Source organism: Eublepharis macularius, chromosome 11, assembly GCF_028583425.1.
Source record: "Eublepharis macularius isolate TG4126 chromosome 11, MPM_Emac_v1.0, whole genome shotgun sequence".
Classification (NCBI taxonomy): Eukaryota; Metazoa; Chordata; class Lepidosauria; order Squamata; family Eublepharidae; genus Eublepharis; species Eublepharis macularius.
Genome location: NC_072800.1, coordinates 31394371 through 31466459, shown reverse-complemented (window position 1 = coordinate 31466459; position 72089 = coordinate 31394371). Strand labels below are relative to the sequence as shown.

Sequence of the window (72089 nt, the reverse complement as noted above, 5' to 3'; positions counted from 1 at the left end):
ATGAAAATGAATTAAAAATGGACCTGAGATTTTGCAATTGCTCCAAGCCTTTAAAAAGTAACTGTCATGCACTGCAGCAGCCAGAGAAGAATTTTTGCAGCCATCCCATTTTCAGTGTCCTTTTCCAAGTCCAGATGCCTGATTGGACTCCAAAGTATTCCCATGAGGAGGAGGACTAGGCTAGTCCTCAGAATACCCAGAGACGTGATGGCTGGCCTCAGTTTCCAGATAGAAGACTCTTGGGGCCAGAATCAATCGCTCATGCAGTAGTAAAAGCTGCCCATGAAGCCACTCATTATGGAAAGTCAGCACTAGCAGAGTTACTAAACAAGGACTTGTACATTGCTAAACTACATGGACTGTGTGCAGCTGTTTCCAGAAGCTGTGCCGTGTGTGCCAGAAACAACCCCCGACAAGGACCAGGTCCACCTCCTGGGTTCCAACCCCCGGGGTCTCTGCCATTTCAGTCACTAGTTGTAGATTTTACTGAATTGCCACGGTACCAAGTATTCCAATACTTGTTAGTGTTTGTTAACTCATATTCTAGGTGAGTTGAAGCGTTTCCTTGTAAAACTGAAAAGGCCAGAGAGGTAGTTCGGTGTCTCTTAAAGGAAATTGTAGGACGGTGGGGTCTGCCAGCAGTTATTTTAAGTGAAAATGTCCCCATTTGAGTTAATGTTTGGTAGGCCACCTCCTATTTTACAAGGTGTTACAGGAAACCCTTGTCAGTTGGGAGATCTGAGACTCAGGGAACAAGTTGTGGCCCTGGGCAAGACTTTGCAGAAAATTCAAAAGTATGTAGGAGAACAATAGCCTTTGCCAGTGTTTAATCTAGTCCATAAGTTTCAGCCAGGAGCTGAGATTTGGGTAAAGGACTGGCAAGTAATTCTGCTAGGACCTAAATAGAAGGGCCCATACACTGTCCTGTTAGCAACTCCTACTGCTGTGAAGATAAAAGGCATTGCAGTTTGGGTTCATTGGACTAATATTAAACCTGCTGCCACGCCTTGAGTTTCAGAGATCTGTCCAGACGATCCCCTCCGTTTCTGACTGAAGAAGCTACCCTCTGGATCTCAGCCTACCGGAAAAGGCTAAGATTCACAGGCAACAGTTCCAGGGCCTGGTACCTGAGCACTCCAGGAGGCTGTTCAGATTCAAGGCTGAAGACGCTCTGGTCTAGCCACTCCTGGGCTGGCTAGTCTACCCACAGCTGAAGCTTCGATCATCGGTGGACTACAGTAACAGTTGATGTTTTTTTGCGTTTTCTCCTATACCTTTACTGGCTGTGCATTTTTCCTGTGTTTTGTTCTCCTTATCTGTTGTTTTTATAAGATCAGGACAGGCATCCAAGAGGTAGTTTGTCCTGACTGTGGTCAACAACATTGTAGTAACGTACCCTGCCTCCAGTGTTTCTTATATACTCCTCCTACTCTCCCACTCCAGGGAGTGGTGCTACTCACCCACCGCTCTGATATTATATCTAGATTAAGCTTTGCTTGACTATATTATAAGTGCTTTGCTAAAAAGCCTGGTCCAGGGAAAATGTGCTAGACTCAGGCTGCAATTTAAAGTTAAGTTTTAAGAAGAGCTTCATGTCATACTCTGCCTTCATTATTATATCGGGGTGTGTGTTTGGGGTCTGGCTAACCCTTCCTTTCAGCTGCCTACTCAGGTGTATTTTGGGCAGACGACCATAAATAGAGACTTGTCCAGTCTGTAAGTGCCAACACTATGCTATTACGACGTGCCCCAATTGTAGGCTGTCTTCTCCTCCTCCTTATACTCCTTCCAACACAGATGACGCTCCCACAGAGAGGATGGAGGTGTAACCATTGTTTTGGCTTGAAATGGTATATCCGAACTTTTCATGCCGTAACCACCCGTTAGTACAAAGTGTTATCACAGACATCTTGCAAAAGTTTGTTATCATGAAGGGAAAATGTATGCAATGGTCCAAAATATAGGGTGGTCCTGGTCTGGCACGGTGCAAGATTGCCCAACCATACCATGGTTATGCATCCCAGCTGCGTGGGGGAAGGATTGTGTGGCCTACACCCCCGGAGCAACTCAGCCTCCAGAAACTCAGGCCACAACTAAGGCCCCGATTGTGGTATACTCCTCCTTGTATCAGGAGGTTGCCTCAGATGTTCCAATCCCCGCCCCTGGTAGAAATCTCTTTTTGACTCTTGCTGAACAAATAGCCGCCTCTTTAAATGTCTCAGATTGTTGGGTGTGTGGGGGACCCCTTATGAGTGAGCAATGGCCCAGGGTGGCAATGGAAGAGACCCCTGAAATATTAACCCAGTGAAACCATACAGTTCAGGCCCCCCAGCGTATAATAGAGTATTATGGCCTAGCCACCTGGGCACAGGATGGGTCTTGGGGCTGCCACACCCTATTTACATACTGAACTGCCTAATCCGTCTTCAGGCTGTCCTTGAGATTATTACTAATCAAACAGCTGCGGCTCTTGAACTCTTGGCCCAGCAGCAGACCCAAATGAGAGCACCTATCTACCAAAATAGATTGGCTCTAGACTACCTGCTAGCCGAGGAAGGAGGAGTATGTAGAAAGTTTAATCTCTCAGATTGTTGTTTATCAATTGATGACAGTGGACAAGCAGTTACAAACATAGCTTCCAATATACGCAAGCTAGCCCATGTCCCTGTGCAGACGTAGAAATCTGCTTGGGACACTACCTGGTGGGACTCCTTCTTAGGAGGAGGTTGGTGGAAGAAAACTTTGCTTCTGATGGGGTGTGCTCTAGCCGGTATTATATTCCTCCCTTGTTGTATTCCCTGTGTTATTTGCCTCATACAATCTACAGTTTCAGGCATGACAATGATGGCCACACCGGTGGCGCCTCCACCCAGGGGAGCCCCACCCCTGACTCAGCTATATACTGTTACCTCTGTATCTCCTGAATGGGATTATTCAATTAAGATGCGGGCTCTGAGGTTCCCGTCAGAGGATGAAAAGAAGGAGGGGGAGTATGTAGGGCTAAAGGCATAAATTGTACAGACAAAGTTTTGGGTCAGCCTCTTTGCTGCGCTAATCAGAGGCTGAAAGGGGGGAAATGTAGCTGAAGGAAATACCAATTGTTTAATTACTAATAGATTGCAAATGCTGAGTGCCATTAATACTGAATGATTTTATAATGAAAAATAAACTTTGTTCTCACATTTTACAGTAGCCTGCATTCAAAGTGAAAGAGGAAGCTATGTAGACATGCTTATCTAAAAGAGCCTGCATTCAAAGTAAAAGCGGGAGCAATGTAGACATGTTCATCTAAAATGTCAGTTGAAGTGCCTCGCTGTTAGATGGGAAAACAGATACATTCTAGCTAAAATGAGCTTAGCTTACCTGACACCAACACCATGTGATGTGTCTATATGCTGTATGTATAAAATGAGCTCTGCCGGCAATAAACATCATTCCTTCCTGAATATTCTGTCTAGTCTCAATTCTTGGGAACACTGAACCCTGCTACACCAATGCTACAAAAAGAAACTTTTCAGCAACTTGAGGAAGCCAAGCAAGAAGTGAGAAGGAAAACAAAAGGGAAAAGGTGGGAAACTGCCTCCAGAGCTAAGAAAAAACCCACTTCATAGAGCAAACTGTATCCCAGCAACACCAAGAGAAGAGGCAGAGTGGAAAACACTAAAATCTTCACAGCTATTCTGCTGTATCTGGAAAGAAATGGGCAGAAAGTCAGCTTCATGGCTGCAATAAAAGGGAGGAAAGTAGGGAAATTCTGCTGTAGCAACGCGCAGAGCATACTTGCTGCAGAGGAACAAGTGCAGGGAAAAATACCTCTGCACTAAAACCTACAACTATATAGTCAAGTTTTTAAGGTTTCCTCAAAATCTGAAAATCCTTTAAAGAGTTATGATGACCTCATCCAATCCATAAGGCCACTTTTGGTAGGTGCTCGAGAGGGAAAACTGGTCAAGACCAATTTGTCATCTAAACCTGGGTTTGATCAGAGCTGTATTTGTGCTAAAAATGCTTTAATCTATGCCTATAAGTTAGCACTGAGAGCTGATGAAAAGACCAGACAAGATGCATATCGTTCTCTTTCATTTTTTAAAAAGAAATATAAATCACTGGTTGCCCGCTGTAAGAAAGAACATACCAGAAAACTGTGGGCCAATATAATTGAAGCAGCTACGAGCAAAAACTCAGTGGTGTTCTGGAAACTAGTGTCAAACCGTGCCTCCACAGCCGCCTCCCCCTTGGCTTCCTCTATCCCCCCAGATAAATGGACTTCTTTTTTCCAAAAAATGTATGATGATCCTATTCAACCCCCTCCTGCCCTAACAATAGAAAATCTGGCCAAATGCCCCCTAGTTCATGCCGAAGAGGTAAAAGCTTATATTAGCCAGTTAAAGAATGCAAAAGCCCCTGGGCTTGATGGAATATCTCCAGAATTACGAAAAACAAATAAGGACTGGTGGGCAACTTTCCTAGCCTCCCTATTTACTTATATTGATGAAACCAGCTACATCCCCAATGATTGGGGAATGGCTATAGTAGTCCCCTTCCATAAGAAGGGAAAGAAGGAGGATCCATCCAATTATAGACCAATCAGCTTACTAAGCATTGTAAGCAAGTTGTCTACAAAACATCTGCTGAAGAAATCTTTAGACTGGCTAGAACAGGAGGAAATCATTGCTGATGAGCAAGCTGGGTTTAGAGCTGGCAGGTCAACAATAGATCACTGCCTAGTAATGCAACACCTTGTAGAGAAATACGCTACAGAAAACCAAGCATCACTTTACCGGGCATTTGTTGATTTAAAAGCAGCTTTTGACACAGTCTCTAGAAATAGACTTTGGAGGAAACTGCAGGCCTCCTCTATTGATAGGCGACTGCTGTCCCTTTTGGGGGCTATGCACAAGCAAACTGCCTTGAGTAAGGTGCAGCCGAATTGGGCATTTGACTGACCCCATTCAAACTTACAGGCAGGTGTGCCTTCTAGCCCCCTTTCTGTTTATCTTCTACATCAACAATTTGGTAAACCTTTTGAATGCCCCTGGATTGCATCCTCCCAAATTAGCAAATAGGCACATTCACGTACTGCTCTATGCAGACGATGCTGTATTACTTTCTAGGACCCCCATAGTGCTGAAAAGAGCCCTAAAAAAATTCTCCCAATTCTGTGATACTGAACACCTTCTAACTAATTACCAAAAAACTAAGATCCTGGCTTTCGGTAAAAATCCAAAGACCAGACGATGGGAGCTTCAGGGGCATCAGTTAGAACAACATACCAGCTTCAAATATTTGGGTGTAGTTTTGCAAGCCTCAGGTACCAAAACAACACATAGCAGCTTCATTGCTGATGTGGGAGAAAAAACAGCACACGGTATACTGAAATTCTATCGATCACAAGGGGGGCAGTATGTACCGGCTGCGCTCAGATTGTTTAAAGCCAAACCATTGGCCCAATTAGTATACGGATCATTTTTGGGGCTGCCATCCTCCTCTTTCTCTCAACTTGAGAGAGTGCACTCCAAATTCCTTAGAGCTCTATTACAAGTACCCAAATGCATGCCTAACTCATGGGTTAGACTGGAAACAGGAATGTTAAGGGTAGAGGCCAGAATCACCATCCTTTCAATTTTCAAATGGCTGTCAGGGTGTCTAAACCCACAACATCTGCTCCCTCTGTTATTCCAAGACAAATTTCAATCTAATTGGCAAAAGGCGACTCTGAAATCCCTGGGAAAATTGGGTCTTTCCCCTCAAAGTTTGCTAGTCATGGGGTTAGACTTAGGGCCAAGCTACACATGACGAATGACACTTGAACGGCAAGTGGATTGAGTGGAGGGCAAGTGAACAGGGAGAAAGACACTTGCTGTTCAAGTGTCATTCGTCATGTGTAGCTTGGCCCTGAGAAAAATCACTCATTAAGCAGAGAGTGACAGACATTGAAAGACAAACATTTTCTTAGAGCACCAGGTTTTATTTCTTCAGATACTACTAAATACATTGCTGCTCCTGCAGCCTATTTTTACTTTCTTGAATCCAGTAACTCCAGAAGGGCATTTGCTTTAGCTAGAAGTTCAACTCTCCCCTCTGCCGTTCTGGAAGGAAAGTTTAAAGCTGTCCATTACTCTCTTAGGCTTTGCTCCTATCCCCTAAGAGAAACTGACTCAATGAAGCACATCTTCTTCAACTTCCCAAGTCATAGTAAAATTAGAGCGGAAACCATTAGTCTATTAGTAGAAAGATTCCCTGGAAGTTCAAATAAAATCAAACTTGATTATCTTTTGTCTGATCAGAATCACCAGACACCATGTCAAGTAGCAAGATTCTGTGCCCAGGTCTACAAGCAACGTAAATCACATAAGGCAGCTTAAACAACTAATTTATTATGATCTTATTTTTTTACTCTTATATTTATTCATCATTCTTCCACAGTATCCAGTCTCAACTGTTTTTAAACTGATTTGCAAATGGTTTTATATGTACTGGTCGCAGACTGTAATAATAAACTTGACTTGACTACCTCTGCACTACCTCTGCCCCAAAACAAGACAGCCTAATGAAATTCTAAAACAAAGTTCATTAGAATACACATGTATCACTTAGTATAATTTGCTCTAAACCATATTTTCATGACAAACCCACAGAAACAGCAGCAACATAATCTAAGAGTATAATGGAAAGCAACAATTAGAAACAGAAGGATTAAAAATATCGTGCTCACTAGGTTGGAGGCAAGTTCTGACGACAACAGGGCCAACAACAAAGATTCTCAGATCAAACTCCATGGTCAAGTAACAGATTCCAAAATCAAAGACTGTGACCCACCAAGGCTCAGGCAGCCAGAGCCTAAGAGCTCACCAACAGCCAAATCCAGAATGCCACAATTCTGACTAGCTAATCCCATGCTAGCTGCAGCCTTATAAAGGGAGTTTCTCCTACAGGTGAGGCTGGGTTCATTAAGCTTCTTTCTCCAAGCTGGCTCATCTCTGCTACTCAGGAGGAGTAGATCAGATCCTGTACTGGCTCTCCTGACATTTCCTCAGCAGGGGGAAGGCCGTGGGCTGCCAGGCATGCGCTCCTGTGCTTGGCCCATGACTCTGCCCTTACGCTCAGCCTTTGCTGCCCCTGGGGTTCTTTGGGAGACAGTGGCAGTTCTGGCAGCAGGCAGGTCCATGCCAAGGCCGCCTGGCTTGATGACTCTGTGGTTGTCAACCCTCCTGGAGATCCCCACAAATTACAACTGATCTCCAAATGCCACTGTCTCCCAAAGGCTGCTGTTTCTGTGGGTTTGTCATGAAAATATGGTTTAGAGCAAATTATACTAAGTGATACATGTGTATTCTAATGAACTTTGTTTTAGAATTTCATTAGGCTGTCTTGTTTTGGGGTATAAATTGAGCCAAATGTGTAAATTTGGTTTTCTATAGTGCCTTTAATAAATATGAATCTGCCTTTCGGATCTCTTAGCGTATCTTTACGTTGGAAGGGTAAATATTTTTACTTTACCTTTTCAACATAAATTTTAAATTTCAGGCATGGGAGAGACGGAGCTCTTTCAAAGTGCTATCATTCTCTTCAACACCGACACCACACCCTCCGCTTTTCTCCATTTCTCAGCTCTTCTGGTGGTAGCTAGGATATTTCACCCCATGAAGTAGGTTCAGGTATTTCTGCTGTTCTTAGTGCAGAGGTACTCAAGTCAAGTTTATTATTACAGTCTGCGACCAGTACATATAAAACCATTTGCAAATCAGTTTAAAAGCCGTTGAGACTGGATACCGAGGAAGAACGATGAATAAATATAAGAGTAAAAAAATAAGATCATAATAAATTAGTTGTTTAAGCTGCCTTATGTGATTTACGTTGCTTGTAGACCTGGGCACAGAATCTTGCTACTTAACACGGTGTCTGGTGATTCCGATCAGACAAAAGATAATCAAGTTTGATTTTATTTGAACTTCCAGGGAATCTTTCTTCTAATGGACTGATGGTTTCCACTCTAATTTTACTATGACTTGGGCAGTTGAAGAAGATGTGCTCCATTGAGTCAATTTCTCTTAGGGGATAGGAGCAAAGCCTAAGAGAGTAATGGACAGCTTTAAACTTTCCTTCCAGAACGGCAGAGGGGAGAGTTGAACTTCTAGCTAAAGCAAATGCCCTTCTGGAGTTACTGGATTCAAGAAAGTAAAAATAGGCTGCAGGAGCGGCAATATATTTAGTAGTATCTGAAGAAATAAAACCTGGCATTCTAAGAAAATGTTTGTCTTTCAATGTCTGTCACTCTCTGCTTAATGAGTGATTTTGCTCAGTCTAACCCCATGACTAGCAAACTTTGAGGGGAAAGACCCAATTTTCCCAGGGATTTCAGAGTCGCCTTTTGCCAGTTAGATTGTCTTGGAGTTTTTGCTCGTAGCTGCTTCAATTATATTGGCCCACAGTTTTCTGGTATGTTCTTTCTTACAGCGGGCAATCAGTGATTTATATTTCTTTTTTAAAAATGAAAGAGAACGATATGCATCCTGTCTGGTCTTTTCATCAGCTCTCAGTGCTATCTTATAGGCATAGATTAAAGCATTTTTAGCACAAATACAGCTTTGATCAAACAAAGGTTTAGATGACAAATTGGTCTTGACCAGTTTTCCCACTCGAGCACCTACCGAAAGTGGCCTTAAGGATTGGACGAGGTCATCATAACTCTTTAAAGGATTTTCAGATTTTGAGGAAACCTTAAAAGCTTGGCTATATAGTTGTAGGTTCTAGTGCAGAGGTATTTTTCCCTGCACTTGTTCCTCTGCAGCAAGTATGCTCTGCGCGTTGCTACAGCAGAATTTCCCTACTTTCCTCCCTTTTATTGCAGCCATGAAGCTGACTTTCTGCCCTTTTCTTTCCAGACACAGCAGAATAGCTGTGAAGATTTTAGTGTTTTCCACTCTGCCTCTTCTCTTGGTGTTGCTGGGATACAGTTTGCTCTAAGAAGTGGGTTTTTTTCTTAGCTCTGGAGGCAGTTTCCCACCTTTTCCCTTTTGTTTTCCTTCTCACTTCTTGCTTGGCTTCCTCAAGTTGCTGAAAAGTTTCTTTTTGTAGCATTGGAAGCTATTTCCCCACCTTTTTCCTGGCTGGCACAACAGAGTGTCTTCTTCCCCCCCCCCCTTCTCATGTTTGCTGTGAGACAATGAGAGAGAGAATTATGTTGTACTTGAAAAGGAGATACTTTTGTCTGCAGATACTTAATTTGTTTGCTTTCTTCCTTTTAGCTGGCTCTCTGGAGAGCTAAAAAGGAGTACTTTCACTAAGGATTGTTCCTCTCAAGTTGACTGAGACTTCTGAGATAACTTTGAGTAATTGAGAGGGCGGTAGCAGAACAGCTGCAGGTATACCTGGGTGATGCCTCTATCCTGGATCCATTCCAGTCCAGCTTCAGGCCTGGCCATGGTACAGAGACGGTTCTGGTTGCCCTCACAGATGATCTGCGGCGACACCTGGACCGGAGTGGGTCGGCACTGCTGATACTTTTAGATCTTACAGCAGCATTTGACATGGTCAATCATAATCTTCTGACCCATTGCCTTGCCAATGAGGGGATTCGTGGAACAGCCCTGCAATGGCTGAACTCCTTCCTTCACAATCTAGGACAGAGGGTGGCACTCAGGGAACAGATGTCTGCTTACCATTCTTTGGTATGTGGCATCCCTCAGGGGGTGATTCTTTCCCCAATGCTATTTAACATCTATATGTGCCCCCTTGCCCCGTTAGCCCACAGCTTTGGGCTAGGTTGTCACTGGTATGCGGATGACACTCAGCTCTATCTGCTGATGGATGACCTTTACTTTCTTTAGGGTAGATTTTTCTTTTAATCTATCCCTTAACCCTCTGGGTAGTCTGCTGCCACCCGGAATATTTTATTCCAAGATATTTTATTTAAATTTTCCCTTTGGTAACGTTCCTAAGCGTCAGGCTCCTTCGTGGTTCTATGTGGCCCTGAAGATAGGAATGGGATATAGCAATGACAGCTACACTGGGATATAGCAAAACAAAAATAAGCTTTTATTTATTCGAGAAGCGTATTGGTTTCATAAACGTAGTTCTCGGTTCTTAAAGTTACTTCATTTACTCTCATTCACACAGCTAGCCTCTCTTTCCCTGACTGAGTGTCCTTTCACAAACATGCTCAGTTCAGGTTCCACACAGGTTATATTTCTCTCATAAACACTTCAACATATTCAGGCAACATATTCAGGCAGCTAGCCTGCTTTCTTCTGGCTAAAAATTTTCTCTCTACTCTCCGTCTCAAACTGCATTCACTCCACCCACCCTCTCAGTCCTCAACCAATCATATTGTCAGAAACTGTTTTAACCTAAGTAACGCCATATTTAATCGTGTAGTGTTTAGACTTCTTTCCCTCCAGGCAACACCAGCAAGGAGCCGATTCCATGGGAAAGGATCCTGTCTTATCTGCTCTTGCGACCTTGGCCAGCTCAGCGCACCTCTGAGAAGTTTTGCTGTATGAACTTGGGGGGGGGAGGCTGGGCTCCGGGAGTGTGAAATGTAACAACCTTTGCTCTATGATTCATTCCTAGCAACGCTTTGCTCGGCCAGGATCTCTAATCCTGGAATATGCACATCCTGGCTTGAATGCTGTCTTTCACAATAAACCTTTTGAAATCAAAAGACCTCGTCTTCTTGCAGAAGGGAGTGAAACAGACTATCAAGTATGGAATGCCATAGCCTGACTCATATCACTCACTCATCCACCTCCTTCACCCCCACTCTTCACCTATCTCACCAAGCATTTAAAGATACATGCACACATTTACTTGGAATCATTACAGATGGCCAGTCCGATCTTGCTTTGGATTCCTTGGTCAAGGGTCTTAAGGCTGTGACGGTATGGTTACATCAGAGTCGCCTGAAATTGAATCCCCTGAAGACAGAGGTTCTGTGTCTGGATTATGGGGCAATCGAGCTGGGAACCGGCTCCCAGCTGTTGATGGGGTACAATTGAAACCTTCCCTGATGGTGAGGAGTCTGGGTGTGACCTTGGATGCTACACTTTCAATGGAGGCCCAGGTCATGACTGTTGCCAGGTCTGCCTTTTTTCATCTTCAACAGGGCAGGCAACTGGCGCCCTATCTTTCACCACAGAACCTGGCCACAGTAATCCATGCAACGGTCACCTCTAGGCTAGACTACTGCAACTCACTCTATCCTGGACTGCCCTTGGGTCTGACCTGGAAGTTACAGCTGATCCAGAATGCAGCGGCATGCATCCTTACCGGAATGCCCATCCAAGCACACATTCATCATGTGCTGTGCCAGCTGCAGTGGCTTCCAGTGGAGTTCCAGATCTGGTTCAAGCTGTTAACCTTGGTATTTAAAGCCCTTCATGGACTGGGACCTCAATACCTGCCGGACCGCTTCTTCCATTACGTCCCCTGCATGGTGTTGCGCTCTGCAGACAAGCAACTCCTGGTGGTCCCTGGCCCAAAGGACATCCATCTGGCCTCAACCAGGGCGAGGGCTTTTTCTGCCCTGGCCCTGGCCTGGTGGAATGCTCTCCCGCTGGAGAACTGGGCCCTGTGGGACCTGTTACAGTTTTGCAGGGCTTGTAAAACGGAGATGTTCTGCTGGGCCTTTGGCTGAGTGCCAGCGAGTGTCCTTCTTCTTCCATCTAAGACCACCATTTCTTCCGGAGCTGCCCTCAGCCATCTGCCATGCCTGTATAAGGACTCCCAATATTTGTTTAAATAGCCTGCTCCTGGACCATTTTAATTATTTTGTATAAAAAATTATTGATTTTATGTTTCTGTGATTTTAATGTATTTTTTAATGTTGTTAGCCACCCTTAGCCCATCTGTGGGGAGGGCAGGGTATACATCAAATAAATAAATAAATAAAAAAGTTACGGTGAGCTTTTGAGCTGCTTGATGTCTGTGGACAGGACCATTTAGGGGGTGCTCAATAGGTTTTCTCAGTTGCATTTTTTTCAAGAAAGTAATCTGTTTAAAACTATGCCCCTCTTGAGGTCTGTGCCCAAGGCGGCTGCCTAGTTGGTCTAATGGTAGCATTGGCCCTGTCTATAGTTATGGCAAACAGAAATGGGGAAAGGGGACAGCCTTGTCTAGTTCCCCTTGCTATATGGATATCTATTGAATGTACATTGTTAGTCCTAACTGTAGCTTTTGGAGAAAGATAAAGAGCATTAATGGCATTTTAGAATTGGTCGCCAAAACCCATTTTTTGAAGTAAAAGTTTTAGATATGGTATTTCCACTTAATCAAATGCCTTCTCTATATCAAAGGCCAGAAGTAATGCAGGGGCTTTGTATGCTTCACAGAAATTAATTATAGTTAAAGTGTTACGTGTATTGTCTGGTCAAGGTGAATGTAGTTGGTTATTTAAATTTAGACAATGTTTTGGCAAATATGCTTGTAAAGATCTTTTGGTCTTCATTCAGGAAGGGTATTGGTTGAGAAGATTTAGTATTTGTAATATGGTTGTCCTTTTTTGGAGTAACTACTATTTCAGCCTCTGACCAAGATAGAGGGATGCTACCTCCTAACATAACAGAGTTGCACGTGGCAGTTAGTGGAGTTGAAAGTAGGTGAATGTATTTTTTTGTAAAAATTTGGCAGGGAATCCATCCCTGTCTGAAGCTTTGTTATTTTTTTCAAGGATTTGATAGTGACTGTAACATCTTCTGTTGTGACTGGTTGGTCCAGATATTGTTTATGTTCTTGTGAGGTTTTTTTCCAAATTTCCTGTGAAGATAAATAATTTAAAATATGATTAGTGTCAGGATTGTCTGATGTACAAATGGTTTGGTAGTATTCAGCAAATACATCGGCTAATTTTACAGAATTAGTTTGAGTTTTTCCTGGGTGCCTTTAATAGCTTGTATAGAATGTGAGGAGGTTTTTTCCTCTAATTTTCATGCAAGCAAGTTTATAGATTGGGTGGCCTTTTTTGTGTTCATCTTCTGGTTTTCTTATTCTAGATATAATTTCATTTCTAATGTTTTCTTTTTGCTCTTCATGACAGGAGGCAACGGAGATTAATTTCCCTCTAAGTACCACTTCCATAGCATCCTACACGTGGATTTGAGGAATGCCACATAGTTTGTTTCTATTGTTTAATTTCTAAAGAGACTTCAGACGAAATTTATTTGTTAAATAAAAGTGATTTATTTAGTTTCCAATTTGTTTGATGTCATAGTCTGTCCACAACTTGTCACCAATCCTTGATGTAAGAGTTTGACTAATTAATTTAGGAGATAAGAATATGTCATTTAAATATGTAATGTAGAAGATAAGAATATGTAATCAATCCTTGTGTATATATTGTGGATAGAAGAGAAGTATGTATAGTCTGTTACCAGTGGGTTTTGAAGATGTCACTAGATCAATAGATAAAGCCTAAGAGCCATTAATTGATCTTAGCAGCTTAGTAACTGTATTGTTAATTTTAATTGCTTTGACACGATAGGCAGTAAAATTTAAAAGGTCATTCAGAGAGGAGTGATACAAATGTTTACTGCTGACACATCGATTTACCCATGTTGAACGAAAGCAGAATTGAAAGCCAAGAGAATCAAGCACACTCTGCATGAAGACAGCTCGTCAGGTTGTTTTGATCTACAAGCACCTCTCCACACTGAAAGCAGTGAAAGCAGCTTTCTCAGTAATCATGCTTTGCGGTATTATCCAATACAATTTTTAAAGTTTGTATATGTACACTCACACATTATGCAATGCATTTATATTTGGTATCACTTTCATATTTATCAAAATACTTAATTTCACATGTCAAGGGATGGTGTCATGGAAATATAAATAATAATAATAACCGTGCTTATATACCGCTCTTCTACACATATTAGTGCCTCACCCAGAGCAGTGAACAAGTTAGTGTTATTCTTATCCCCACAATGGAGCTGGGGCTGAGAGGAGTGGCTGACCCAAGGCCACCTACTGAACTCATGTCAGTAGTGGGATTCAAACCAGTAGACTGCTGATTATGGTTTAGAACACATACTTAGTGAAACATATGCATTCTAAATAACACTGTATGAACATCACTGTAGTTCTTTTTCTAGTATGGTGTATAACTGGTGCTTCTTTATCTTTGACAGCCAATTAAAAATAGTGAACAGTATCAGATACATGTTCTTTAATTGTTAGCAGAGACCAAGGATGATCTGGTCATGTAACTTTTCTTGTCACTTTTACTATCCATATCTCTTATCTTACAGCTGGGCATAGTGGTACTTTTGGCTAGGTAAAATGTCACATGATTGGAAATAGTAAAAAAGAACTAAATTATGATTGGTTTGATATTTATCTTCGTTATCATATGAAAAGATCTTAGATTTCTGCATAAGATAATATATAAAAATGGTAATCCAAATAGCAGATCAGGGTTTTGGCCAAAAGAAATCTCATGAAGATCTAGGCAGGAAACTTACCCTTGTAATATGTGCTACGGTAACTTGAATGCATTTCATCGTTAATCTGACTGAGTTAGATTTCATTAAGAAATGTTAGGAAACTTAATTCTTGTTGCGTTCATCTGTTCTATTTTTCTATGTTTTATTTAAATAAACATTTATATTTTGATACCTCACGTAATGAAAACGACTAGCATTTGTTAATGAAAGAAGCCATTAAACTCTTAGGAGGAGTCTGTCTCCTGGTTGGGAGAGTGCAACAAAAACATACATCCCGTTTATTTTGTACTGAAAAGCAGTTTCTCTAAAACAGAGAAACATGTTTTCAGTTCTCACCCGAAGGTTTCAAGCTGCTCAAGATTTAAGATAAAACCTCCAACCCATCTCTACCGAGCGTTTAATACTTTTTACTTAATGTTTAAAAGTTATGTTTAATATTTTTGCCTAATATGATTATAAAAGCAATACTTTTTGAATTGTCTATGAACTTATTTGAGTTGGATTGTTAGTAAAATTACAATTTTATGAAATTTTTACCATTTTATAACATTACAACTTTGTACCAAAAAAGTTTTGCATGTAGAAGAGGTTGCCAAAAATAAAATTGCCCATGCCCATGCCCATGCCCATGCCCATGATGAGGACGAGGACGAGGACACGAGGACGAGGACACCCAGGGCCCGTCATTCCAGGCAGGGGCCTGTCATTCCAGTCCCCGAGCCCTTCTGGCACACCCAGGGGCCATCATTCCAGGCAGGGGCCTGTCATTCCAGTCCCTGAGCCCTTCTGGCACACCCAGGGGCCGTCATTCCAGCATGGGGCCTGTCAATCCAGTCCCCAAGCCCTTCTGGCACACCCAGGCGCCGTCATTCCAGTCAGGGGCCTGTCATTCCAGTCCCCGAGCCCTTCTGTCACACCCAGGGCCCGTCATTCCAGTCAGGGGCCTGTCATTCCAGTCCCCGAGCCGTTCTGTCACACCCAGGGCCCGTCATTCCAGTCAGGAGCCTGTCATTCCAGTCCCAGAGCCCTTTTGGCACCCCCAGAGGCCGTCATTCCAGCATGGGGCCTGTCATTCCAGTCCCCGAGCCCTTCTGTCACACCCAGGGCCCGTCATTCCAGGCAGGGGCCTGTCATTCCAGTCCCTGAGCCCTTCTGGCACACCCAGGGGCCGTCATTCCAGCATGGGGCCTGTCAATCCAGTCCCCAAGCCCTTCTGGCACACCCAGGCGCCGTCATTCCAGTCAGGGGCCTGTCATTCCAGTCCCCGAGCCCTTCTGTCACACCCAGGGCCCGTCATTCCAGTCAGGGGCCTGTCATTCCAGTCCCCGAGCCGTTCTGTCACACCCAGGGCCCGTCATTCCAGTCAGGAGCCTGTCATTCCAGTCCCAGAGCCCTTTTGGCACCCCCAGAGGCCGTCATTCCAGCATGGGGCCTGTCATTCCAGTCCCCGAGCCCTTCTGTCACACCCAGGGCCCGTCATTCCAGTCAGGGGCCTGTCATTCCAGTCCCAGAGTCCATCTGTCACACCCAGGGGTCGTCATTCCAGTCAGGGGCCTGTCATTCCAGTCCCAGAGCCCTTCTGGCACACCCAGGGGCCGTCATTCCAGTCATGGGCCTGTCATTCCAGTCCCCGAGCCCTTCTGGCACACCCAGGGCCCGTCATTCCAGGCAGGGGCCTGTCATTCCAGTCCCTGAGCCCTTCTGGCACACCCAGGGGCCGTCATTCCAGCATGGGGCCTGTCAATCCAGTCCCCAAGCCCTTCTGGCACACCCAGGCGCCGTCATTCCAGTCAGGGGCCTGTCATTCCAGTCCCCGAGCCCTTCTGTCACACCCAGGGCCCGTCATTCCAGTCAGGGGCCTGTCATTCCAGTCCCCGAGCCCTTCTGTCACACCCAGGGCCCGTCATTCCAGTCAGGGGCCTGTCATTCCAGTCCCAGAGTCCATCTGTCACACCCAGGGGTCGTCATTCCAGTCAGGGGCCTGTCATTCCAGTCCCAGAGCCCTTCTGGCACACCCAGGGGCCATCATTCCAGTCATGGGCCTGTCATTCCAGTCCCCGAGCCCTTCTGGCACACCCAGGGCCCGTCATTCCAGTCAGGGGCCTGTCATTCCAGTCCCTGAGCCCTTCTGTCACACCCAGGGGCCGTCATTCCAGCACAGAGTCTGTCGTTCCAGTCCCAGAGCCCTTCTGGCACACCCAGGGGTCGTCATTCCAGTCTGGGGCCTGTCATTCCAGTCCCAGAGCCCTTCTGGCACACCCAGGGGCCGTTATTCCAGTCAGGGGCCTGTCATTCCAGTCCCCGAGCCCTTCTGGCACACCCAGGGGCCGTCATTCCAGTCTGGGGCCTGTCATTCCAGTCCCAGAGCCCTTCTGGCACACCCAGGGGCCGTTATTCCAGTCAGGGGCCTGTCATTCCAGTCCCCGAGCCCTTCTGGCACACCCAGGGGCCGTTATTCCAGTCTGGGGCCTGTCATTCCAGTCCCCGAGCCCTTCTGTCACACCCAGGGCCCGTCATTCCAGTCAGGGGCCTGTCATTCCAGTCCCTGAGCCCTTCTGGCACACCCAGGGGCCGTCATTCCAGCATGGGGCCTGTCAATCCAGTCCCAGAACAGGTTATCTGAGCCCAGACACTTTCCTTCAAAATCCATTCCACGTTTTCTTTGCACCTCTTTTTTTGCTCTAATGTGTTTCAATGGAGCCCATGCAAGTCAATGGGCATTCCAGTTTCCCATTATTTCCTATGGGCATTCAAGCCTCTCCCATTATTTCCAATGGGCAATCCTGTCATTCGTTTTAGTACATCCCGATCCTGGGCAAATCTACTTGGTATGGTTGCCATCTGATTAAATTTTTTTAATAAGGTATCTCCTCCTACCCCCACAGGCAAAGGAGGAATAGTTGGAGGATAGGGACAGTTGGAGAATATTCAGTGTCTGTTAGCTTAAACTACATAATAAAATTTGTCCCACAGTATGTACGAAGACCTGTGCCGCTGAAAAATAAACCACCAGGCTGTTCAGATACAGACTCTTACCTCCATATACTAGATCACATATAAAAGAAGCTCAAAGATGGGTTTTCCTCCTAATTTGTGTCTACAGACGGGAATACTTCGCATTTCAGATTGCTCTAAACATTTCCTCTCAGCAATAGGGAACTGAAACTGAAAGTATGGTTTCAGTGGGCTTTTTAAATACACACAATTTTGTACTCCTGAAAGAAGTTGAAATGGATTTTAAAATCCATTTTAGTGCATTCTACAGAACATTGTGTTTTACTTCAGATTACTACAGTGCCCCAAAAGGAAATAATTGACTGTCTTTCCTTGGACAGTAAGTATTAGGTCTTCTTCATTTAAATTCTATCTCATTTAAGAGAAGCAATGTTCTATCATTGCTCTCCATTTGGTTGTAGAACAGTTTAAATTAAAATGAAAATTTAGGTAAATCTAGAGAAATAGCTGAAGGAATTGAGAGGAAGGATTTTATCAACAGCAAAATTTCTCAGGTGAATTTCACACAAATACCTCTCTAAGCACGATTTCTGAATTCTATGCCAAAATCATTGTAGAAGAAAAGCCTGATGCACTCCGCCCAAGTCTATCTGCAAGGATGTACTCATTGTTTCCAGAGGCACCCTTCTGAGGGCTTGACAGACACTCACTTCGTAGCTCCACTTCAGCTTCTCAGGCCAATGCAACAACTGCAAGAGTCAATGTGCATGTAGAGTTGAATAACATCACCATGCAATGCTGGTCAGTGTCTGCAAGATCTTCTGAGAGGAAGTAATGAATTTCCCTTACTGAGCTTGTGATGTTGAAATGGCTGCAGCACCTATGGGAACTCCATCTATGGGGAGGGGCTGTGGCTCAGTGGAACAGCCTCTGCTTTGTATGCAGAAGGTCCCAGGTTCAACCCTCAGCATCTCCAGTTAAAAGGACAAGGCAGCAGGTGATGTGAAAGACCTCTGTTTGAGACCCTGGAGAGCTCCTGCCAGCCTATGTAGAAGTGCGGACCTTAATGGACCAATGGTCTGCCTAGCAGCTTCCTGAGTGTTCATATGTCTGTAGTCTGAAGCAGAAGATTTGGAGGTGTTCAACTTCTCACTAAAAGCAAGGTAAGATACATTAAGGTAAGAATATGAAACTACATTCTTCAAGGTCCAGATTGCAAAAAGAAGGGTACAAAACTGCTCCAGTTTTTCATTCACCACTGCCTTCTCATATTGGTCCCAATCAAAAGGTATGGAAGTCAATTTGGAAAATATTAAAAATATATAGCAGAGAGGGTCGTCTATTAGAGAATGGAATGGTTTGCTACAGAAATTGCAGAGCTGCTGCTATAAAAATAGTTTCAGGCAGAGATGAAGCACTAATTTGAGAATATGCAATTGTTCAACATTATTATTGGAAAAGGAATGGAGTAGAGGTACCTCCCAGGCCCAAACTCAACAGGCAAACAGACTTTGGTATTTTTAACTCCGCATTAATAATTCAGTCAGACTAAACCCCAGAAAGTTATAGTGTTTTATGGATTCTTCCCATAATCCATTTTAGAGTTTATTAAGATGAAATAATAACAAGGAAAGATGGAAGATGCTGGAAACCCTCATGACATTACTTGGCTTATTGCTACATCAGCATATCAGTTATCAGGGGTTTAAATCAGTAGCAATGTTAGTAACGGTATGGCAAACAGCCAGATTAGCACAAATGCTTAGAATAGTGTGTGAGAAATATTCTGGATATTACAGAGCAAGTTTCTTACAGTTCAGTCCTACAGAACCCATTTAAGTCAATAGACTTAGAAGGGTATAGTCTGTTTAGGACTGCACAGGGTGCCTTTTCATACCTCATTTTTCTATAGTGTAAAAAGGTTTTAAATTGTGAATTCCTTGTTTCCTTGTCAAATATATGGATTTTATAGAGATGTGCCTGTGCTTCAGCAATCACTTGTTATATACAGCACTAAAATAGTAAAGAGGTATTAAGTGAAAACAATTTTAAGTGCTACTTTTCGATTAAAGATCCAGCTACAGCTAAACACATTTAAGTCCCTTTGATTTCTGTTGGAGGAAGCATATTAAACTCTTCCATTGAAATAACTGCAACTTTAAAAAATGATTAATTTTAATCGGATTATACATCTTCTTATTCTAAAGCATTAAATAAAATACTCTGCAAATGTCTCATTTGCCATGAATTTACAAGCAGGCTTTAGAACTATGGTTTCTCAGCTTCTCTATCTACAATAAAAGGAAAATAGTATCACTCCACTTTACAGGAACATTATGAAGATTACTGTTAAGAGAAATGCTTTAATAATTCAAAAATGCTATATAAATGCTAAGTGTGATTATGAATAGAGGAATGGGGTTATGTGTAGTATGATGATAACGTAGTATAAAGGATTACAATGTCATGGAAAATAAATTTTTGAGCAAGAGGGGAAATATCTTTACAGTATGATACTTTAAGGAAATTTTTCCTGTAAGAAATAATGGAAACCTTCAAGTCCAAGGGTTTTTATTTATTCTTCATTACTTCATTTATATCCTACCTGCTGATTATAAAAGCAGTACCAGAAATACCAAAGTAGCCCTAAAATTACTAGTTTATTACAGTAGTTAACTACTGTCCATCTTTTTTTCCACTCTTTTTCTCTTCTATTGTTAAACACATTACACACTTACAAAGCTTTTTAAAAAACAAAACTTACAAAATATATAGCCAATAAGTTGCAGTTGGCTAGATCCTATAGCTGTGTGAGCTGAAAGACCTTTCACCAGTTCCCCCTTCCCCTTTCCCCCAACAAATCCTCCCAAATCCTCTACTGAAAGTCAAGGGATCAACCTCATAAACAAGATGCACCGTGGCATCTAAGCGAAGGACAGCAGCAGCAGAAGGCCACAGAATGGGCATGAACCAGCTCCACACGCCTGGGACCTCCTGGCTCTCCTTCAATAATTGCTTTCTCTTTCCGATTTTCATCCTAATCTGCACAGCATGAGCCTTTGTAGTTGCTGGGGGTTCAGAGGTTGCAGGATACCCCTCCGTCCTCAAACCCACATGTGCCCCCCCCCCTCGTGAATGTTGCTGGGCCGGCCTTGCATTGTGCATAAAAGTGCACAGAAAGGAATGGCAATGGCGAGGGGTGATGCTGGCACTGATGGCACCGTGCCATCTGCGGCTCCCCTTCCTGGTGCAAAGCAAACCTTTGATCCCTACTAGCCACTCAGTGCCAATGCCATAACCCCATTGCCCTAGAAGCACTGAAAAATCATGAATGCCATGGCTCATCCTCTTTCTGCCAACGGAGTTAATGCTAAGGTCTCCGTCTCTCCCTTTTGGAGCCAATTTGTTGCGTGATGAGTGCAGACAGACTTGCCACTAAGGAAAACAAGATACTTCCAGATGGCCCACCCCACTGCCTGGCCTGCCCACACAGACTCTGCATGGTAAGTAAGTACTGAAACGAAACATACAAATTTTTCAGCAGAGGTGGGGGAGTTGTTTCAGCCTCATTTCCCAGATTTGGTTCAGCGTTCCAAAAGGTGCTATAACGAGCCAGACCAGCAAGTTCTGTGTGTTATTTGGCTTGTTTTTCTGTTATGCACACCTCTAGAGGAGACTGGTCTCTTTTACAGTAATAAAAAACTAACTTTAGTTTCCAAGGAAAGTATTATCACTGTTTCTATTCTTAATAACCATATCTTTACAATAGCCTGACATACAGGGCTTCAGCTTATATTCTTACTCCCATCACCTCCTACATTACAAAATGCTAATTATCAATTTTACACAAATAAGACAAAATCTGCCGAAGAAGATTATCACTTCCAACTATTATCATAAGTCATATACTTTTTCAGTTGGGTTTGGGGTTGAATACAATTGATCCTTAACTTTTAGGACACTCATTTACACAGGTAGTAACATTTTCAATCTTCTCTAAAATGCTAACTGTAATTTCATAAATCATTTTAATAACTATGTTCTGCGATCTAGAAACTTTAGGAAAACTTCAGCATAAATTTTGAAAGTCAATGTCTCTCACAGCCCACTTCCAACCACCTTATAGTATATGCCCTATTAACCTGGTTAAATTTCTGTGGTATCATACACTTTTTATAGATCATCATAAATTGATAGTTATTAATATGTAAACATAAGGAGAATTTATCTCCCCTACTTTAAATCAACCTCTGTTATCCTGACGTCAAGATATATGCGACTGATCTATACTATCATTGCTGAACGTTTTCAGAACCATTTTGTTTCATTGTCAATAATAATTCTTAAATCTGGCATATGATGTTGTTCTGTTTCTCTTCTATCAGCAACTTTTCAATTCCCAAGAGCTCTTAAATGCAAGAAATGCATTGCAGTATTGTAAATTGGGTCGGACAGGGAAAGGTCTCATGCTAGTGTTTTTAAACAATATCCTTGTACAAGGCATTGGCTCCATTTCCTACCAGAAGAATAAAACTCCATATGTTCTGTGGTGTGAGTCATTGGAAACTTGCTGGAAATTGATCAAGATTAAACATGTTCTAATGAGGAAATAAATGTGTCCTCACCAGCAAAGAGCAGCACATCAAGCTGCTCATAAAGCCAGATCTACAATGGTTGATAGAAAAGCTGGCAACGTTAAAATCGGGTCCTCCCATTCCACATTGTCTTGGTTTGGAGCAGAGAAAGAGTCTTCCCCCATTGTTTCAGTGTTGTGTTGAATGGCTGAACCAAACATGTAGGAAGGTCCTTATCAAATGCATTCACAGTCATGAAAAAACTTACAGGGTCACCAGCTTTTTGAAAATCTTTAAGCTAAAGGAATTCTGTCCCTTATTTTTAAAAATGCCACAAAACTGTAGCTGGAAATACTATAAAAACATACAAATAAGTCACTGTTTGTGAAAGTGTCCAGTGGCGATAAAGGGGTTGTGTGTGCTTACATTGCCCTTTTTATATCTAGCTGCTTCAGTTGCAAAACTATACCCCACCATCACCTCAAACCCAGCATGGAAAATAAACTAAGGAAAGGAATTAAGACAATAATCCTAATGGTGAAACAAACTACAACTGAAAATGCATATTTGTCCAATCTATGGAGAATATGTAGGATCACCACCTTTTGAACCAGCCCTTGTAGCTGACCTGCTAACATGAGCGTGATATCCAGTAATTTCTAGGTGACAAATGTGGGAGGGAAATTCCCTTCCCTTGCTGGTCCCCTATTTCTTCCTTCCAATCAATCAATACTTTCTTACCCTCAACCCCACAATGCCATTGGTTGGTATTCTTGAGCAGGGGTTAACCCCCATTTTACTGTTTTGGGAATTTTTTGCAAACCTAGGTGTTCCCCTGGGTTTGAAGAAACATCTCTCCTGTCTGTCTGTGGCACTATTGAATGACTTTTTAAATCTGCACTGTGGAACTGAGCACAGTTGTTAAATATGAAGCTGCAATTTTCTTCATTATTTTTACTCTAGTTGCTCTGTGCTAAGCCTGGGATCAGCTCATCAGCAAGCAGTTCTCCTGGAGGGCTACTCTGAAAAGCATGCAAGAGGGTGTGGTATGTTATGGCCCACTGCCTCAATCACTCCGCCTTTAACGCATTTCCTGTAAGTTCTGTTGCCATAGTCGCTTGCTACTCAACACCTTTTGAGGCTGAAAAGTGGTGAAGAGGGCACAGGAAGCATCCTTCAAGAAGTTGGATATGGCCTGTGGTCCTCCACCACTGACCCCTCAGATAACTCTTAAAAAACATATAATGCATGCCTAATGTACATAGGGTTGCCAGCTCCAGGTTGGAAAATTCCTGGAGATTTGGGGAGCGGAGTTTGGAGGGGGCAGTGTTTGGGGAGGGGAGGGACTTCAGCGGGGCTTTTTTTCTGGGAAAAGAGGTGGTGGAACTCAGTGGGTTGGTTGCCCTTGGAGAAAATGGTCAGATCTCCAGCACGGAGGACAATCTAAACTCCCCTCTGTCTGGAGATCAGGGGGCAGGGCCACCAGCCATGTGACCATTTTCATCGCTGGCACCGATCCACGATCAGCTTGATCGTTAATTTTTTTTTGGATCGTGCCCACCTCTAGTTCTCACTAAGATATGGCCTTCAACATAGCCATACATATCCCTTAGGCTCAGGTCTTTGTAGAGGAATGTGAAGGAAAGGATTCTTGGGGGGGGGGGGGACTCTGCCTTGAGCCCAAATATTTAAGGCTGTTCTATGCTCACTCACAACTTAATTTCAAATAAATGTTTTTAGAGCTGTGCTTCATGGGTGCTTTCTTGTTCATCCAACCTCACTATCCTCTATTTCACTTCCCCTCCCATGAATCTAAGATAGGACTCAGCAGAAAAAAAACATACCGACCCGCACTTTGCCATGAAAGTATTCCTAGGGCAGAGGCAGAAGTGTTGCTTGCTGTGTGGTAATAGTGATAGAGGAAACGATCAAAACAGAAGCTCTGTGAGCACCTCTGTCTTCACACAACTCTCAAAAACCCCAGCAGCTCTCATTGAATCATCACATGCAGGTCCTTTTTGCAGCATTACTGCTATTGCCTGATGTTGCCCCTTGTTGCCACATGAAGAGGCTAGGTGGAAAGCCACATCCTGTTCCTGTCATGCTGAAATTATTTTTGCTTTGGCCACAGGCAGAGCCCATCACCAAATAAAAGGTGTGGCCGAGGTGGGAAAATAAAATTTGTAGTGTTAGAGCAGCCAAAGGCTTGGTTCAAGCCTGGCACGAAACTAACACTAGAGTGAAAAATATCAGAACGAGACTGTTGTGGTTATCATACAAGGAACATGAATCAACTTCCATGAACTGGTCGGATCATTTTCTCTAGAACTTCTGATAGCTGAGCTTGCATCCGTTCATTATACTAAATGCCTAGTTGCCACAGACAACAGCCATTGTAATTTTCCCTCCTGCTTGGAAATATCTGCAGCAACTTACCCATGCCTTGATTATTTATTTGTGTATTTATTTAAAACATTTATATCCTACTTTATGTCCTTGGAGTCAAGGTGACTGACAAAGCAGAACCACTTGCAAAAACATAAAAACAATGCAGCAGCAAATCAACAAAATTTTAAAAACATCAAATAAAAACACAACCAGATCTGCCAAAACAGTATGCCTTCCACCAAATACCCTCTGAAATAAAACCATTTTACTCAGTTTTGCTTCCTAAACTGCCCTTGTCTAAATTTGAACCCTCCAAATTACGTAGTCTGGTTTCCACTGTGCAGCCAGTATGTTAAGTATACACCATGGATCTAATTTCTACATTTTGTAGAGCGCTCTGAACATCTCTGCTTTGAGTACTTCCCGTTCATTAACATACACCCCACCCCCATCTGCATTATCATTGGGTTCATGAAAAAGAGAATAAAAGAGAAATTCTAATATGACGTTGTGTAGGATCATATCGAGAACTGCTTTGACAAAGTGTTTTACTAATGTGTGTGTGTGTCAGTACAAAACACTGGCAAAAGCAATCTTGATATAATTGTCCATACGGTCAGACAAGGGTCAGCAGCCATAGAAAGACCCTTCAACAAGCTATCTCTAGCATTACCTGTTCCAGGGAGAACCTGCATCCTGCTGTCTCTTTAAAAGAAATTACCTTCTAAGCCCTAAGGTTGCCAACCTACAGGTGGTGCCTGGAGATCCCCAGGAATTAAAACTGATCACTAGGTGGCTACAAAGATTACTTCCCCTGAAGGAAATGGCAGCTTCAGATGGCAGGTTTCATAGCATCACATCTCGACTGAGGTCTCTCCCCTCCCCAAACCTCTCCCTCCCTAGGCACTGCCTCCAAATCCCCAGGAATTTCCCAAGCCAGAGTTGACAGCTCTAGCTCTGTTGGTTCCCTGGTGTCGTGCAGCTCTCCCCCATCCATCAGCCATGTATCCCTCCACTGCTCTCCAGCCAGCTAACAACCCACTTGCTTACCACCTGCCCACCCAGGGAGACAAATTGCTGCTGCTCAGTCTCACCATTTTAGCTTCTAGGGAAAATTCAAGCTTGATTTGATCTAGAAACCACATCTTTTTGGCCATCGATGGTATCTGTAAAATTCTTCTCCAACATCACATTTCTTTTTTTTTTTTTTTGAAAAATTTTTTATTGGGTTAGAACATTTTTATTTTTACATTACAATCAATTTTCCCCTAATTTTTCGTTTCTAACCCCCTCCCTTTCCCCCCCTTTTGTTGACTTCCAACAGCTTTCCCACCCTCTGTCCCTTTTCCCTTACTTCTATTAAATTCCTCTGTCTAAAACAGATATACATTCTCCATTATATTAAGCAGTGCATCATTAACTCCTTTAATTATTATACACCCAAACTATACGTCTTTAGATAAACAATTTATCCCATTTTCCAGTTTTGAATAATTCTATATAAACCTATAAAAATATATAAACCATAAAAATTTCCCACATTTAAATCAAACAATTTGATTTATTCTCTATATATTACTCATTTCAACTTTTTATGGTAATTCTATATAACTCCTCAGATACTCAATCAATTTAACTCTTCTATACATTCAGTTTGGTGCATATAAATCTTGTCAAAGAAAGAAAATATTGTTAGTTAGTCAATCCTCATGTTTAAACCTTATCATTAATTATTCTCTATCAGTTGACCTATACATATCTATATATATCTCAATCAATTAATCTAACTGCTTATAAATTCACATTTCTCTTCCTCCCCCGGTAAAGTCACCCCTCTCTTTTATACTTTTATTATATTTCAGTAGTTCTCAAACTGCCACAGTTTTCCTCCCACCTCCCATTTCTTCTCCAGGTATTGTTTCAGCTTCTCCCAGTCTGTGTTGAACTGCCCTGAGTCCAGATCTCTCAGTTTTCTTGTCATCTTGTCCATTTCAGCCATATACAGCAATTTGTAGATCCAATCTTCAATAGTTGGTACTTCTTGTACTTTCCATTTCTGCGCATACAAAAGTCTAGCTGCTGCAGTCATATAAAAAATCAACGTCCTATGATGGGCTGGAATTCCCTCCATTCCCAAGTTTAGCAGCAGGAGTTCTGGGTTCTTATTTATTTGAAACTGTAAAATTTCACTCATTTCTCTTATTATTTCCCCCCAGAACTGCCTAGCTACCTCACACGACCACCACATATGATAGAGGGAGCCCTCATGTTTCTTACATTTCCAGCATTTATTAGAAGTATTCAAATTCCCTAGCGCAATCTTCTTTGGTGTCATGTACCAACGATAGATCATTTTGAAAATGTTCTCTTTAATATTGATACATGTCGTTGTCTTCATTGTAGTTTTCCACAAGTATTCCCATGCCTCCATTGTTATTTCTTTATTGAAATTTATAGCCCATTTCACCATCTGTGTTTTAACTATCTCATCCTCAGTATACCATTTCAGCAATACTTGGTATACCTTGGATATTCTTTTCTTGTCTTCTTTAAGAAGGGTCTGCTCTAGTTCCGAGTTCTCTGTTCGTATGCCCCCTTTTGCAAAGTCTGAGTTGTATAAGTCTCTAATCTGTCTATACTGAAACCAATCATAGTTAGGTGATAGTTCCTCTTGCGTCTTTATTCTAAGTTTAGATACTTCAATCTTAGTTATTTCTTTGTACGTTAAACATTGTTGTTCATTATCCACAGCTCTCGGATCTATCACCTCATATGGAACCACCCACAAGGGGGTTCCTTCTTGTAGGTAAGTTCTATACTTCTTCCAGATTGTAAATAGACTTCTCCTTACAAAATGATGCAGGAACATCGAGTTGACCTTTACTTTGTCATGCCATAGGTATGCGTGCCATCCAAAAATTTTTTTATATCCCTCTAGGGCTAATAGTTTCTTATTCTTTAATGTCATCCACTCTTTTAGCCAAACTAGGCAGATTGCATCATGGTAAAGTCTCAGATTGGGCATTTGCATTCCGCCTCTCTCCTTTGCATCTTGTAAAACTTTTACTTTCACTCGAGGCTTCTTGCCTGCCCAAACAAAATCTGATATTTTCCTCTGCCATTTTTCAAATTGTTTAGAGTCTCTGATGATTGGTATTGTCTGTAACAAAAACATTACTCTTGGTAACACATTCATCTTAACTGCTGCAATCCTGCCCAACCATGACAGGTTCAATCTATTCCATTTGATCAAGTCTCTCTCTATCTGAGTCCATAATTTTTCATAATTATTCTTGAACAAATCTATATTTTTTGCAGTCAGCTCAACTCCCAAGTATTTCACCTTACTAGTTACTTCACAATCCGTTGTTTCCATTAACAATTGTTGTTTCTGCTTAGTCATGTTTTTGCATAATATCTTTGACTTCTTTTTGTTAATGAAGAAACCTGCCAAATCTCCAAACTCCTTGATCTTGTCTATCACTTTTGGCATGTTCTCCAGTGGGTCTTCTACAATTAACATTATGTCGTCTGCAAATGCTCTGACCTTATATGAATAGTCCTTTATTTTTATTCCTCGTATTTCCTCATCTTGTCGAATTTGTATCATCAGAATCTCCAATACTAAAATGAACAACAATGGAGATAACGGGCAACCTTGTCTTGTTCCTTTACTAATCGTCAATTTTTTGGTCAATTCATCATTCACTACAATTGCTGCAGTCTGGTCTCTATAGATTTCCTTGATTGCTCTGACGAATCTTTCTCCCAGTTGTAGCTTTTCCATAGTGGCAAACATAAAGTCCCAGTTTAAATTGTCAAACGCTTTTTCAGCGTCTACAAAGAAGAAACCAACCTCTTTGTCACAACGCTTGTCGTAGTATTCAATAGCATTGATCACTGTCCTTAAGTTGTCTCTTATTTGTCTGTCTGGCAAAAAGCCTGCTTGTTCCTCCTCTATGACTTCCGAGAGCCACCCCTTCAATCTCTCCGCCAATATCTTCGCAAAAATTTTATAGTCATTATTGAGTAGTGATATAGGCCTATAATTTTTCACGCTAGTCAGATCTTGGCCCTCTTTTGGGATCAATGATATATTCGCTTCGCTCCAAGTGTCTGGAATTCTTTGATCCCTAAAAACTCCGTTCATCACCTCTTTTAGGAATGGTGCCAGTTCATTGGCCATTGTCTTATAAAATTTAGCCGTAAGTCCATCTGGCCCTGGCGCCTTTCCTAGATTTGCGGATTGTATTGCCATATTTATTTCCTCATCAGTTACTTCACTGTTCAGCTTATTTCTCCAAGCTTCCGAGATCTCTGGAAGTTTGGTTTTCTCCAAATATGATGCTATTGATTCTTTGTTTACTTCTTTTTTATTATACAGCTTAGCGTAAAATTTATAAAAGGCTCTGCTAATGGTAGTCTGCTCCAAATACGTTTTGTTTTCTTCACAAATTTTATTTATTATTTTCTTTTCCCTTTTCTTCTTTAATTGCCATGCCAAATATTTCCCAGGTTTATTAGCACCCTCAAAAGCTTTTTGATTCAGTCTTTTAAGGTTCCACTCCAATTCTTTGTTACTCATTGCTGTTAACTGTTCTTGAAGAATTTTGATTTCCTGATGTATTTTCTTTTTCCCTGGTCTCTTTTTTAACTGTACTTCTTTGGCCTTTATTTTCTCCTCAATCTCTTGTCTTTTCTCCTCTTTCTTTTTCCTTGCTCTACCATTTAAGTCCATTAGTATGCCCCTTACAACCGCCTTGTACGCGTCCCAAACTTTACTGGTTGGTACTTCTTTATTCACGTTGTATTGTATAAAAAACTTAGTCTCTCTTCTCAGTGTTTCCATATTCTCACTTTCCTGTAACAGGTCCTCATTTATTCTCCAGGCTTTCCTTTTTCTCCTTTTTCCAAATTTCCACATAATTGGGTTGTGATCTGAGCCTACCATCGGCATTATTTCTACCTCCTTAGTCCATAGCGCTAAGTCCTTTGAGGCCCAGATCATATCAATTCTTGATAATGTAAGATGCCTTGCAGAATAAAAAGTAAACTGTTTGGTTTTAGGATATTCTCTCCTCCATACGTCTTCGAGAGTCTCTTGTTGAATCAACTCAAAAAAAAGCTTTGGCAATAGTCCTCTTTTCTTTTGTGCTTTTGTAGTCTTTTTGTCTAATTCCAAATCTGTCACTCCATTGAAATCTCCAGCAAGAATTATCTGGTCATATACAAGATCGTCTAGGTGCTTCCTTAAGTCCTCAAAGAAGCTTTCCTTTGCACCGTTAGGTGCATAAAGTCCGACTACCAACACTCTCTTTAAGTTCCAATTACATTCCACTGCTACAAATCTAGCTTCCACATCTCTCATAACAAATTTTGGCTGCAGCTCCTCTTTTATATACAACACCACTCCTCTTTTTTTCTTGTTGGAAGCCGCTACAAATTCTTTGCCCAATTTTCCAGATTTTAAATATTTTACATCCTGTTTTCTAATGTGGGTCTCCTGCAAACAAACAATATCACATTTTTGTTTTAGTAGCCAATGAAAAATATTTTTTCTCTTATTCGGTGAGTTTAGTCCATTTACATTCCAAGATAATACTTTACACTCCATATTCATGGTTTTGTTGGTAAGTCTTTTTCATTGTCCTTGATAAATCTCTCCATCTCCCGCTCAGATCTGATGCGTTTTTTTGCCCCTCCAAACTCAAAGGACACTCCTTCCGGTAACTCCCATCTGTATCTGATATTCATGTCCTTCAAAGTCTGAATTAGCACTCTATATTTTTTCCTGTCCAATAACACTGATCTGGGCAGTTCCTTCATTATAATAATCGTCTTGCCATCAATCTCCAATGGATCTTGAAATTGTTTGGTCACAATCCTCTCTTTCATATTTCTAGTTGTAAACTGCACAATCACATCCCTTGGTAGTTTCCTCTGGGTTGCAATTCTCGAGTTCACACGATACGCCACATCTAGGATAGCCACAATTTCCTCCTCCTCCTTCCCCAGGTAATCAGCCAACACCTCAGTCATCTGTTCTTGCGCTGACTTCCCTTCCACTTCTGGCAGACCGCGAAAACGAAGCTGCTTCTCCATGTGTTTAGTTTCTGCAACTGACATCCTCCCCTTCACCAGCCTCATCTCTGTTTGTTGCGTGTCTATTAAATTCTCCATCGCGTCTTCTACTGTTTTAACTCTCTGCTGCGTTCCTTGTAATTCACTGCTAATCATGGTTGTTGGGGGTTTTTCGGGCTGTCTTGCCGTGGTCTTGGCATTGTAGTTCCTGACGTTTCGCCAGCAGCTGTGGCTGGCATCTTCAGAGGTGTAGCACCAAAAGACAGAGATCTCTCAGTGTCACTGAGAGATCTCTGAGAGATCTCTGAGAGATCTCTGTCTTTTGGTGCTACACCTCTGAAGATGCCAGCCACAGCTGCTGGCGAAACGTCAGGAACTACAATGCCAAGACCACGGCAAGACAGCCCGGAAAACCCCCAACAACCATCGTTCTCCGGCCGTGAAAGCCTTCGACAATACATCACTGCTAATCGTTTCCACACCTTTTTTCACTTCTGACAGCTCCGACTTTACTGTCTGTGTAACTTCCTTGACCTCTTTAATAAGCTCCAATTTCGTGTCCTTAAGTTCTTTCATCATGTCTATAAGTTTTTTGTCCAAGTTTTCTATTGCCGATTGCCACTCTTTTTTCGACATCGTGGGGCTTGCTTTAGCTCGCTCCCACGAATCTGCTCTCTTCCTCAGCTCCGTGGCGTATAATTAAACGTTTTCCTTTTTTTTAAATGTCCCAATCTTTGCCAAAATTAATTTTTTATATCCAAAATGTCGGGCGTCTTTTCTCTATGGTTTCTCTATGTTATTATAATCCAAGATGGCCTACTTCCTCTTCCGCTGAAGCCACGACCCTTCCACTTTCAAAGATGGCGATTCCCCACTTCCTGTCCTTTGGCAAGGGCCGCTTCCCTCCAGCCACTCTATTGTTATTACGCACTTCCTGTCTCCCGTCTTCCCACAGCAGGTCTCGCGATGGTGTCTTTTTCCCACAGCTCCAAAACCACAGGTATTCAAAACAATAGTCCGATTTTTGTAATAACTTCTTTAAACTTAGTCTCTTTTAAAATACAACTCCTGCCGAGTCTTCACCTCCTTTTCGCTAGTCTGTTGCAGTTTAAAAGTCTACTTTCTTTCCTCTCTGTTTTTGTCAATCTGTCCCGTTTCAAGAGATAGCGATCTTTACCTTCTCTCCAGCTTTCTCGGGTTGTAATCGCTGTTTCGATCTTAAATTCTCCTCTCGACTTCCCTCCCCGATCGAAGCTTGGGTATGTAGGTCTTATGCCAGCCGAATTGGCCCCAAAATTGCCGCAGAGATTATAGCCGACCCGTCGCAAGGTGGGACCTCAAGGATCGGGGGGGAGACTCCTTGTGTAGAGCCCCCCCTCGTCCGAGATCTAACTCACCCTAGGGTCTTGAGCGTTCTTTGCCTGCTCCCCGCCTGAGAGCAGTCGGCCGCGGGTTATTTTCACCCCTCCGGCCGGTTAAAACGGCAATCCGGTCAGCTCCACAAATGGAGCTGCGTTAGACCTCCATGAATCCCAAACCGGAAGTCCCCAACATCACATTTCAAATGAATCAATTTCCTTCCCTTTCAGCTTTCTTCACTGTCCAGCTCTCACGTCCATACCTAGTAATGGGGAATACCATACTGTGGACTATCTTGATCTTGGTCCCCAGTGACACATCCTTAAGGATCTTTTCTAGTTCCTTCATGGCTACCCTTCCAAGCATCTCTCTAAATAAGACTTCTTATACGAGGATGCTCAAGTGAAGGGAGACACCATGTTAGCCCGGAAGTGTAGTTCAAAAAGATAGTTTCACCTCTCTACACTAGGGTTGTTTTAAAAGACAGAGCCCACAGAGATGGCTCCTCAGAGGTGAAGATGAAATTAATAAACCCTCTGAGGAGCAATCTCTGCCGGATTTATCCAAAAGACGCATAAAGAGAGTGTGTGTGTGTGCTTTGCTGGCTGTGAGGCTGTGGCAAGTAGCACCCCTCTTCGCCGCCTCCTCAGCACAACAGATCTAGGCAGACACCATGGCGTGTGCCATTTTTCTCCTCGTCCTTCTTCTCCCCCTCCTCTCCCCTCCTTCTTTTACACCGAGAAAGGCTCTCTCTCCCTCTCTCTCCCTCTCTCTCTCTCTCTTTCTCTCTCTCTGGCCCCTCTTTGAGCTGCTCCAAAGGTCTGGCCAAGATGCCAAGATGCAAATTGAGGTTTCTGATGCTGTGCAAAGCACCAAAACCCCACCTTTAGCACGTGTTGCTGGAGGAAAGGAAGAAGGGAAAGAGTGGGGGGGGGGGAGAGAAAAGGGAGGGAGAGAAAGAGAGAGGGTTTGTTCATTTTATCTTCACCAAGAAGCCATCTCTGCCTGCTCTGTCTTTTAAAACTACCCTAGCTGTAGAAAGGCTCTGACTTTTTGAACTATGCTTCCCGGCTAACATTGTGGCCGTTTCCACACTACTTACTGTGGTCAGAATTCTGAAGTTTGGATCGCGCTGGACCCAAACCCATAGCATAGAACCAGTCCTGCCCTGAAAGGCAACTTCCAAAGGCTCTTACTTTTTTCTCACTTTGAATTTAAGCTTCATTTTAAGTGTGCCTGTTTCTTGAGAGAGCCGGCAGAAGTCTGCAGCATTTCCCCCCTGATACAAACCAGAAGGGGGGCCGTAAAAGAGCACTACATTGAGCAAAGGCATTTGCCTTTAATAACACCAAAAGACAGTGAGGGTCCCAGGCAAAGACAAATGGCCAAAGACCCTTCTGGCCTCTACAAGTAAATTAAAGCAGGACACTTCATTAGGCTTCAGAATAAAGGCTTATGGACAGTGACAGTGCACATTCCTTTTACATTCCAGTGTATTTACAGCTATACCTATATCAAGTAAACTGTGTACCAGGTGAGTAGAGAATGTTCTGAAAACAGTCCTATGTTGGAACAAGTGAAGGTCCCTTCTGGGACCATCCAACAGTCTTGTCTCAAGGAGTGCATGAGAGCAAAGGTACAGCAGAGAACCATGTGACCATGTATGTCAGAAGGCCCTGAGAGTTGCCTATAAGAGTAGCTCCTACAGGAATACTCTTCCCTGCTCCTTGGGAAGACACAGGAACCCCTGTGTCTGCCAACAAGTAGTCACCGTGCTCTATCCTGGGAACCCATAAGTGACCGTCTTTGGTCCTGGGGTTTCCAATAGGTAAGCCAGGAGATCTCCTGTGGGAAGTGGGATTTGTGCTGCAGTGCTTTTTGTTCTTGCTTGCTTTTTGCTATAAGGATTCATATTATAGAACTGTTTCTATTACATGCTTATAGGGTAAGGATTTTATTAATTAGGACTGCATAAGGATTTTACTATAAGACTATTATAAGGGCCGTTTTCACACTGTCTATAAATCGCGCAAGACTCACGGAAGGCTGGCGGCTTCCTCATGGGATTTTTAACACCATCCAATCACAAAACTCCGTAAATCACTGTTTGTGACGTTTTGTAAACAGATGGCGTCAAAAATTGCCAGAGAAAGCCAGCAACCTTCCGTGAGTCTTGCACGATTTATAGACAGTGTGAAAACAACCAAGGTTTGCTTAGGGGTTTATTTTATTAAGGTTAAGTATTTCTCTTTTAGGTCTCTATACTATAAGGTTCATAGGTTATAATACTACTAACTGCATGCTTGTATGTCTGTGTTATTACCGGTCTTGCTAATTATTTGAAACATTCAAGGACAGACAGGCCTATTGTGGCATCTTGTCTTGCCATTAAGTGTATTATTCCTCTTTTCCAAAATAAACCTTGGTACTGGTTAAGATCTTCTCTGTACAGAGGTGTTTGTCTACATCACTAGCTCAGATCAGCAATAGGGAAAGCGAGTCTAGGCTAAGAGTTACACACACCCAGGCCTTGATAAGTGGCTCTCTAGAACAAAGAACCAAGGGGCTGCCAAAGGGGATCCAAGGAGGGGTCCCCCACTAAATTTTCACAACACTTACCTTCATCCGGAATACTGCAGAACGTCACAAAAAGACTGCAGAAGATAGCGTCTTCTCGCACGAGATGTCGCACAAAACTTGCACAAGAAGACGCTATCTTCCGTGGATTTTTCGCGATGTTCCGCAGCATTCCGGATGAAGGTAAGTAGTGTGGAAACGGCCAGTGTCTCCCCCACTTGAGTGTCCTCGTGTAAGTCTCGTGCAGAGAGAGACTCACTTCTGATTTCTTTGTTGCAATCTCCCTTTTGGTTGATGATTGAGCCAAGGAATGATTACTAACTGTAATTCCTCAAATAAACATTGAGCCAAGGAAAAGAAAATCTTGAACAATTTCAAATTCTTCATTGTCAGACTTAAAATTGTGTAAATCCTCAGTAGTCAGTACTTTTTCTGGCATAGAAATAAGAAAATAAATATGTGGTGGATATGCAAGATGCCTCCAGTTACTGAAAGCAAGTAGTAAGAATTATATGAACTAGATTGGCGAAACAAATTTCCTACAATCCAGGGACATTACTGCTAAATTATGTATCTTATATTCTCAAAGATCTTCAAGTGGTAGCCTTGAATATTATTGTTGTCATTGTTGAATATTATTACTACTGCCAGATTGGTCATTTATTATTTATTTATTTATTTTATTCAATTTATACCCCACCCTCACCACAGATGGGCTCAGGGCGGCTGCCAGGAACTGCCAGGAGCTGGAAGATTTTTTTAAAATTATATATATTTTATTTATAATATTTATAATATAATTTATTATGTTTATATCCTGCCCTCCACGCATATATATATCACATATATATCATATATATATATATGATTTTCTCTCTCTCCCCCCCCCCTCTTTCCCCCAACATTCAATATCATCTGTTGAAAGTAAAATAGATTCATGTATTGGTGAAATGAATGGTTTACAAAAAAAAAAAATACTGATGTTTTAGTCATTATGATCAGAAGATGTACAGAGGATGGATCTGGTAACACAATAACTCAAAGTAGAATCATAACAGTTCAATGCTGTTACTTTTGTTTTTATGCTTGTGTGGACTGTATGTAAGGGGTAATGTTTTGATAATGTACCTTTTTGGTATGTTTTTGTTCCTTCTCTCTTTTTTTGTTATTGTACCTTAATAATTTTTTTAAATTTTAAAGGGTGCCTGCTATAAAGCTGCAAGCAGATTTTGCTTCTTTTTAGATCTGGCATATAGTTGTCAAGATTATAGCAGAGTGATATGAAATCTGAATTTTTTAGATAGCCCTACAATCTAGAGCGTTCCATGGAGACTGCCAAGCAATGCCCAGTAGAAATAACAGCTTAGAATGAAGAAAGCGTGGTACCCTAAGAGAGCCATGGGTTCATTCAGAAATTGCAGCAGCTTAAGGGGATTCAGGAGAATACTGGCATTTGGTGGCACATGAATAAAACGAGTTGAAATTTAATATAGATGCCCAGATAATATCAAACAGATAGAAAGAAAATTTCTAGCAAGCTTTCAATTCTACTCTCTACCTAAGGTTCAGGTTCTACCTTCAAATTAAATTTCCTGAGCTGTAAAGGACTGCTCCACGCACAGATGTAACCTCCTCAGATGTGAAAAAAAAATCAAGATCTTCATCAAAAAATAAACCTCAAGGTAATGATAAACAAATTTTGTTGCTGGGTGTCTGTTCGCGCAAAATTATGTTGTGTACATTAAAAACATATGGCAAGATGCCCAAAGTGTGGGAGAGGAGTATAATGTCCTTGATACTTATAGAAGGTAAGAAATACTAGATAATTTTGCTCAAGTCTATTACCAAACAAAATCAAAACTGTATATATGTTTCTTGGTAATAAACAAGAACAGACAAGTTCTAACAGCATTACCACAGAAGACTTGACTGGTTTGGAGTGGGGGCAGCTATACAGTACATGGCTCATCTTTGTATATAGAAGGTCCCGGTTTCAGTCCCCCGTATCTCCAGTTAGAAGGTTCATGTAGCCAGAGACATGAAAGACCTCTGCCTGGGATCATAGATAGACACTGCCAATCAGAGTAGACAACTCTGATATTGATAGACCAAGGGTCTAATTCAGTATAAAAGGCAGCTTCAAGTGCTCAATATTTTGAGTTAAATTACATGATAATAAAATATGCCCAAGCTTTTATGGATTTTTCCTGTAGCCTTGGTAGATTAAACAGTGGTTTTCAATAGTACTTCAACATTTTAACCGGAAATAGGCTTTCGATAGAATTAATCCTTTGGAATTATGAGTTGATCAACCCTCAGGGAAGTTGCATGTGAAAAATGATAGCTACCTGTTTATCACTTCAGCTGAAGTACGGTTTTGCACAAACAGAGGGAAACTTTGTCTCCTTGCCTCTTAGGATGTATGCTGGGAAAATGCTTCTATAATTAATCCCTGGGGCCCAAATGTGGTTAGCCAGCTAGACTGACCAAAAATACCACAGATAATAGAGAGGAAGTAAATGACATCAAAGGATTGGCTGCAAAAAGAAGGGTAGATGCATGTCGTATTACTGACATGAGCTCTCTGGGCCAGCTAGCTGACATTTTATGAGAACAAGTGGATTTTTGTTTTGGCAAAGGCTGGGTGGGACTTTTAGCCCAACCGTCTTCAAATGTCTCTTCTGTATAAGGAGTTTGTTTCAGATGGAGCATTCCCAATTTCCTTGCAGTGAAGCATGGTAGCAGCTCAGTTCTCTGCCTGTTAAGACATTTGAAGGAACTTTTAAAGTGGCAAACAGGAATGAGGAAGTTGTGTTTGGCTGCAGTAACTGAGCATTCCTCTTTTACACCAGCTGCGGTTAGAGCAGGCATTTGAAATATTCAGCGACAAATGAAACAGGTTGGGCAGATACTATACAGGTGCAGAGAAAAGCCCAGAGGGAGCAGATTCTCAGCAACATCCATCCAGTCCTCCCAATCCAAGCCCAAAATGCAGCTGCTATTCTTGCATCCATTTGGCCGGACTCTGGTTGGAGGAACTGAGCTGGTAAACCTCCTACAGATGGGTGTGCTCTGCACATCAGAGCCAGACTAGATGATCAATGCAAACTAAATGATCAGTAGCAAACTAGATGATCATTTATTTCAATGGTCTTAGGACCAAGCTGGAAGTGACGAATGACACTTGAATGGCAAGTGAACAGACTCACATGTACTCCTCCCTGTTCACTTGCACTCCACTCCAACCCTGTATCCTAGGGTTGACAAGAGTGCAAGTGGAGTGCAAGTGAACAGGGAGGAGTACATGTGAATCTGTTCACTTGCCATTCAAGTGTAATTCGTCACATCTAGCTTGGCCCTAAGATTGGAGTAAATCTCCTTAGGATTGCACTGGCTGTGTGTAACATGAGTTGGGTTCTAGTTCCCAGGTTCCTATATCCTCCTGATGGGAGAGGGGGCAGCGAGGTGTGAGAGCACGCCTGCAGCTGGCACAATGATATCATGTTGTTGCACCACATCGTTGCATCGTTTCTGTTCTTCCCGCCCTCTTTTGTTTAACCCCCTGATTTCACCTTTCCTCCTTCCCCACCCGACAGCCTCTCCCTATAGTCCAGTTGTGTGGTGCCAGATGAGCTGGGCCCAGTTGGGTGGTAGGGATACAGCAAGGACTTGTAGGGGATACTTCACTTTTCCCTGTATCCTACAGGGAGGACGGGGAGAGCGGGGCATGCAGAAGTGCAGCTTACCTTTGTATCCCCTGTGCACACACCTCCCTGCTCCGCTGCAATAAGACATTATATTTTGAGCTGATTCTTAAGGACTTAGCCCTGGTGTGAAGTGTGTACATTGCCCCCCCCCCATATGACAACATATGCTCACCTTTCCATACATCCTTCTCTCCTTCAAACCCATTAGACATCTTACCTTTTATCTGGCTGCATCTTCATCATATTTATTAATTTACATACTGCCTTTCTTCACAATGGGAAGCCAAAACTGTTTGTGCTATTCTCCTTGCCTACATATTATCCTCACAACAACCCTGAGAGCTAGGTTAGGCAGAAAGTGTGTGGCTGGATTAAAAGTCACCCAGCGAGCTTCCACAGCAGAGTGGTCCCTGGGTCTCTCCGATCCTGCTCTGAAACTTTAACCACTATATCACAGTGGTATTGGGGGGCGAGGGCTGCTGTTGAACAGTAGCGAACAGCCAGGCCTGATTTTTCTTCACAGGTACCTTTAATGTTTTTATATAGTATTGGTAAAGCAGACATTTAGTTAAGGCTCACATTTCCAAAAAAACCAGAATTTTGAAATGTAGGAGAAGTTGGAAAAGAATTGCAAGGAGAAGAAATATTGGAAGGGGCTAAAATCTAGGGCACAAGCTGAAAGGTACAAATTGCATTTATTGTGTATAGCCGAAGGCCATTACAATCAAACACACAGAATATAAAACATGGATTGTAAATGACATCACTAATCAGATCTAAAAATGCTCAACATTTTAACATGCTCACATGGGCACACGTGTGGTCACACACAGTTAATTCTAATTCTCCCTGAATAGAATGGAGCATTTTATTTTGTGTCCTCAAATTTCGTTCACTATTTTTTCTTGTTTGCACCCAATACTCATCAGGAATTGGTTTTTAAAAATCACCCTATTCCAGAGGTACTTGCTCTGTGGCACACTGAAGGCCACTTTTACAATTACCACCAAAAGAACCACATTTACTTCCATCCCTGACATGAGGCATGAACCCAGGGAGGATTTGCATCTCAAGCCAGAGCCAAAGAGCTTTGCCCACTTTCATGAAACGTGGTGCTGTTGCCGCCTTGGGGAATAGTGCTCAGTAGAGTCACAGGTAGCATGTCAAAGATCCACATGAGGCTCCTGACTCCAAGCCACTGAGGGCCAAGCTACATGTGACGAATGACACTTGAACGGCAAGTGAACAGACTCATGTGTATTCCTCCCTGTTCAAGTGATCAAGTGGAGCGCAAGTAGAACAAAAGTGAACAGGGAGGAATACACGTGAGTCTGTTCACTTGCCGTTCAAGTGTCATTCGTCACTTGTAGCTTGGCTCTGAGGGAATACCTCTGCTCTATTCAGTTTACATAAAACTTTTAAGATGAATTCGATTATGCTGCCCAAGAGCTTTGTAACATAGCACTCACCACTTTGCATTTGAAGATTGTTTCTGTGTGTCTTCTCAGTGGCTAACTGTGCTTCCTTTTCTTTTTTCAAACAAGCATTCCTTATGGCTAAAGAAATGATTGAGATGACCACTGTGTTTGCCTACGATGAATCCGCCATTGCATGTGACCAAGTGGACATCTACATGCTTGGGAAAACCTATGTACCATTACTTTATGGGCTTGTGTTTATGATTGGGCTGGCGGGAAATCTCCTGGTGGTTTTTATCATTGTGAAAGGTGGGCAGCAAAAGAGCATCACAGACATATTTCTCTTGAACTTAGCCATCTCTGATCTTCTCTTTGTGATTTCTCTGCCATTTTGGGGTTATTATGTGGTACATGGATGGACCCTTGGGAACCTTTCCTGCCGAATAGTTTCCTCTTTCTATTCTATAGGTTTCTTTGGAGGCATGTTTTTTATTACCATCATAAGCATTGATCGGTATCTGGCGATTGTCCATGCAACCATCTTCATGAAAGCCAGGACAACCAGGCAGGGATTCCTCACAAGCCTTGTGGTATGGGTGCTGGCAATTTTGTGTGCAGCTCCCCAGTTTGTATTCATACAGAAGGCAGGGAGTAGATGCGTCTCTCAGTATCCTGAATATCTGGAGGATACCTGGCCCGTTTTCTGCAATTTTGAAATCAACATCATAGGGTTTCTTCTCCCAATGTGCATTATGAGCATCTGCTACTTCAGGATCCTTAGAACCTTGTTTACCTGCAAAAACCGCAGGAAAAGAAAGGCCGTGAGGCTGATTTTACAGGTGGTGCTTGTGTTTTTCCTATTTTGGACCCCACACCAGGTATTGGTTCTTCTGCAAACATTAAAACTTTACAATGTCTTTGAGAGCTGCAACGTCTTAAGACTTCTGTATTATACTATGTTTGTGACGGAAACCCTGGCCTTTAGTCACTGTTGCCTTAACCCAATCATCTATGCCTTTGCTGGTGAAAAATTTAAAAAGTACCTTTCTTACTTGGTTCTCAAAAGCCTCTCATTCATTTGTTTCTGTGGGCCTTGTGGCCACTACCATGGCAGAGCTCCTGCTTCCCTTACAGAGACTGTCCCGACCAGCAATCAGACCCAGAACACCAGTGACCAAGATGGCTCGGTCTTGCTCTGACTACTGCAGAATATTTGATGTCTTGAGCTCATACATACCACATCTGTTGCTTTCTTGCTTTTGACAAAGCATCAACATCTGTACATCACCTATAACCTACCACTTATTCTCTTCAAAGACAGAAATTTGTCTCCCATGAATATATTGGAATATATATATATATATATATATATATATATATATATATATATATATATATATATATATTTGCTGCCCACTTTATTACATTACTGCATTACTTATTAGTACAGAGCTACACAATGATTATCAACAATAGTTAATAAAAGTAATCGTGTTTAAAACAGTTTGGTATATGTACTCCAGTTTTTTTCTTATTGAGAAGTGCTGGGGAGGAGGGGCTGGTAATTGTGCTAGAATCTTACATAGAGGGCTGGCAAGACCACACACACTAAAAAAAGGAGAAAGGAGAAGCAAAAGTTACTGCAACACAGAACTATAGTAAACTCTCTGCTCACCAATTTCTAGCATTCTATAAAGTGGTTATTTTAAAAAATGTGTATCATGCCTTTCTGTTTATTGGATCAACACTCAAGGAAGCTAAATAATAAAATAAACAAAGTAGCAGAGCACAACTAAAATAAACTTGTGACAAATAAGCAGAAAATAGTGAATCATTAAGCAAATAATAAAACAACAGCAGTAAAATCTAATCTCCAATTAGTGTAAAATGCTACAGTTTGACTGTTATCAGAAGCGAGCAGGAGCATGAACATCACTCCCATCCTACAGTCACTCCATTGGCTACCCATCAGTTACCATGCTCAGTTCAAGGAATTAGTTGTTACATACAAAGTTCTTCACAGCTTTGGTCTGGCATACCTACGGGACCACCTCCCTCCCTATGTTCCTCCACGGCAGCTTCGCTCATCTGAACAGGGTCTCCTGCAGATGCCAGGCTGTGCACAGGTGAAGTCACCAGCAGCCTGTACAAGGGCTTTCTCTGTGGTGGCCCCTATCCTGTGGAGTGGCCTGCCTGAGGAAGTCAGAAGAGCCCTCATTCCTGGCTTTTTGTAAACAATGCAAAACCTAACTATTCAAAAAGGCTTTTTACTCAAATGGGAGGGCTGTATTGTAGGGATGGGGTCTCAGATGCTTCGCTAATGAGTTAGGGACCATAGACTTCATCACTATATTGCTTTACATATTATCTGCTGCTTTAAATATGTACTCCTATGTACCACCTGTGCTCTGTGTTGTCTAATGTTAGTCCTAGAATTTATTATGTTCTGCTTCCGTATTTTTTCTACTCTGTATTGGATTCTTGGTAATACTATGTCTTTTAAACTTGTATCTATTTACCCTACGGCATTGTTTATGGAAATGTCCTTGATACTGTATTGAAATGAACTTGATACTGATTGTACTAATCTCATACTATGTAATCAGCCTTGAGTCTCAGTGGGAAAGGCGGACTATAAATGACATAAATAAATAAATAAAAGATGTGAACAGTACATTGCATAAACAAGCCAGGATTAGTCTCTACCTCCTTTCTCACCCACTTTCCTCACTTATTGTGCCAGAACCAGGAGTTTTGCCAGGGGTCGGCTTTTACTTTGCAGACAAAATGGCCAAGATCTACTCTGAGACATGCCAGTGTGGATGCACGGTCAGACAATGTACCTCTGGCATTTGCTTGTCTGATTTATGTGCATACCTTTCAGCTTGTGGAGTCCAGGGATGTTGACAAAATTCTTGCTGAGGTGAGAACCCGACTCTTCCCCTTCCTGGCTGATAAAGGCTACCGGAGGGGGACTGGGTAAGGAGAGTGATCAATGCTTCCTTGAGAAGAGGAATTGTACCCGTGCTCCAGGAGGCAGTAATTTGGCATGTGCTGGAAAAACCCCTTTGTGAGACCTTGGCCATTTCCACACTACTTACCTTCATCTGGAATGCCACGGAATGTCGCAAAATACCCGCAGAAGATAGCGTTTTCTTGTGTGAGTTTTGTGCAACATCGCACAAAACTCACGTGAGAGACGCTGTCTTCCATGGTTTTTTCATGACGTTCGACCATGTTCTGGATGAAGGTAAGTAGTGTGGAAACGGCCCTACTATGTTGGAGAACTTCTGGCCAGTTTCTAATCTTTCATTCTTGAACAAGGGGTTAGAGCTGGATGTTTCATTCTGGCTTCCAGCTGGAATTTGGGACAGAGACTGTACTGGTTACTTTGGGTGATGACCTCTACTGAGAACTGGGCAGGGGGAGTGTGACCCTGCTGGACCTCTCAGCAGTCTTTAATACCATCAACCATGGTATCCTGCTGAACCACCTCTTAGCCCTGTGTTACAGTCCTAGCTGGCTGACTGGTCTCAGAAGGTGGCATTGGAGGTCTCCTGTTCTAACTCATGGCCATTGACCTATGGAGTCCTGCAAGGCTCGATTTTATCCATGTTATTTAATGTTTACATGAACCCACTGGGAGAGGTCTTCAGGAGGTTTGGGCTGCAGTGTCACCAATATGTAGATGATACCCAGCTCTACCTTCCTTTCCCACCTAATTCCAAGGATGCTATTGATGTTCAGACTCAGTGCTTGGAGTCAGTAATGGGCTGGATGAGAGTGAACAAGCTGGAGCTTAATCCTGACAAGTTCTCTGGGTTAGTAGAAAAGCTGACCAGAGATGTGAGATCTTCCCTGTCTTGGATGAAGTTACTCTTCCCCTGAAAAGTCAGGTTCGCCACTGCTCGACACAGCAGTAGCCTTAGAATGCTAGTTGGCTGTGGTGGCTCAGAGTGCGTTCACCTAGTTTCAGCTGCATCAATTCCTGGTTCAATCAAATCTAGCCACAGTAATCCATGCCTTAGTTACGTCTCAACAGGACTATTACAATAGCGCTACTCTTGAGGAAGGTTCAGAAGCTTCTGCTAGCGAAGAATGTTGTGGCTAGATTGCTGGTCGAGGCCAGCTATCAGGAACATGTGACCTTGATATGACAGCAACTACACTGGCTACTGATTCACTCGCAAGCCCGTTCCAAGGTGCTGATTCTATCCTTTAAAGCCCCACATGGCTTGGGACCAGAGTATCTGATGGACTGCCTGGACCCTTACATTCCTGCCAGGGAGCTGACATCTCCTGACTCTCCCATCAACCAAAGAACCTCGGTTGGTGAGGTGACCTTTCCAATGGCAGTCCAACGATTATGAAATAATCTCCCGAGGGAAGTGCACCTGGTCCCCTTACTCTCTGGCCGTTTCCACACGCCCCCCCCCCCGCTGCTCATAACAACCCGGAATATCGTGAAAAAAACGCAGAAGATCGCGTTTTCTCTTGCAAGATTTGCGTGACGTGACATCGCGCAAATCTCATGCGAGAAAACGCGATCTTCCATGTTTTTTTCAAGATATTCCGGGTTGTTACGAGCAGAGGGGGGCCGTGTGGAAACGGCCTCTATCTTCAAGAGCAACTGAAGTCTGTTTTATTTAGGATGGCTTTTGTTTAGCCATTTTAGTGTATAAAGAGTTTTAACTGTGTTTTTAATGTATTTGTATGTTTGTTTATGTATACTGTAGCAGCTTTGAACTCCTCTGTGGTGAAAAGGCAGCTAATAAATGTTTTAAACAAAAATAGGCAACACCACCATCCCCCGGCATGTGTATGAAACTGGTGGCATAGCAGATATTTTGCTTGACAGTCAGGGTTGCAGATCCCCAGGCAGAGCCTGGAGAGCTCCAGATGATAGAGATCAGCTCCCTTGGAGGACATACAAAAAGCGCTGGAAGGGAAAACCCCACGGGTAACTAACAAAACTTACGGTTCACGCCAATTATTAAGTCAAGTGAAAAAATCTTTAAAGTGCAAGTGCAAGTGCTACTATAACCATTCAATAAATACTTTACAGTTCATTCTCATCCGAATATAAACCACCACTTAATATACAATGCAATGCATTAAACTCTACAATCACAATAGGTACTACAACGACAAATTGTGTCAGGTACAACCGAAAATCATGAAGACGCAACAGTTCTTTTGAATATATTTCTCCAATCTCTTAAAGGTATGTAACTCCAATTCCTCAGATAGCAAATCTTCAGTATATCATCCTCTTCCTTCAGATGAAAATAGATGTGCAGGTAAGGAACAAGCCCTTCCTCACGCTCAAAATCTGGGGCCGGCTACAAACGTCAGATTTCGTGCCCACTTCATCAGGAGCGTGTTTCACATCACATCAGAGGTACATTTTCATAACACAAATTGGTGAGCAGTTGACCCGAAGAAAGGCGGCCGTGCATTCTCTGGCGCCAGAGAATGCACGGCCGCCTTTCTTCGGGTCAACTGCTCACCAATTTGTGTTATGAAAATGTACCTCTGATGTGATGTGAAACACGCTCCTGATGAAGTGGGCACGAAATCTGACGTTTGTAGCCGGCCCCAGATTTTGAGCGTGAGGAAGGGCTTGTTCCTTACCTGCACATCTATTTTCATCTGAAGGAAGAGGATGATATACTGAAGATTTGCTATCTGAGGAATTGGAGTTACATACCTTTAAGAGATTGGAGAAATATATTCAAAAGAACTGTTGCGTCTTCATGATTTTCGGTTGTACCTGACACAATTTGTCGTTGTAGTACCTATTGTGATTGTAGAGTTTAATGCATTGCATTGTATATTAAGTGGTGGTTTATATTCGGATGAGAATGAACTGTAAAGTATTTATTGAATGGTTATAGTAGCACTTGCACTTGCACTTTAAAGATTTTTTCACTTGACTTAATAATTGGCGTGAACCGTAAGTTTTGTTAGTTACCCGTGGGGTTTTCCCTTCCAGCGCTTTTTGTATAGTTATTACGGGTACAGCCATTATTGCTAGTCCCTTGGAGGACATGGCAGCTCCAGAGGGTGGACTTTATGACTTTATACCCCACTGTGGTCCTTCCCCAAATGTTGCCCTCTCCAGGTTGCACACCCCATATCTCCAGGAATTGCCCAACCCAGAGTTGGCAACTCAGCTAGCTCTGCAGACAGCATCAATGAAGATCAACTTGCTCCCAGTGCATTTGTCAAAGCACAGCCCTCTTATCTCCCTCTCCAATTTTTGCCATCTCTCAAACATTTTTACAGGGAGAACAATTCTGTCACAAAGGAAAAGATACAATATCCTGATGGACATTTAATTTTCTCTTATACTGTTGCTGTGGCTTTTGCTAATGCAATAAAAATCAATGGTGGAACCCTGCTGACAGTTTAAATAGTATTAAACTATTTACTGCTCCAATTGGCACTGTTTTGGACCATACATAAAGGACATGGTGATATGAAACTATTTGGTGTTCTTAAAAGAGGGACAGATAGGGTTACCAGGCCTCCTGTGGGCAACCCTTTTTCCCTGCTACCTCTCTAAGGAGCAGCAGGAGAGAATGTTTAAAACACCCCGGAATGGCATGTAGCAGTTTCTAGGGAAACCCAGAAGTGACATCACTTTGCTCTAGGAATCACCATAGAGTTCCTGGTGATTTTTAGAGAGACGTAGAAATGCAACATCACCCTTGGTTTTCCCTGGAAGAGACATCACAGTGCACACAACACCAGTGCCCCCTGTGTTCCTGTCCCCACCCACTCACCACTCTCAGCAGTTGCCAAACATGGGCTGCCAAGCCTAGGACAGAAAGGGTTGTGGAAACAGGGTGTAGCTTACCGAAAACTGTTTTATGAAATTCTCAGCTTAACTGAAAGAGGAAGGACCCATTTGCCAAAGGCAGAAGTCAAGCACTGCAAAAAGAATCCCCTAAAATTAAGCTAGTATGATTGAAAAACTAAATGAACTTGCTAGGAAAGCATTAAGTGTTGGAGATTAAGAAAGCATGAGATTTGAGTGAGATTGGACAAAGATGGCAGACTACATCATCCAACCACTTCTGGTTTTATAGTTAAAGCTACAGCAATGGTTTTGTTCTTTTCTCAAACATAACTCTTTTAAAGAAAACTCTAATTAGTCACACAATAGTGAGAGCCCTCACTTTAGATTTCCTATTACTGTGTTTTTTTCAGCTTTGCACTCCAACAAGCTATAACTGGAATTTAAAACAAAATTTTGCAAGAAAAAGAGAGCATCAGGGATAAAGGGTCTGGGAGGGGGAGGAGACAACGCAAGCTGCCGAATCTCAGGCGACAGTCAGATCTTGGGGGTTATTCTCATGGCAGCAGATTGGAATTTCAGGGTCATCAACTAGCACCCTTCACACACCCAATTTCTTCCCAAGCACACCTGATAGCTAAATTGGAGAGGGGATGCAATAATCTAATATTAACAATGTTTACATTCAGCGCACTGAGACCCAGTGTGGCGTAGTGAATAGGGTGCTGGACTAGCATCTGGGAATTCCAAGTTCAAATCCCCACCAGGGTTCCTAGTTGCCCACTAGTGGCAGGCAATCTCCTGGGAGTTTGACCTGTTGTCCACTGATTGCTGGAGATCGGTAGGAGGTGGAAAACCACCTGGCGATCACTCACCACCAGCAGGTGACCTGTACAATCACTCACCAGGCACATTCCCAGTGGGGTGCAACAATGTCACTTCCCAAAGGGATGTCATCGTGCCAGCTGAAGGAGTGCTCCCGCACTTGTTGGGGCCAATTTTGGCTCCAAATAGGCTGAATTGCCCACACATGAAGCATGGGAGCAGGCCAATGGCTGGCATGATGCCATCACTTCCTGGAAGTGACATTATTGCATTAGCGCTGGGAGCACAAGTGTGCAAAGAACAACCACCAGGTAAGTGCCAAGTCCTCCCCTTCCCACAAGGAGGGTATAAGGACCTGACAACTCTAATCTCCACTCTGCCATGGAAGCTCACTGAGTGACTTTGGGCCAGTCTCACACATTCAGCCTAACCTACCTCCTCACTAGAGTGTTATGAGGATAAAATGTAGAAGAAGCGAGCAATATAAGTTGCTTGGATCTCCATTGGGGGGAAAGGAAGGTTATAAAATTAAATAAAATTTTAGAAATCTATGTTAGGGAGTGGGTAAATAGGGCATCTTTCCAAAGCCATGCAACTGTGACTAAACACATTTTCAGATACCATGGAAGATAGCCATTCATGGATCTACTAGCCATGGTGTCTCAAGACAATTTCCACATCCATAAGCAGTGGATCTCTGAGTACTAGTGCTAGAAAGCAAGAACTATGCCCTGCTTGCTCGCCCTTGAAAACATCTGGTTAGCCACCATGTAAAACAAAATGCTGGACTAGATGTACCACAAGACTGATCCAGCAGGGTACCTATTACATTCTTACAAGGTACAATTCCTAGTGATGTGTGGAAGTAGCACTACTGAACAGTATGCTGTCACCAGGATCTACTCCATGAGTGTTTCAGATGCTGGAGACCTGGTGACCCTAGAGCAGGTGAGTTACCCTCCTGTGTTAGAAGAAGGTAAGTGCTGCTGAACACCTCATTTAATGTAGTTTAAGATTAACCAAGGACATAGCACACTAACAGTGTAATTTTATGTAGTGCTGTTCTGTTCCAGTCTAAACTAACTGAAGTCAATTGGCTTAGGCTGGAGTAATTCTGCATATGACCTAAATAAAAAGATAGGGAAAACTCAGCTCAAATAATAAAAACCAGGCACACTAGAATTCTTGCGACTCGCACTCATATATAAGGACAGATTAAAAACATAATTTGAGAACCAGCACAGATGCATCTCAGAGGGAAAACCTTTGGACTTTCTGGATCTGTTCCATGGCCATTTTCACACGCGCCCTGGAAGATCGCGCAAACTCACAGCATGAAGCATCTTCCTAGCATGATCTCCCGGCACGATCCCCTTTAATAGCCCAATGACATCAGAAAAGGGTCATTAAACGGGATTGTGCCAGGAAATCGCACTAGGAAGACGCTTTTATGCCATGAGTTTCATGCGATCATCTGGGCGCGTGGCCATGTGAAAATGGCCCACGTTTCACAGGTTTTTAGACATGAATCTGAACGGAACATGCTTTGTCCCAGAATCAGTTGTTAATCCTAGGGTTAGTCTTGGTGATTTTCTGCATGCACCAAGTATCCCACCTTCCCAATCAGCCCTCATATTTGGGGAAAGTCAGAAGGTATTCCAGAATAGCTGTAGACCCAGCATCTCTTGCCTTTCTACAAATCAAGTTTGCACCCAACTCAAGAGTTCCAGATGGAGGCTCAAAAACATGCCCCTGCCACAGCAGCCAGTAGCATGACAACATGCCAGAACAGCATCCACACACATTCCCTTGTTGCTCACTGCTGTCCAACCCCCAATTCCCCCCTTTTCCTCCTCACGCTTGAACAAAAGCACAGACGTATCACAATCACACTGAAGCCCCCCCCCGTGATCTCCCCCTTCCCTTTCTCTGCCAAGCCATGCTGTAATGTTAAAGCACAACTGAACCAGGAGATAGAAAAAAGCCCTTTAAAAGGCTAAAGAGGGCGGTGGTATACCATGATGAGGTGCCACACAGTATTTTGAAAATGAAGCTTAACTTCACTCCCCAGGATGGCTACCATCCAAACAAGAGCAGTCCACATCTGTATTTGTAACACATAATCATTAGGTAGATGTTGTTATCAGCACGCTTGTGTTGGCAGTTGTCCCCTATTTCTCAGCCAGGGCAGTGGCACAATCTGATTCAAGTTCTTAGCACTCTGATAATTCCTATGTTTTTATCACTATATTCAAAACAACACAACTAATTCAAGTTTAACATTCCCGGTTAATACATCAGCTTTCTCTGGCCATTTCCACACAACTCACCTTCATCCAGAACAGGGCGCAACGTCGCGAAAAAAACACGGAAGATAGCGTCTTCTTGTGCGAGTTTTGCGTGACGTCACACAAAACTCGTGCGAGAAGATGCTATCTTCCGTGTTTTTTTCATGACATTGTGCCCTGTTCCGGATGAAGGTGAGTAGTGTGGAAACAGCCTCTGTTTAGCCCAAAAGGGGCAGAATAAAATTCACTTTATGTATCTGAAATCTTGTTTCAGAATTTTTAGGTCTGTAATTTATTACTGGGATATTCATAACTGTGTTCTCTTTCAAGTGTGAAAATGGCCAATCAAGTTAAAAATAACATGCAGTTTTTGACGCTCCTTTAATGCATACAATATCCAGAGCCATTGGCTCATGGTGAGTTATAAACGTGACCATTAGCTCAGAGATTTCTGAGACTCACACAAGCTAAGCTTGTCTCTGTATCAGGCATCTGATGAAGAGAACTTGATTCTCGAAAGCTTATGCTACAATAAAATTGGTTAGTCTTAAAGGTGCTACTGGACTCTTTTTGATTAAGCTAAGCTTGTAAAAAGTGTTCCGCAAAAGTGTTTTCATCAGCAGTCTGATCCTCTTCCCCACTTCTTTGTCTCAAATCTACGAGTGTTTCCAGAAAATACAGCATTAAGCATTGCTGGCTCAGCAAAATACTGTTTTGTGGTTCTCTGCTTCCCCAAAGAATAGGAAGTTCCAGAAACGAGTGGAAAAGTACAAGAAACTTATAATCTAATGTTTCTAACACTTGTTTCTTTACATAGATATGAGCGAAGTGTGGAGGAGCAGGCACCCATACAATCCTTCATAAAAGGATTTGGGCCCCATGTGGGGCGCAAATTGGCCAGGTGCAAAGCTCACGTGCACTCCCAGGCCTGTGCGCATGAAGAGAACAAAAAAGGTGAGTGCCAGGTTATCCCTGCTCCCTCCAGACGAGTAAGGGGACCAGGCAACCTTTCTTCCCCGCAAAGCAAATAGCATGCAACTCTTGAGGGTTTTCCAGGCTGCTTCTTGCAAGTCACTGGCAACTTCAAACAGTTGTGTCCTTTCATTTCCTTTTATTCCCTTAGAAGCTCATTGATTTACAAATATTGAGCAGCAGAAAGATCTTGTACATTATTTTTTGGACTCAAGGGATAGAAGAACTGAAACAAATTTTGCTACCGCCAAAGTAATCTTAGGATCATTATCTCTAATCAGATAAAACAGTGTTTACGAGGTGTAGGGAGTGATTGTTCAGTCATAAGTGGCTTAATGTAACAGCCTCTGATGTTCTCATACAAATGGCACTCAAGCAGGACATGCTTAACTCCAGTGATATTTCAAACATGTGCCTACCTAATTCTAAGGGCACGAAATATAAACTTTAGCAAGGACAGGGTGGCACACCTTTCTTTACCAGCCAAAAGATATAACATCATACAAACAATGAGGAAATTTGCTCAGTAACGGCAGTATAAATTTAGCTCCTATAGAGGAATACAAGCCACAGCTAAATACACAATGGGGATGGATAATGCCCTGGCAGCAACCTAACTGTTCTGAGAGTAGTAAACCATTCACTGTAGCCCAGGAATAAAAGTTGGCAAAAATTGGGACTCTCAAGGTACTAGGTATGCCAGACCCCCGCAAGGGCAGGGGATCCCTGCCCCCACTCCCACCCCCGCCCCCACACCCCAATTCCTCTTCTGCTTACCTGGCCAGCAGGGGGGAGCGCACCTTCCGTGCACACTCCCCTGCAGCGCTGTGTGCTCCCATGCACTGCAGCCACCTGGATTGGGCCCATTCGGGCCTGGATCAGGCCCGGATTAGGGCCACTGCAGAGCGCAGGAGCGCTCCTGCCCTCCACGGCAGCCCAAAACATGCCCATTTAGGGTTGCCAGCTCCAAGTTGGGAAATTCCTGGAGATCTGGGGGGTGAAACCTGGAGAAACCTAGAGAAAGTGGAATTTGGGGAAGGAAAGGGCTTTGGCATGGCATAATTCCATAGAGCACACCACCAAAAGTAGCCATTTTCTCCAGGTGAACTGATCTCTGTGGCCTGGAGACCAGTTGTAATTCCGGGAGATCTCCAGCCACTACCTGGAGGCTGGCAACCCTACGCCCATTTTGGCCCAGATCAGGCTCAGTTTGGGCCCGTTTTGGCGAGGATCAGGCCTGTTTTGAGCTGCTGCAGAGCGAGAGAGCGCTCCTGTGCTCTGCAGCGGAACAAAATGGGCCTGTTTTTTCCTGAATCGGGCCCATTTCTGGCCGCTGTGTGCTCTGCAGCAGCTCAAAATGGGCCCGATCCATGCCAAAATGAGCCTGAAACGAGCCCGATCTGGGCCAAAATGGGCGCATTTTGGACCACTGTGGAGGGCAGGAGCGCTTCTGCGCTCCACAGCGTCCCTAATCCGGGCCACTGCAGAGCATGGGTATGCTCCCAGGAGTGCATGATGATGTCACTTCCCAGAAGTGACATCCATCATGCTTCACACGTGCACACACACGTGCACACACCGACCCCTGAAGGTAAGTGATAGGCCCCAATCCCCTGCCAGGAGGTTGAGGGGGCCTGGCAATCCTATAAGGGACTGTTCAGTCATTGCAATTTTGGTGTTCCAACCTCATGTAATGGAAGAATGTTCTATACATGGTGCTCCCAAAACATATATTTTGTGTGAATAGGATAAAACACATATTTACCAACTTCAGCTCATGTGAACACCAACCCTCAGAAATGTGGGTTTCCAGTTGTGCATACTGAAGGCGGGAAATGCATATGTCGCCCTAGTTGCTACACAAAATGGTAACTGACTGTGAGTCTCTCTGCACAAGACACCTTACACAGGGATGCTCAAGTGAAAGATCTTACATTTGTTCTCCCATTGTGGATACACATGCATTGCTATGGAGACAGAGTACACTTGAATATAAGACTACACAGAAAGTATGTCATCTGAGCATCCCGTGTAAGATGTCTTGTGTAGAGAGACTGTAAATCAAGAGGATAATGTAGCACAGTTGCCCATTATGTGCAGCTGGATAGCCAAAATCATAACACTCCATATTTTCCAATACTTGTCCCTAAAAACTGCAGTTTGGAGGAGAGGGAAATCAAGCAGTGATCTTAGTTTGAAAGTAAATGTGTCACAAACGCCTGTGTCTCTATTTACATCTGGGGCCTTGCTATTATTCCTCCTTTTCCTTTGATTATCCATCCATCTTACTCATCCCTCACACAGACACACACACACACACTCCAAAAAGATCCAGTTAGCCGTGTTAGTGTGCAGTAGCAAAATAGCAAAGAGTCCAGTGGCACCTTTAAGACGAACCAACTTTATTGTAGCATAAGCTTTCAAGAGCCACAGCCATCTGACAAAGAGAGCTGTGGCTCTCAAAAGCTTATGCTACAATAAAGTTGGTTAGTCTTAAAGGTGCTACTGGACTCTGCTATTTTACTCCAAAAAGAGACTAACGTTGGCCATCTTACTGTAATTTAGCTTAAAAAAATCATTTTAAACTGAGATAAGAGCATTCTGATCAAGCAGTGGGTTAAGTTTTCTTTCTAAACACTTTATCAGTAATGTGATACAATTGATATAATCCAGCAACACCTGCTATACATCATAAACTGATCCCAATGCAGCCGATCCTAACTAAGCTAAATACAGCAGCAGATCAACTATTACTTGGCTGGTGTGCAAATCTATTTAAAACTACACATAGAACACAATTTTCATATAAAACAAACTTAACCATCATTGTTTGTATCTAATCCTTAACTGGGCCATTCGGTATGGGTCAAAAATCCACACAATGGGACCTGGGATCAGGGTTGCAGAAAAATATGAAATGAAAAAAACACATTTGGACTTAGAAAAACTAAAAATCATAGAAACAGTGTCTATGTCTGCTTCTTTATGAAAAGCGTGCCACTGAGATCTTAGGAAACTGGCATGGTGTAATAGATAAGAGTATCTGATTAGGATCCTGGGAGGCTCGGGTTTGAATCCTCACTTTTACCACCGAAGCTTGCTGGGTGAACCTGGGCCTGTCACACAATCTCTCAGCCTGGCCTATTTCACAGGGTCATTGTTACGGGGAAATAGAGGAAGGGAGAATGATGTTCTGAGCCTCTTTGAAGTCCTAACTGAGGAGCAAAGCAAGTGTCAAAGTAGACTTTCCAGACAAAGAATTTCGGAACACTCCGTTCAGTTTATTAAGTGTACACTGAGAGTAGCAAAAGGCTAGCTCTACTTAGGGAAAGAACCATGAATCTTTATAGAGCTGTTTACAGTTCACAGTCCTTCTGCTACATTCAGCAAGATCACTTTATCACAGTCAGCAAGAATACTTTCCCATCCCTGTGAGCAATATTACTTTCCCATTTACACTCTTCAGTCAAGTGGACAGCGGCACACTTTCTCATTAACAGAAAATGGCTGATGTTCAGTTTTATTTTCTCAAGCCTTTCTCTTGGCCAAGCTATGCAATGGCCACTACATTTTATTAATAGGCTAATTCTTGGAACCCTCGAATTATGTGACAACCTGGTTAACATTCATTAGCATTAGATTAAATTGTTCATGTATTTGTTTTTCTTGCCGCTGCAGTCTGGTGTAGTGGTTGAGAGCAGCAGGACTCTAATCTGGAGAACTGGGTTTGATTCCCCCGCTCCTCCACTTGAAGCCAGCTGGGTGATCTTGGGCCAGTCACAGCTTCTAGGAGCTCTCTCAGCCCCACCCACCTCACAGGGTGATTGTCCTGAGGATAATAATAACACACTTTGTAAACTGCTCTGAGTGTGGCATTAAGTTGTCCTGAAGGGCGGTATATAAATCAAATTTTATGGTTATGATTGTGGTTACAGTTATGGTTATTGTTTTAAAGTATCAGCTTAATTTGAGTTTCTGTCATGAATTGTTCTGTTTCAAAAGCAACATTTAAGGTGACATAAGAGCAACAGGATCAATTCATAAGCAACCATAACAAGAGCAAGGATAAGGATTCCATACTTAATCAGTGAGTGCAAAATTTTCCAAACCAAACCCCCATGCCAGGTAGCTAACTCAACAAACCCCCAGGATAGAGGGGACTCCCATCAGGATCCTGAGTAAGACTGTGCAGCCAATTTAACTGTTGTTTGCTGCTGTAGCACAGTGGTTAAGTGGCTTGGTTGCGAATCAGCACTCTACTGGTTCCAATCCCACTACTGCCATGAGCTCAGCAGGTGGCCTTGGGTCGACCACTCCTCTCAGCCCCAGCTCCCCAGCTGCATTGTGGTGATAATCATAACACGAACTTGTTTGCTGCTCTGGGTGAGGCACTAATCTGTCTAGAAGAGCAGTATATAAGCACAGTTGCTGTTGTTGTTGTTATATGAACCACATCAATAACTATCATTCCAGACTGGTTTATATAGACACAGCAAAAAGTATTGACTAAAGCAAAATCAACATATTTAATGTTAGCAGAGTGTAAACAGAGCAGAGAAGTTATACTGTGCTGATTAAAGAGGCAAAAAGTTTATTTAAGAAATACATACTTGAGAGATAGGGATAGAGTCCTTGCTATCTGACTACATCTTGTAGAGAGAATGAATAAGGCAGGAGAGATAAGAAGCAGGATATTGCCCTGTTTAGCCCAATAGAAGACAAGACAAGGAAATGACCCCCAGGAAGCAAGAGAGATGCTGCTCTCACTGTCCTAAGTGGTCCTTGCTGCCCCCTGCATAGAAGGCACTTCTTCCCTTCTAGCTGCTGCAGTACAGCAGACATTGCAATTTCCAACATTTAATACCACGTGGTTCTGGTGTCATAGTACACCCTGAGCTTGATGAGTCCTCTGAGGAAGAGGAACTGGAACAGCAGACGCTTGCTGACAGCCTTGCTCCTCCTGGGGAGGAGCAGCCTGTCTCCCAGCAGCCGACCACAGCTGAACAGTCAGAGGCTGTATCCCAACCAGAAGTTCCCCTTCCCCACCCAGAGCCACCGGCCCAGATGCAGCCAGCTTCCTTATCCCCTCCAACATCTCCAGACTACCGAGAGCAACGTCGGCGTAGCAGGGACAGAAGAGACTTACAGACCCGACGTCAATCTGCACGCCTCCGGGCTCTGAACAGGCCAGCCTTCTCAGAGGAAGGAGGGGCTCCTGAGAAGGAGACTTGAAGCAGCTGTGCGAGCTTACCGAATGCCCTTAGAGTATAAAAGCCAGAGGGAGGGCTCCCTTCGGCGTGGCTTCAACGAGTTCTCTAAGCTGCTCCAGTACTGCCTGTGTTTGCTCCTTGGAACTGTCTCTCTGACCTCCGACCCGGCCTGTCCTCGACTACTCCCTTGATTTACGGACTTTGCACATTCCTCGCCTTGCCAGCTGGACCTTGTTACCTGTCAGCAGCACTCTGCAGACTCGGCAACCTCTGGAAGCAGGACATCTGGGCCATCACACCAGGGAGAGAGTTAACTTCATCTTTCAGTTTTAGTGTAGCATCAAGAGTGTTCTGTTCAATTTTCTCAGTCATGGCAGAGAGATTTTTAAATGCCTGTTCCAGCTCACTTACACCTCTACCTTGATGCACAGCTCACATCAGTTTTCTCCACCAGGTGTCATGCTCACTCCCCATAAGTGTCTCATGAGCCTTGAAACGGCGGGTGGGAACCCAAATTGCAAACTGTGTGTAAGGGTGTGTGTGTGTGCTGGATTACTTGAAGAGCTGGAGCTCTCCATCCAATCCCACAAACTCCTGTCCAGTTTAGTGGCAGGGATTCCATGGATTTGGGCCACAGACATAATAGAGGCCTGGGAAAGTAATGTGTGGGTTCCAGTGTTTTTGAACCAGCTCCCGCTCCTGGAAATATTTATATGGGAAATGAGCTTTCATACGTGCAGAGTAACTGCAGACTCGCAGACCCTTATAATTATGGGTGACTTCAACTTCCTCGATGTGTGCTGGGAAACAGGCTCGGCAAAGCATCAAGACTAACACAACTTCCTGACCTGCCTGGCCGATAACTTCCTTTTTAAAATGGTGGGGGAAGCTACAAGGGGCTCGGCCATACTAGACTTAATATTAACCAACAGGGAAGAATTGGTAGATGGAGTGAAGGTAGTGGGGACTTTAGGGGGAAGTGACCGTGTCTTCCTTGAATTCCAGTTGCTGTGGGGGGCCAAGGAAGTTTGTAGCCAGACTCATAGGTTAGATTTTCATAGGGCCGACTTCAATGAACTCAGAGGCTTGATGAGTGTGCTGGAAGGGAAAGGAGCAAGTGAAGAGTGGGCTCTTCTCAAATATGAACTTTTGCAAACTCAAGCCCTCACTATTTCAGCAAGACAGAAACATGGTAAGGGCTCCAAGAAACCGATGTGGATGAACAGAGAGCTCCAGAATAAGTTAAAGGAGAAAAAGGAAATGTTCAGGAAATGGAGAGAGGGACAGACCTCTAAAAAGGAATATATGAGGGTTACTAGGTACTGCAGATCAGCCATCAAAGAAGCCAAAGTTCAGTATGAGCTGGGTCTTGCCAGGGGGGCTCGCTATAATAAGAAAAACTTCTACAGATATGTGAGAAGCAAATGCAAGGTAAAAGAGGCAATTGAAGTGCTGTTGGGAGTGGAAGGAGAAACTCTGATAGAGGACAGAGAAAAAGCAGACAGGCTTGATGACTCTTTTGCCTCTGTTTTCTCCCTGAAGCCCATCTAGAGATGGTAGTAGACATAACAGGACACCTGAGTGGCTAGTTGACATTGACAGAGAGGTTGTGGAGAGGCACCTGGCTGCACTGGATGAATACAAATCCCCTGGGCCAGATGGTGTGTGCCCAAGAGTGCTCAAAGAACTTTCTAGAGAACTTGCAGAGCCTCTGTCCATCATCTTCAAGGCCTCCTGGAGGACTGGGGATGTCCCACCAGACTGGAGAAGAACTAATGTTATCCCAATCTTTAAGAAAAGGAAGAATGATGACCCGGGAAACTACAGGTCGGTCAGTCTGACTTCTGTTGCTGGGAAGATATTAGAGCAGATTTTATAGGAATCGATCTGTAAGCATCTGAAGGACCGCTTAGTGATCCGGGGAAGTCAACATGGTTTTGTCCCCGACAGATCTTGTCAGACCAACCTGGTTTCCTTCTTTGATCGAGTGACGAGCTTACTGGATCGTGGGAACTCTGTCGACGTGATTTACCTGGATTTCAGTAAAACTTTTGATATGGTTCCCCATGACATTCTAATGGGTAAACTGGAAGATTGTGGACTGGACTATAGAACAGTTTGGTGGATAGGTAACTGGTTAGAGGACCGCACCCAAAGAGTGGTGGTCAATAGTGTTTCATCAGATTGCAGGGAGGTGTCCAGAGGGGTGCTACAGGGCTCGGTTTTGGGCCTGGTACTTTTCAATATTTTTATCAATTATCTGGATGAAGAGGTAAATGGTCTACTCATTAAATTTGCTGATGATACCAGACTGGGAGGAATGACAAACACCCAAGAAGATAGAGTTAAAATTCAACAAGGCCTGAATACTCTGTAGAAGTGAGCAGTTGTGGACAGGATGCAATTCAACATAGATACGTGCACAGTATTACATCTGGGCCACAAAAATGTGAAACACAAATACAGAATGGGGGATACACTTCTGAGTAGTAGTGTATGCAAAAGAGATCTTGGAGTAAGAATGGACTGTAAACTAAATATGAGTGGTCAGTGTGATGTGGTGGCAAAAAAGGCAAATTCAGTCTTGGGTTGTATCAAAAGGGTCATTGCATTGAAATCACAGAAGGTCATAGTCCCTCTCTATACTGCCTTGGTCAGGCCACACCTGAAGTACTGTGTGCAGTTCTGGAGGCCTCATTTCAAAAAGGATGTGGACAAAATCGAGAGGATGCAGAAGAGAGCAACAAGAATGATCAGGGGTCTGGAGACTGAGCCCTACGAGGAAAGGCTGAGATTTGGGGATGGAGATGGTATTTTGGGGTTGAGCAACGGGGACCCCAATCCCAGCCCGTAAAACCAACATAGAATTATCCCAAGCATTAATATCAGGGAACTCAAATTTATACACCCAGGAACCTGAAGAAGTGCATTCAGCTATAGCCCAATCCTCTTCTTCACCTGTCACTTTCACTGGCTCTTCAGCCAATGCTCTGGTGGTAGGGCCAAAGCATAGGATATACTTGCAGTTGTAGGCACTGAAGGAACCTACATCTTTATCTCCATCTGACACATTCATACAGAAAGGAGAAACAACCTCAGGGTGAACAGTGACAGGATGTGCCCAAGAAATGTCAGTTTCCAATTTCCAGTGTGCCCTGGCATTCTGGTGGCCAACCAATCAGACACTAAAAAGGTGGTGTTTTGTCAGGCCCACCAAAAGGGAGAGGCAGGTACAGCATACCAAGTTAACAGAGACTGGTGGTCATACTACAAGTGCTGAGACAGCCAGCAATAAGAAAGGTTCAGGGCTGTTGCAAAAGCCTAGTGAATTTGTATGAGGAGTCGTCAGTCCACCTGGGCTTCCATGGAGGTGCTACTGCACATCTTATAGTCCGCAGCTTATAAAAAGGACCATGACCATCATTGTAATGAGTCTAAGATTACCACCTGCTTCTGGCTTGTGAGCAAGGGGTCCCAAGGAGGAGTCTCAGGAGGACCCAACAAAGAGCAGTAGCTTGTCTGGTGCTGAGCTCCTCAGCGGCAGGGAATTTAGGCACTGGAGGTCCAGTAAAGTCACAAAGTTTGGCTAACTTAATTTTCAGCATTCCGTCCTGTTATTTGAGAGGGTTGCAGGTAGACCTTTTGCAGGAATTATGTCCTTGAGCAGGCGTTTGGCAACAGAGAATCAGCTTTCCAGCTTGGGAAGGCTTCCACCCATCCTGAAGACAAGCACACAATAGTAAGGATGTATTCCTACTGGTGGGCAGGGCTTTTTTTCAGCTGGAATGTGGGGGAACGGACTTCCGGAATCTCTTGAAAATGGTCACATGGCCGGTGGCCCTGCCCCCTCATCTCCAGACAGAGGGGAGTTTAGATTGCTGGGCAATCTAAACTCCCCTCTGTCTGGAGATCAGGGGGCGGGGCCACCGGCCATGTGACCATTTTCTCCTAGGGCAACCCACTGAGTTCCACCACCTCTTTTCCCAGAAAAAAAGCCCTGCTGGTGGCATTTGGGCATCTGAACAAAGTCTATCTACAGAGGCTGGAAAGGCTTATGAGAGACCCTTGAACCGCTCAGCAACCTTCACAGTTTCACATTATGAGTTAGGCAGGTGGCATAAGAAGCATAGTAAGTAGCATCCATAGAGGCAAAATTTGGAGCCTACTATCCAGAAAGAGCCAATTGTCCTAGCCTACCCTCCTGTCTGACATGTGAAACTTTGTGCAGCAGAGTTGGCAGCAGAAGGCAGCAGGCTCTGGGGTATCACCAGGTAGCCGTCCAGAGAATGCCACAGAGTATTGGGGCACAGAATACAACCAGCAGCAGCCCAGGTACCCTTTTCTGACTCCTAGGCCAAATAATGGGTCAGGGTCAATAATGGGTGAGGGAAGTCTGTGAGTCTTTGTTTTTCTTGCAGCTGCAGTCTTGTGTAGTGGTTAGGAGCAGCAGGACTCTAATTTGGAGAGCCGGGTTTGATTCCTCACTCCTCCACTTGAAGCCAGCTGGGTGACCTTGGGCTAGTCACAGCTCTCTGGAGCTCTCTCAGCCCCACCCACCTCACAGGGTGTTTTGTTGTGGTGGGGATAATAATGACATACTTTGTAAACCGCTCTGAGTGCGCATTAAGTTGTTCTGAAGGGTGGTATATAAATCAAATATTATCATTATTTTCCTGCATTATGGGGTTAGACTAGATGGCCCTAGAGATCCTATGATTTTATAATCCCCAACAAGTATTCATCCAGCCACTCCTTGAAGACTGCCAGTGAGGGGGAACCTGCTGCATCCCTAGGCAGCCAATTCCACTGATGAATCACTCTTAACTTGAAGAGGTTTTTCCTAATGTCCAGCTGGTACCTTCCGTCCTGTATTTTAAACCCGTTTCGGAATGTAGAGCCGGGGGACTGCTGCTCCACCCCTTGGTCTCAGGCCTACAGGGTCCTGCAAGTTCCATCTTGTTCTGCATCCTTTTCAACATGTATGTAAAGCTCTTGGGAGAGGTCATCTGGAGATTAGGGCTGAGTTATCAACAATGTGTGTATGATACTCAGCTCTATCTCATGTTTCCAGCAGTTCTCCAGAGGAGCTGTGGAAACTGATCAAGAGGCAGTTTTGGAATGGATGAGGGCTAATAAACTGAAATTTAATCAAGACAAAACAAAGGTGCTACTGGTAGGAGGAAGGTTTGACCCACGAATGGGGCTATCTTCTGTTCTGCATGGGTTTGTGCTCCTCCTAAAGGTCAGGTTCATAGCTTGGGGGTGCTGCTGGACCCTGGCCTCCTGTTGGATAAATAGATGACAGCAATGGCCAGGTGTATCTTTCATTAGCTCCAGCTGGTAAGCAGGCTGCCATCCTCCCTGGGCAAGAAAGATCTTGACACTAGGCAGAAAGATCTCTGCCACATTATTGTAATATGTTGTATGTGGGGTTACCCTCGAACACTGTCCAAAAGCTACCAAAGTGGACCAGAGTGTGACTGGAGTGGGTCATAAGGACCATATCACTTCAGTCTTGTTCTGTCTCCAGTGGCTCCCAATTTGCTTCCACATCCAATTCAAGATGCTAGTATTGACCTTTAAAGCCCTATACAGCTTAAGACCAGCATACCATAATGTCCACCTACTCCCATATGAACCTAACCATCCATTGTGGTCATCTTTGGAAGTCCTGCTTTGGTTGTCCCCTTTATCTGAGGTGGCAACCTGAGAAAGGTCCTTTTCGGTCATGGCACCAAAATTTTGAAACTTCCTCCCCAGGGAGATTAATCTGTCTCCCTCTATCATTGTCTTCTGCTGGCTGGTAAAGACTTTTTGTCTCATTTGGCATACCCCAGTAACTATTGGTCTTCCTTCATGGGTTTGGTGCTGTATGTTCATATATTTTTATTGAATTATTTTAAAACCTGTTTTAACGTTCAGATGTTTTTATGTTCACCATCTTGAGGACCCAATCTGGGAACAAATACGACATAAAGCTGTTTTAAATAAATAAAATGATAATAATGAAAATAGGATATTATTTTACTTACAAGACTTATTATCCTTTTCATAAATCTCTAAGTGGCATACCATTATCAAACACATTCTGCCATCTAGTGAGACATGATTATAAAAGAAAAAAATTATTCATAGCGCTTTGTCTGTCTAGAGCTGAGCTTGTTGAATTAACTTAAAAACCACATTGAAACTATTATTACAATCCATGCTTGTGCAATATGTCAGTCCTGAAAAGGGTCTCACACAGAGAGATGTTTTAGAAGGGAGAATCGCTGAAAATTCTCCTCCACATAGTTTTAATATTCCTTGCAGCACAACACTGGCAAATCACCTCTCATTAGGACGCCAGAATCATTTCTCCAGTGCTTCATATAATTAAATTAAAACATTAATTAAATAAATTATATATCCATTTCTGGAATGATTTTTTGAGAGGGTTGAGGGAAGCTCTAAAGGAACCCAATCCTCCTTCAGATGTGAAGCAAACAAGCCTGCCCCCTGGGGGATGTTGCACAAAACACTGCCACAAGAGGTCTGGAAGCTCCTAGTTGAGAAATTCCTGGAGATTTGGTGGATGGAGCCTGGAAAGGGCGTGGTTTGTGGAGGGGAGGGACCTCCATCAGGTATAATTCCATATATTCCACCCTCCAAAGCAGCTATTTTGTCCAGAGACACAGATCTCTATAGCCTAGAGATTAGTTATAATGCCAGGAGATCTCCAGCCACCACTTGGGGGCTAACGAAACCAGCAGGAAGGAATCCCCGACCAGGGTAAGCACACAGTAACAACAATGAATGCAATTTTTCAGAATTTTTCAAGATATTAAATTTAAAGTGACCAAGTGTGAATATAAAGCGCTCATTAATAAATATCAATAAATATACTCAATACATACATACAATAAATAGTTCATAAATAATTCATAAATACAACAAAGTTTTCAAAACTCATGATCATCCCTCCCCACGCCTTTTTGGAGGAAGGACGAGTGACTCCGGGAAGGAAATCCAACAAGTAAGTAGTTCATTCCACAGGGATAATGAAGTCTTAAAAAGTCTAATGTTTCTTTCCTTTGCAGATGCTCTAGTGGACGATGACCAAAAGACTCCAAGCCCTAACTGGGGCCAGCTATTGGTAATGCAGATTTCGTCCAATGGACTTCTTCAGGGGCAAGGATATAGTGCACGGTAGCACTTACTAAAATCGCAAAGAATTCTCACAATCATTAAACAAAAATTAAAGAATCCCCATGTCTCCAATGTACAATTCTTCAAAGGTCTCACCAGCATTGTTTCTTATTAACACCTATACCTCGGGAAATGGTGCTCGTGTCTTCAATTGCACACACACGCAACACCTTTCTCACTTTTAACTCACCTGCAATAATGTAATCCATTGCATTTAAAGGGACCCACTCAAAGAAATCAACATACTTCTACAGAAACTGACCACATGCATGTTATAAAAAAAACAGCTCAAGATTAATTCATTATTCAGACCACATGGCCATAAGCTGCCCAAGGAATAAATCCATTGGGCTTTCTTACCTAGTAATAATTTATGCAAATTCTGTGGTGCACCCTTCTTAGCCACAAACAGAACTGCAACCTGAAACTCATACTCCTTATGCTGAAATTCCATGAAATGTTCTACAAGAGGAGCTTCAAGTACTTTATTCCAAATTCTAGACTGGTGCTCTAGAACGTGGGTCCTGAGGGGTCTGATGGTACTACCCATATATAGCTTCTTACAGGGGCATATAATCAAGTAAACTACACCCAAAGTCTGGCAGGCGGCAAAATGTTTAAAATATATCATCGTGTTTTGCGGGTGTAAATCAATGCAGTCTCCTTCCAGCATTAATGGGCACACACGGCAATGGCTGCATTTGTAATTACCTCTAGGACCACCTAACCACTCCATGTGTACACTCATGTCGGAATGTACCAGGATGTCTTTAATGCTCTTGGTCTTTCTATAGCCTACCGATGGTGGAAATTCACAGCCATTAATTTCAGCAGGTATGGGCCAATAACGACAGATGATTTTTTTTTATGGAGTTAGACAACGGAGTGTAGTCCATTGCCCACCTTATCCTCTCGACCTTAGGTCTGGTTTCAGGCTTAAGTAAATCCTCTCTTGAGACTAATAGCGCCCTCTCCTGTGCTGATTTAAGGACCCCCGATGGTTTAAATGCACTCTCCATCATTAGGCACTCTCTCTGAAAATCCTCCTCTCTTGAGGAGTTTCGTTTGATTCTCAGAAATTGTCTATATGGAATGTTGTGCCTCAAATGTCTTGGGTGGAAAGATCTGTAATCCAAGTAAGAGTTTCGGTCTGTGCTTTTCTTATAAGGATGAATTTGCAAAGTATTATTTTTGCCTGTAAATATGACCACATCCAGGGCTTTTTTTGAGGGGGAATGCTCTGGAACACCATTCTGGCTCCTCTAGAATCTGTCCGTGTGATTCCTTCCTCCTTCGGCCCTGCTGGCTCTGCAGAGGAGGTTAAGCTGCTTTGAGTTCATTCTGCTTTCTTGAGTGTGTCTGTGTGTGTCTGTGTATGTGTGTGTGTGAGAGAGAGGGGGGGCGGCATGAGCTCTGCAGAGGAGGTTTAGCTGCTTTGAGTTCATACTGCTTTTTTCCCATTCCTCCATATGAGAGAGAGAGAGAGAGAGAGAGAGAGAGAGAGAGAGAGAGAGAGAGAGAGAGCTGCTGGGACTGGTTCTCCAGAGGTGGTTAAGCTGCTTTGAGTTCATTCTGCTTTCATTTCATTCTGTGTATGTGTGTGCTGTTTTGAGTTCATTCTTTCTTTTCAGGGGGGTGGGGCTGTGTATGTATGTGTGTGTGCTGTGAGTTCATTCTGATTTCTTTTCATGGGGGTGGGGGGCTGTGTGTGTGTGTGTGTATGTGCTGCTTTGAGTTTATTCTGCTGTCTTTTCAGGAGGTGGGTGGAGCTGTGCATGTATGTGTGTGTGACAGTGTCAAATTGAAAGAAGAAAAGAGAGTCAAAGGGAAGGGGGCAAATGGAAGGAGTGTGGTTAGAGGAGAAAGAGGCTGTACTAATGGAAACTCGGTTATACTCTGTCTTTGAGGGCCCACAGACACTTAGAACCATCCCTGATCACACCTTTTATTAGGACCAACTGAAGCATCACAAGTTGGCAAGCAAGCTTTTGATGCCAGCCACAGCTGCTGGTGAAACGTCAGGAACTACAATGCCAAGACCACGGCAATACAGCCCGGAAAACCCCCAACAACCAAGCTTTTGAATTAACCAGAACTCTTCTTCAGACTGAATATTAAACAAAAACAAAAAAAGGATAGGAAGGAGATTAGGGGGGAAATGGAAATATACGCAATACTTACTGCCCTTTCAAATCTAAACTAATTTTATTACTTACACATAAAATTGCAATGTTTGACATATCTATGGAATTTAACTTATAAAAGCCTTAGTTTGCTGCAATCAAAGCTGCAAATATATGCAATACTTGAGAGAAAACTGCATGCTGATGCACCCAATGCTACCTTAGCACATGTACCTTAATTTTTGGTATCTGCAAAGTAGAAAAATAGAAGATAAATAGAAAACACAAGCATTGTGGTAAATAAGATAAAATATATTATTTAGTCAGAAAAAGGTTCACGCAAAGGGTTCACATAATATCTGCACAGCTAGATCCAGTTCCAACTAGATACTGTCTTTTTCCTTCTGTGGCTACGGGTTACAGAGAGCTCAGTTCTCAGTGAAACCAGGTGAAACTGTCAACCGCAAGGGAAGAGTCAGGTCAAAAGGATTGCAGAAGGCCTGCAACAACTGAGAAGCAATGAAAGCCCTGCATGCTCCCTTAATGATGATTAGGTATCCTTCTAGGGTACAGAAATGCATCTTGAATTTAAGAGTTGTATATGTCTACAGCATGCCCCCCTAGTCTTTAAAAGCATTTCACCCAGTCTAAAAGAAAACATTTCACAGGAGCCTTTTTTTTTTTTGCTCCCTCAAATCCCCAAGTTTTCCATTTTAAAAATTGAAAAATAGACCTCAGTTTTTTAAAAAAGTGTGTGTGCACGTGTGCGTGTGCGCTAGGGTTGCCGGGTCCAGGTTGAGAAATTTGGGGGGTGGAACCTGGAGACGGTGTGGTTTGAGGAAGGGAGGGGTCTCGGTGGGGTATAATGCCATAGAGTTCACCCTTCAGAGCAGCCATTTTCTCCAGGGGAACTGGTCTCTGTTGCCTGGAGATCAGTTGTAATTCCGGGAGATCTCCAGCTACCACCTGAAGGCTGGCAACCCTAGTGTGTGTGCGCGCGCATTTTCTTGGGCCTTCACATCTTCTGCTGAAGCCAGCATTGAGGTGTCCTGAGGCAATGGCAGAATGGAAAGGTTGAGACAGTGGGAATGAGATTGGCAGGGAGGTGGAGAGAGCCAGAATTCAGCTGCCACCTGTAAAGTCTGAGCAGCAGCTGCCCCTTAGAGAATAACAGGTCCCCCAATTTCACAGCTCGGCTCAATTTGTCTTCATTGAGATGACTTCATCACCACAACAGCTCTACCACCAGCAAAAAGAAGTGGGGCATACCTTAACTCCAAGAAGTAAATTGGAGAAGGGCATTGATTTGAGTAGAAGAGATGTGAGAACAGAAGAAAGAAGAGAATGGAGAGTTCGCACTCCCCCAGGCTTAGTCATGGAAACCCCCACCCTCATAGTAAACACTGCACCCAGAATACCTCCACACACACATCAGATTTAAAAAGCTGATGATGAAATAATAATGCAAATCTACAGGTTTATGGATTCCTCAGCATTTGCTTCAAACTGGATTTCTCCCAGAGTTCCCAATCTCAGAATCAGTGAATCCTAAACAGAGATTCTCCATTCTAAGCCCATTGAAATCAATGGGCTTAGACTAGAGTAACTCTGCTTAGGATTTCACTGAAACATTTATAGGTGGTAACTAAGAAACCCATCAGAATTTATTTAAATTCAAACAGGGGGAATTCAGTATAAGGCAGCTTCATGTGTTCAAATTGGCTAAATATTAGTAATCCTGGGCAATTTACACAATTATTTGAACATTTTCTTGGTTCCTAAGCAAACCAATATTTGTCTTCTCCATTGCTATGGAAGCAATTTTATGGTGGCCCCCATTACAATTTATCAACATTCCAACAGTAGCTGCAGGTCCAGTTTGGGGGGTTCTTGCAGCACCTACTGACAAAATATTAACCCAAACCAGGGTATTAGCCAGCAGCCTGCTTAACAGAGGAACAGCCTGCAAGATATGTTCGCCACAGCAGTTCTAAAAGTCAGAGGTTTCTAATACAAGGTGATTCATTGTGAGCTATTTAAATATTGGAGTGGTTTTTCCCCAGCACAATAGTCTCCTTATAGAAATTAAAACTATTCTCTTTTCTGAGTATTAGCAATACAAAAGGACAGTGGTGCCCCAAACCTACTCCCAGATAAGCAAGCTCTGTGGAGAAGTTATCAACATTTCAACGTCCTCCCTGTCCTTAAAACACGTTTCCCTTGATATATTATGCTGCTTTTTGTCCTGTAGCGATTTCCACCACTTGGGTACAATCTCTAGGCACTTTTCCATATAGTTGAGATGAAAGTTTCAAAGTGTCTCTCGATGGCAGGTTGTGGGGAAACTCCCTCTTTTACTCTCTGCCCACTTCAGAAGTTGTGCTAGGGTTTCTAGGGTTAATCTCATTTATGCCTTAGTTCAAAGAGCAGATCTAACTAGGGGTTTTCCATTACACCCATCAATATCTTCTCACTGTATTTTGCTTAACCTCTGGCCTGAAGAATTTTAATGCAGTTCAATAGAAAACATTCTCTGAAGAAGAGATTCTCAGCACAGCTGGATTCAGGCATGGTAGAAAGGAGTCATGTTGTTTTGTTGATAGCAATTGGAGAGGCCAGGAAAGAGATTCTGGCACAATGGAAAGAGATTCTGACACAATGGAGAAAATGTGAGAGCTAGCATGGCATAGGGGTTTGAGCACTGGCCTAGAATCTGGGAGATGCAGGCTAAAATGTCAGCTCCACCATGGAAGCTTGCTGGATGACCTTTGGCCAGTCATTGTCACTGAGAGCCAAGCTACAAGTGACGCCTTACACAGGTTGGACACTTGTCAGCTTACCTCAAGTTTTGGTGGGAAATGTAGGCATCCTGGTTTTACAGCTTGGTTCTCCATTACAGCTGCAAGACCAGGATGCCTACATTTCCCATCAAAACTTGAGGGAAGCTGACAAGTGTCCAACCTGTGTCAGGCGTCACTTGTAGCTTGGCTCTGAGTCCAATCTAAGGCTATACTTGTGAGAATAAAATAGAAGAGGGGAGATAAATTGGGTACTCATTGTGGAGAGAAGGTTACCACCCCATCTCAGCACATGAAAGTTGCATTTAATTTCTTTCTCAGAAAAGTCAAAACATACATCTTTCTGTAAATAATATGAGAACACTTCTTATCTCACCAAGTAACTGTAAGGAAATAGACATATGTACTCAAGATACAGCTCTTAAGGATGTGAAATTTTACTTGTTTCAAATAGAGGGCTGGGGGGAGAGGCCTAAAGGGCCGGTTTTTAATAGGTCTTCAAAAGATAAAATACTGCCAGGACATGGGACAGAGACAGCACTAGTAGCATTAGTGGATGAGCTCTGTCTGAATATAGACAAAGGCCATGCCTCCTTACTGCTTCTATTGGATCTATCTGCAGTCTTTGATACAGTAGACCATGCCATCCTGTTGAGGCGTTTAGAAACAGAAGTGGGCATCAAAGGATGTGCCCTGGACTGGTTTAAATCGTTTCTCTTGGAGTGGACTCAAAGGGCTGCCATAGGAGATCAGCTATCTCCAGAATGGGAACTACCTTGTGGGGTTCCCCAGGGTGCAATTTTATCTCCCATATTACTCAACCTCTACATAAAGCCTTTAGGAGAACTCATTTGCAGCTATGGAGTTGGATGTTATCAATATGCAGATGACACCCTACTCTATATCTCACTATCCAGGACCCCACAGGATGCAGTGAAAATCTCAGATCACTGCCTAACAACCATGGTGAAATGGTTGAAAAACAACAAATTGAAATTGAACCCAGACAAGACTGAAGTGATGCTTGTTGGGAAGGCAGAGATCTTGAAAGACATTGTACTCTTACTTTTGATGGAGTTCGTCTGACCCTTGCAGACTCAGTTAAGAGCCTAGGGGTTATACTGGATCCAGTGCTACTACTAGAAAAACAAGTTAAGGCAGCTGCAAAAAATGCTTTCTACAACCTCACTCTAGCCTGGAAGACTGGCGTCTTACCTTGACACTTGGATCCATGCTATGGTAACATCAAGGCTTGACTATTGTAATGCTCTATATATTGGCCTCCCATCTAAGTTAACTAGGAGGCTCCAATTAGTGCAAAATGCTGCAGCTCGATTGTTATCAGGAGCGAGCAGGAGTATGAACATCACTCCCATCCTACAGTCGCTCCACTGGCTACCCATCATTTACCATGCTCAGTTCAAGGTATTAGTTATTACATACAAAGTTCTTCACTGCTTTCCATAAATGATGCAAAACCGAACCATTCAAAAAGATTTTTTACTCAAATGGGAAGGCTGTATTGTAGGGATGGGGTCTCAGATGGTTCACTAACGAGTTGGGGATCATAGACTTCATCACTATTTTTGCCTTATATATTATTTGCTGCTTTAAATATGTACTCCTATTTACAACCAGCACTCCATGTTGTCTAATGTTAGTCCTAGAATTATGTTTTGCTCCAGTATTTTTTCTAATCTGTCTTGGATCCTTGCTAATACTATGTCTTTTAAACTTGTATCTGTTTACCGTATGGCATTGTATTGAAATGTACTTGATACTGATTGTGTTAACCTCATACTGTGTAATCCGCCTTGAGAAAGGTGGACTATAAATGATATAAATCATACAAATTTTGCAAATTAGAAGAATTAAATTGGTTAGAAAGTTTATTCTCACCTATTTTAAAAGCCCTCAACATCAGCCTGCTTAAATTCCAAAGAAGTCATGTGAGACAAGGATAGACAACGGAGGAAGACAGAGAGCCTCTTTGGCAAACTGAAAGGCCTAGAACATCCTTCTTAATCATTACCTCCATTTGCAGCAATCCAGATTTCTGGTCAGCTTTCTAACCAGAGTCCTTTTACTTGGGTCTTTTAGCTCCTGCCTCTAGCCACTACACTCTTCCTACAGAGTTAAGATGAGCACTAGCTAAACTACCAGAATCTGAGGCGTGGGCTACTTATTTCAGTCTTAGCTAGGAATGCCACCTTCCACATCCAGGGGAGGCTTGATTCTCCCCAGACTACAGAGACCCCAAACCACCCCAGCTGACAACTCTCTTCCCCCATCTTCCTACTCTCTACTCCTCCAGCCAGATCTTTTTATCCCTCTTCCCCTCGTTGTTCAGTCCCTGTGCTTTCTTCCAAGGGGACCTTTAAACCAGAGGAGGCCTTTACTCCATAGGGAGCTAGCACTTGATGCCCTTCCATCAGTTTCTTCTTCCCCTGCTCTGTCACCATGCTGCTGCCTTCCTTAGGGCTGCATCCATGCTTACACACATACCTCAGTCCAGGTTTAGGGCCAAACTACACATTATACCTACCACATGATCACCACAAGGACTCTCAGAAGGATGTCAGGTGCAAGTTCCCCATAGGAACTCAATTTAGTAATACTAAAGGGGCCTAATTCTGGTCAGGACTATGAATGAGGGGGAGGAGGGCCTCCACCATGCTAGTTTCCCAACCCAAAATATCCCTGTAAGCATCATTTGCCCTTAAAGAACATCAACTGTAAACATTCAGTACACGTGCTGTTACCGGAACTGGTCTCCTTGCAATAAAAGGGTTTGTGGAGGAATTAGCAAGCAAGGAGAATGGCTATGCTAGAGGCCAGTAATCTATGCAAGAGGCCACAGAGATCTATCACCAATTTCTACCAGGTCCCTGTTGGCACAACGTGGTTTGAACTGTAGCTGAGCTATAAATAAGGCTTCCACGCACTTATAGTAGTAAAAGTGTATGTACAGTTTATTTTACAGTGACTTATATACAAGACTTTGTTCTCAGTGTCAAAGTGCTTCGCCAAGCACTTACTGGAACAAGCTTCACACTTACACCAGACACAGCTGGCTTATATACATCTATAGCACCCCCCAGTGTCCAATCCCAGCACATCAGGTGAGGTGACTAAGCTATTTCTTCACTCTTGCATCATCCAAGGACCTGTCAAATAGATCTATTACATCAGTTATGACAGACAGACCTAAACAGCAAGATGCACACATGCTTCTTGGCTCATTATGTCAACAGTCCCTTCCCAAAATAGATATGAGGCTCGTTCTTAAAGTCCAACAATAACTTTTATTAAGAACAAAATGGCATGCACATACACTCTCAATTACAGGGTAAAAATAATTACACACACACAGTCCTAGGAAGCTTAGCCAGAAATTGGGAATAGAGAGAGAGGGAGCAAATATATCTACCTATCCTGAAAGGGGGGGGTCCCAGTTTGCAGGAGAAGAGAGTAGCTTCAAACGCCAGCATCCTTGATTAGGAGAGCAAAAGGTTTGGGAAAACCTCAACGGAACAGTGCTTGTGGATCTGGAAGTGTGTACAAAAAGAGAGAGGCTGAGGGAAGTGACCTTAAGGGAGCAGCCAGGAAGCATGCACAATTTGAATGAGGCCAGGGCTCTACCTTTATAGGTAAAATGTGCCCTGAGTTGGAAGAGCCCACCTAGCCATTAAAACAATGGCTCCAACGGTCAGTTCCTGGGTTTGACAAAAGGGTTGATCACCTTGATCTGTAGCTGCCGGGGCATGTGAAAGCAAATGCAAAACATGTTCTTGTCCGGGGTCTGAGGCTCTGCCCCAGGACTCGCCAGGAGTAGAGGGCGGGTGGTGGCCAGGAGACAGCAACCCCGCTGCCCCAATGGACACCCAGGTCCAGGACCTGCCAACAACAGAGAAAGGGAAAGAGGCACCCAAGCTGCCAAGGGTTAGACAGGGCAGGCGGAAGCTGGCTAAGCCCCACCCTTCAGTGGGAGGCTTGGAGCCCAGGCAGGGAGAATGGGGGCAGAAAGGAGGGGATCAGACCAGGGGGAGAAAGCCCAGGAAGCAGGGACAGTCAGCTAGCAGCAAGGCAGCCAGAAACCTTACCTGCAGTGGAGGAAGGGCAGCCCCAGGCCACGCCCAAGCCTGCAGACAGGCTAGAAGGAATCAGCCAGGACCAGGTGGGGCTGAAAGCAAAGTAGCCACAGATGTGGCTGCCTGCGGCCCTTAGTAGAGAAAGCTTGGCAGCCAGCCCAGAGCACACAGCTGGAGCCGCCTGAAGCAGCCAGGCTAGCTACCCCCCAGGTGCCACTGCTTGAGACAGCTGAGGCTGTGGCTAGAGTATTGGAGGGGTTGACAGGTGGAGCAGGGGATTGGCAAAAGGAAAGTC

The 72089-nt window shown here is 43.3% G+C and overlaps 1 protein-coding gene across 3 annotated transcripts; it reads left to right on the top strand.

The window, feature by feature from the left end:
- The first annotated feature begins 18380 nt into the window (after window positions 1–18380).
- On the top strand, window positions 18381–40836 carry LOC129337840 (CX3C chemokine receptor 1-like). Of its 3 annotated transcripts, none has more exons than XM_054991794.1 (4): window positions 18381–18556; window positions 22931–23013; window positions 35936–36054; window positions 39624–40836. In XM_054991794.1, exon 4 carries the CDS (start codon window positions 39632–39634, stop codon window positions 40694–40696), a length of 1065 nt encoding a protein of 354 aa, XP_054847769.1. In that variant the 5' UTR covers window positions 18381–18556; window positions 22931–23013; window positions 35936–36054; window positions 39624–39631; the 3' UTR covers window positions 40697–40836. The 3 variants fall into 3 exon arrangements, with proteins under 3 accessions (XP_054847769.1, XP_054847768.1, XP_054847770.1); XM_054991793.1 differs by having other exon boundaries at window positions 22931–23062; XM_054991795.1 differs by lacking the exon at window positions 22931–23013.
- The last annotated feature ends 31253 nt before the right edge of the window (window positions 40837–72089 follow it).

What these genes read in the sequence shown, in the direction of transcription:
- LOC129337840 (XM_054991795.1), top strand. Translation starts at nt 39,632, where the DNA reads ATGGCTAAAGAAATGATTGAGATGACCACTGTGTTTGCCTACGATGAA.